Source organism: Hyaena hyaena, unplaced genomic scaffold (assembly GCF_003009895.1).
Source record: "Hyaena hyaena isolate Hyena2069 unplaced genomic scaffold, ASM300989v1 scaffold_329, whole genome shotgun sequence".
Taxonomy (NCBI): Eukaryota; Metazoa; Chordata; class Mammalia; order Carnivora; family Hyaenidae; genus Hyaena; species Hyaena hyaena.
In genome coordinates this window covers 157,913-230,001 of record NW_024080960.1, presented here as the reverse complement: position 1 = coordinate 230,001, position 72,089 = coordinate 157,913, and the positions used below count along the sequence as shown (strand labels likewise).

At 41.4% G+C, this 72,089-nt stretch overlaps 1 protein-coding gene across 1 annotated transcript; it reads left to right on the top strand.

Moving 5' to 3' along the window:
- Nucleotides 1–19,682: 19,682 nt before the first annotated feature.
- On the top strand, nt 19,683–66,806 carry KDR (kinase insert domain receptor). The gene is made up of 30 exons (XM_039249057.1): nt 19,683–20,035; nt 24,496–24,589; nt 26,812–27,008; nt 30,488–30,618; nt 30,852–31,020; nt 31,612–31,751; nt 32,456–32,633; nt 34,023–34,137; nt 34,226–34,389; nt 36,515–36,671; nt 37,575–37,698; nt 38,215–38,323; nt 39,364–39,705; nt 41,736–41,882; nt 42,211–42,342; nt 45,599–45,705; nt 46,139–46,274; nt 46,649–46,753; nt 48,088–48,201; nt 48,745–48,833; nt 49,836–49,989; nt 51,858–51,955; nt 54,636–54,758; nt 54,910–55,021; nt 55,175–55,274; nt 55,906–56,011; nt 57,212–57,363; nt 62,637–62,736; nt 63,244–63,329; nt 65,127–66,806. The coding sequence occupies exons 1-30, from the start codon at nt 19,969–19,971 to the stop codon at nt 65,347–65,349; spliced, it is 4,071 nt and encodes a 1,356-aa protein (XP_039104988.1). The 5' UTR covers nt 19,683–19,968; the 3' UTR covers nt 65,350–66,806.
- The last annotated feature ends 5,283 nt before the right edge of the window (nt 66,807–72,089 follow it).

Below are 72,089 nucleotides of genomic sequence, written 5' to 3'. Positions count from 1 at the left end.
AGGAGGCATGTGGTGCCAATGTCTCAGTTCTGGGAAAAGGAAGCACTTCACAGGGAATAGGTGCCACCCATAGGGGTTGTCGACTGCCAAGCGAAACCAGTTTGGCTGAGATAGCTAAAAATAATTCCCAAGGACATAAAGTAATGTTTGTTTACACATGAAATTGAATGAAGGGGTGTGTGTGTGTGTACGTGTCTCTTTCTGTGTGTGTACTTGGTACATGCCTCACTCCAATAAAGCCTATATACCTATTTATGAATCCCAAGTGCAGATTTTTTTTAAGTTTAATATTTGACCTGTTCAGAAGAATAGAGTTGCTAAATCTGTTACCAACAGGCAAAGAAGGAAGAATTTGAAATTTCCCTTGGTTTTCAACAATCTCACTGAAATTTGTGAAGCTTTCCGAAAAAAGACTTGGGGCTTTGAAGAACTATGCAACTCCACTGGATGATTATTACTTAATTCTTCCTCCTAGCAGAGTTAGGTTACACTTGGGGGATTCATTATACCCAAGACCATTAGATGCAATTTAGTGCAAAAGCTGGGTCTCTTTGGATAAGTTACTAAACTTCTTTGTGCCTCAGTTTTGTCATCTGTAAAATGGGTATTGTAGTTATACATAACTCACAAGGTTGTTGAGTAGAGTGAATGTTCTAAGAAAGTCATAGTAGGTAGCACATAGGAAGTTATCTATTAATATTTTACTACCACTACAAATGTTATTACTGTGACTACCACCACCACTCTATCCCTTCATCTTTATCTCTCTGCCTTTTCTCCTTTAATTCACAAAGATCTTCAATAATTTGATTTAATTGTGACATTCTACTGAAATTTGTGAAATATCCTTGATATGGGAATCTATAATTTTCTCTTTTTCTTTTTTAAAAGTGTATTTATTTATTTGAAGAGAGACACAAAGAGAGAGAGAGAGAGAGAGCAGAAGAGGGCCAAGGAGAGACAGAGTGAGAATCCCAAGCAGACTCTGCACTGTCAGTACTGAGCCTGATATGGGACTCCAGCTCACAAACTGTGAGATCATGACCTGAGCTGAAATCAAGAGCTGGATGCTTAACTGACTGAGCCAGCCAGGCTTCCTTCCCATTTTTTGTTTTTTTTTTTTTGAAAGAGAGAGAGCACGTGCACATGTGTGTACAAGCCTGGGAGGGACAGAGACAAAGAGGGAAAGAGAGAATATCAAGCAGGCTCCCAATGCAGGGCTCGATCTCACAACCATGAAATCATGACCTGAGCTGAAATCAAAAGTTGGATGCTTCACCAACTGAGCCACCCAGGTGCCCCCATAACTTTTTTGATGTTGGATTTAAGTCATGAGTCCAGATATCATGGAAAGATCACTATATTAGGAGTCCAGTGATTTATGGATTTAGTTCTAGCCCTGCTACTTAACAGCTTAGTCACTCTGGGAAAGTTACCTCATTTTTCTAGGCTTCTTCTTTCACTACTGTAAAATGAAGGTGGCTGAATGAATCAGATGATTTCAAAAAGTCCCTTCTGGGAGTATCTGGGAGGTCTTGGACTATGTTATAAGACCAAGATGTAGAAAAACATTGTAATATTTTATAATAAAAGCTAAACTCAACTGTTAATTTACTTTGCAGAAGGAAAGTTAAAATAACCTATTACAAATGAAACAGCCTATCAGAATTGAACAAAATATTTTCTAAAATTAATAAACAGGACTAAAGATAAGAACACCAGATTATAATATCTTCAGTGTCAGGGAAAATGCAATAAATATGTATTCTTGTTATCTCTAGAAGCTGACAGAGGGCTTGATACATGAAATACGTCCAAACAAAATTTGTCAAAATGAATCAAACAGAACTTAAAGTCATTGAGGCTTATGAACTAAATACTATTCTATTTGGATTGGACACAGGGTTCAAATTGAAGAAAGTTTGAAATTCCTAAAATTGGAGGCTTTACTTTAAAGCAGGAATTCTCTTGTGGTTGCTGGACCAGCATCATCATGATCACCTAGGAGCTCATTAGAAATGCAGATTCTTGGGCTCGACCTCAAACTTACTGCATGAGAAACTCTAAGATGGAGTTTACCAACATGTGTTTTCATTGTTGGTTTTTAAATGGATTTTATTTTTTATAAATGCATAAACAAACAAAAAGCAGAATCAGACCTATAAAAACAGAATAAATTGATGGTTGTTAGTGGGGAGGTGGAGGATGGGCAAAACGGGTGAAGGGAAGTGGGAGATACAGGCTTCCAGTTACAGAATGGAGAAGTCATGGGGATAAAAGGTACAACATAGGGAATACAGTTAATGGTATTATAATAGCATTGTGTGGTGACAGATGGCAGCTATACTTGTGATGAGCATAGTGTGACATATAGAGTTGTTGAACCATTATGTTGTACAACTGAAAGTCATGTAACATCGTGGGTCAACTATACTCAAATTTTAAAAAATAGATTTTTTAAAATAATAATTTTAGGTTCATACCAAATTGAGCAGAAAGTAGAGTTTCCATATACCCCCTGCTTCCATGCTCAGCTTCCCCACTATCATCATTACACATGGCAAAAGTTGACACATCTTACTATCCAAACTCCCTAGTTTACATTAGGGCTCACTTTTGGTGTTGTGTATTTGTATGGGTCTTGACAAATGTATGCCATGTATCTACGATTATAGTATCATACAGCATTTTTTCACTGCCCTAAACAGTCTGTTTTAAAATGCCCTTCAGGTGATTCTCACACATGTTAATGTTTGACAACCATTGCATTATATGATAATATATAGAATATAATTTGTTAAACCATTGCATTATATATATGTATATAATATACATATATATGTGTGTATATATATATATGATAGAATTTATTAAAGCTAAGCTGAAATAACCAAGAAATTAAGACTGTCTTAAATCACACATCTACACTGAAGCTATAACTGCTTTATCCTACTCTCCTCTCAGTACACATTTGTACATTAATGACCAGTCCAGTCTTTAAAAGGATTTGGAAACTCTCAGTGTCTAAGCCTCTCCTTCCCTCTTTGTTCAACTTTTAGGACACTCTCCTCTCTCAGCATACTAAACAGAAAGTGGGATAGAGCTGTGGAAAGGACACTGATTTATTTTTAAATGAAAACATTGTATTATTGAAAATTTCAAACATATACCAAAGAGTAAAGTATAACAAATCCCCATATACCTATTGCTAAACTTTAGTAAATATCAACTGTGGCCTATCTTGTTTTATTCACATTCATCCCTCCCTCTATCCCAAATTATTTTTGAGCAAATCTAAGATAATATTATCATTTCACTTGTAAACATATACGGTCCAGAAAAATAGAAGAAAAGGGAACACTTCCGAACCAATTTTATAAGACTACCATTCCCATGATAATAAAACCAGAGAATGATATTACAAGAAAAATAAACTAGAGACCTGTGTTCCTCTTGAACATGGTCTAAAAAATCCTTAACAAAATATTTTCAAATCATACCTAGCCCAATGTAAAAAAAAATAGCACATCGTGTCCAAGTGGAATGCAAGGTTGGTTCAACGTTCAAAACTCATCAGTGCAATTTGCCAGCACAATCATATGATTATCTTAATAGATTCAGAAAAAGCATTTGACAAAATTCAACATCCACTCATAATAACTTCCAATAAATTATGAATAGAGGGGGAACTTTCTTAGCTTAATAAAAGGAATCTATGAAAAATTTATAACATTATAGTTAATGATAAAAGACTGCTTTTTTCTTATGTGTGGATATGAGATAAGGATGCCTTCTTTCATCATTTGTATTTGACATATATAGGAGATGTTAGCCTAGGTAATAAGGCCAACAAATAAAAGCAGAAACATAGAAATAAAACTGTCTTTATTCACAGAAACATGATTATCATAGAAAATTCCAAAGAACTTACCAAAAAGCTACTGAAACTAATATGTGGATCTAGAAAGGGCACAGGTTACAAGGAAAATATGAAAATGAATTGTTCTTTTATATAGCAGCATAAAATAATCTAATATTAAAATTTAAATAATAGTATTACTTACAGTGGCTCAAAGAACATAAAATACGTTGGGATAAATCTATCAAAATATGGTCAAGATTGGATGCTGAAAACTACAAAGCACTGATGAGAGAAACTATACTCAAGTCCATGGTGATCCTCAATGACCTCAATCTCCTGATATTCAAGCCCTGGTATTAATGTCCTCCCACAGTGAATAGGGCTGAACTATGTAACTTGTAGGATATTGTGCACATGACAGTGTATGACTTCCAATTGTAGGTCGTAAACACACCATGGCTTCCACCTTGCTACCTTGTATCTCTTGCTCTAGAAAGCTAACTTCCATGTCACGAAGACACTTCCGTAGCCCTATAAAGACTGCCAACATTCTTCATAGTGAAGAATCTTTCTTCAGTAGTCACGTGAGTGAGTCACACAAGAAATGGATTCTTCAGCCCCAATCAGACCTTCCCAGGACTATATCCCTCTTTAAATTTTTTAAAAATAGTTTTTATGTATTTCTGAGAGAGAGAGAGAGAGAGAGAGAGAGAGATAGTGCAAGCAGGGGAGGGTCAGAGAGAGGGGGAGACACAGAATCTGAAATAGGCTCCAGGCTCTGAGCTGGCTGTCAGCACAGAGCCTGTCGCAGGGCTCGAACCCACGAACTGTGAGGTCATGACCTGAGCCTAAGTCGGACGCTTAACTGACTGAGCCACCCAGGCACCCCTGTAACCTCTTTAAAAACCCGGAACTAGGGGCTCCTGGGTAGCTCAGTCGGTTAAGGTTAAGCGTCTGACTTCAGTTCAGGTCATGATCTAGCCGTTTGTGGGTTCGAGCCTGCATTGAGCTCTGTGCTGACAGCTCAGAGCCTGGAGCCTGCTTCAGATTCTGGTCTCCCCCTCTCTCTGCCCTTTCGTGCTAATGCTCTGTCTCTCAATAATAAGTAGAAACATTAAAAAAAAATGGAAAACCTGGAACTAGAACCACTCAGCTAAACTACTCCCCAACTCCTGAACCACACTCATGAACAACAGAAACTTTGCAATAATGAATGCTTATTGTTTGAAGTCACTAGGTTTTGGAGTCATTTGTAATGCAATGATAGAAAATTAAAACAGGTTTTGGTGCCTAGAAGTGAGGTGCTGCCATAACAAATATTTTAAAATGTGCCAGTGGCTTTTCAATGGGATGGTCAGAGGCTGTCAAGACTTTGAGAAGTATGTTAGTGAAAGCCTACAGAATATTGAAGAGATGATCATGTGACTTTTACCCTTCATTCTGTTAATGTGGTGTATCACATTAATTGATTTTTGTATGTTGAAACATCCTTGTGTCCCAGGGATAAATCCCACTTGGTCATGCTGTATAATCCTTTTAACGTGCGGTTGAATTCAGTTTGCTAGTATTTTGTTGAGGATTTGTGCATCAATGCTCATCAGGGATACCGGGCTGTAGTTTTCTTTTCTTGTGGTGTCTTTGTTTGGCTTTGAGATTCTAATCTTGGTTCTTCTGGCACCAAAGCTCCCGCCCCTTCTCTATAGTATGATACTTGCCTTTCAAATAAACATGGAAGACTGGGAAGAGAAAAATGTCATTAGGACTGGCCATTTGGGACTAAAGGTTCCTATGTTACCTCATAGGAAATTAATTTTTAAAATATTATTGGCAACCTTTATATGTAAGTTAATGTGGATCCCCTATATATTTTGAGGATTCTTCTCCCTTCAAAGTAATGTGGAATTTATTTTAAGGAATTTCCCCCTCTTTCCAGTAATGGGGATAGTTATTTAGGAGCTTATAATGAATAAAGGACCTATGTTGAAGAATTGAGCAGGCATCAATTAAAAAAATGCAACCAATCCATCAGCCAATATAAAATAAAAAATGTAATACAGACCAAACCTTGTATATTGAAGCTTTCCCATATAAAATTTTTGTTAAACCTTTAAAATATGTATGTGTAGGAGGAATTGTATTTTTTAAAAAAGGTATGTTGATAAGATTAGAACAAAAGCCTAATGGCCTTTGATAAAGCCGTCAGTGTGAGCCCAAAGGAAAATATTACTGGACATTGGAGGCAGAAAGTTTAGCAGAAAGTTCTAATAAGTCTCAAAGCTTATTTAGTCAAACAACTGAACTTCTGGGGCACCTGGATAGCTGAGTGGGTTGAGCATCTTACTCTTGATTTCCACTCAGGTCATGATCCCAGGGTTGTGGCATCGAACCCCATGTTGGGCTCCATGGTGAGGGTGCAGCCTGCTTAAGATTCTCTCTCTCTCATTCTCCCCCCCCTCCCCCTCTACCCATCTCTCCACCTGTGCTCTCTCTCTCTCAAATTAAAATAATCTTTTTTACTTTTTTTTTTTTAATGTTTTTATTTATTTCTAGGAGAGAGAGAGAGAGACAGCGTGAGCAGGGGAGGGTCAGAGAGAGAGGGAGTCACAGACTGAAACAGGCTCCATTCTCTGAGCTGGCAGTCAGCACAGAGCCCGACGCGGGGCTCGAACCCACGAACCGCGAGATCATGACCTAAGCGAAAGTCGGACGCATAACAGACTAAGCCAGCCAGGCGCCCCTAAAATAATCTTTTAAATAATTAAAGTAACGATCATAAAACAGAACAACAATAACAACAACAACAACAACAACAACAAAAACACTGGGCTTCTAAAAAACTTTAAGGCTATTATTTCCCAGCAATTTCAACAGAAGCCCAAGGTAGAGGAATATTCACCCCAAAGAGATTTGTGAATGTGGATTTTGACAAATAGAGTAAATCTCAAGAATAGTTGTAGGAGAACCACAAAGTGTTTTAAGAAAATTATGTCAGCAGAAATATTGCCAACTTAGACAAATATCCAGTTACCATTCAAAATTCCTGATTGTTTCATAATTTTAATTTCTTTCCCTTTAAGGACACTGATTTGTGAAGCCAGGAGATATAGATTTATATCCCAGTTCTTCCATTTACCAGTGGTGTTGGCTGTCAAAGATGCTTACATTTTCTGAGTCTCATAGGATTGTATTGAGGGGAAAATACAATAATATATAAAAACATTTTGTACAGTGGGAGCATGATACATTTTACCTTTTAAAATGAATTATTAATGATAATTTATGAGTCCTTTGAGGTCAAGATTCTGCTTCGGTGTTACTATGGAATACAAGAGGAAAGAGAGAGAACTATTCCATTCCCTGTAGGCAGAAGGTCACGCACTTATGTTCACATTCTCTTACCCACCTGGGCAAATGCAATGTTAATAAAGACACTTGCAAATTAGAGAGGATGTGTACGGTCTTTAGCAGCTTTTTAAAAATTCAGAATTTATTATCAAGTTTGTTGTTATTTAAATTATAATTTAAAATTACAGGGGCACTCTGTTGGCTCATGCAGGTAAGCATCCGACTCTTGATTTTAGCTCAGATTCATGGGTTCAAGCCTGGCATTGAGCTCCATGCTGACGGTGCAGAGCCTCCTTGGGATTCTCTCTCTTCCTTTTCTCTCTGTCCCTCTCCCACTCACATGCACCATGTGGCCATGCACATGCTTTCTCTCTCTCAAAATAAATAAACTTAAAAAAATAAAATAAAAATATAATTTATCAGTGAAAATATTTATTAAGTATAAGAGCTTAGTGTAATAAATGAAATCTCTTCTCTGTCCCCATCTCTGTCCTGGTCCTCAGGGGTAATTAATTTCAAGTTTCATGTGTGCCTGTCAGGACTTCTTTGCATACATGTATAAAAAGAGTTATGTGATTCTTGAAGAAAATTGAAGTCATCCATATTTTCCTTACTGAGGAATAATCTCTGTGAAAATCTGATGTGTAATTTTCTGTCTGTTTGCTGTACACAAGCACTTGCACACAGACATTTTAAAATCCTTTTTGGACATTTTTAAACTTTTTGAAACACAAGCTCATAAAGAATTTTCAAGATTGTTGTAGTCTAGGGTCTTCATTTTAGACCCTGGAGAATTCTTGTAACCGGGATATAAGATCTAGCACTGCAGATTGCTCCCATTCATTGGAATTTAGCTTTTGACTTTAGGAGCTAGGCAGGCTGAGCTAACCTTGCATTTAACCGTGCTTCTAGATCACAGAGACTGATTGGGATGATTCATCTTTGTTGAAACTCAGTTTTGGTGCCTGCCTCCCTCCCAACCTCCCCCAAGCAGCTCTTTCATTCAGTATAGCATTTAACAAAAAGCATAACTCAGAAAAAAATGGGAGAGTTGCTTCAGTAAATGTAAAACGCTTATCTTCTGTTTGAAGCTAAGACCCAGAAAGTTGTCATTCTTTCTATCAAAATGAATTGTTGTTACCAGATTGTTGACTTCAGACCCTCACTTTCTTGGTATTTTCTTATGCTGTAGATAGGAACATTTCATGTAGTAAATATATTGAGTTGTAATTTGAAATATTCAAGGGTGTTTTAAGACTTTTAATATTGTGGATGTTCCTACTTTTGGAAGCTTCATGGCGAACACATAAAATGCACTCACATTTCACAGTAAATAGATTTTTTTTTGTTATTTTTAGCTATTTGTGGTAGTTATTTTTTGCTGAGTATTTTTAAAAATTATTTTGAGTTTGCTAAGAATAAGTTACTTTGTTCTAGTGAGTCACACCTTTACAATTTCTCACATATTTTTGGTACTCTTTAGAAAGCTCACCGGGACAATAGTATTCAATGGATGAAGTAGGTCTGAAGCTATAATGTTTTTGTTTCTAAGTTTTGGAAGAATATTTTCCGTCCTCATGAACAAGAGTTTAACAAGATGAGAATGATTAGAATCACATTAGAACACACAAAATAGTCTCTTGGGCAGGTTTTCTTCCTCGAGATTCTGATTCATTTGCTATAGGTTGGTGCCAGGTTTCAATTTTTTCAAAGCTCCCCAGATTCAGGGGATTCTAATGCGTAGTCAGGATTGAGTTTAACATTAATAAATATTGGTTTAACATTAATAAATACTCTCGTAAATTAAGAAACAACATTTTTAAATAAAAATAAAATATATTATGTAAATATATAAATGTAAATAATATAACAAATAATCCATAAATATATAATTATATAAAATAAATGTACATATAATACATAATATAAATGTAAATATATAATAAATGTAAATAAACAAATTCTGTAACACAAAACAAGAATAATTTATCTAATTCATGGGTAATATTTGCAAGTAGTCTTAAAGTCTGGTGTTTGCATAGATAGGTCGTAACTAACTTGCTATTAAAAAGTAAATTGAGGGCACCTGGGTGGCTCAGTCGATTGAGCATCCGACTTCGGCTCAGGTCATGATCTCACTGTTTGTGAGTTCGAGCCCCAAATCGGGCTCTGTTTTGACAGCTCAGAGCCTGGAGCCTGCTTCAGATTCTGTGTCTCCTTCTCTCTTCTCCTCTCCCACTCACACTCTGTCTCTCTTTCTCTCTTAAACATAAATAAAAATATTTTTAAAAATTAAAAAAAAAGTAAATTGATAATTTGCTGAGTGAATTGAGATTGCTGGACAATCTGCCACTTGTCCTCAAGGAGCAGGCCTCTGGCATTACAGCAGGTTTTGGGGTCCAGAGTATGAGCCACTGCAAAACCTCCCGGTGTTGGCATTTTGGGAAGACTGTCACACTCATGTGCTAGAAGAAATTCTGTGTTGCCAAGTGTGGCTGTGGAGAATCTTTTCAATACTTTCCCAAGATGCACATAATCAAAATCTCTTTTTAAAAGTTCATGACTCATTGACTGAAGACAGGAGACTGAGTTGTATAATCTCTTGAGTACCCCATTGTTCTATGAGTTTCATCTCACAGGATGAACAGCATTAAAGAGTCAACTGACCCACTGTCCCATAAGAATTATTGTCAGAAGGAACTCCAAATATGACCCAGCATTAGTTCTTCATGGTTTTACTCTCTCATGATTATGAGCTGAAAGACATGAACATTTGATACTGAACATTATGTCAGGAAGAAGAGTATTGAGGCACAGAGGATAGTTTTGGGTAAACATATGAGATTGATTGATCCTCAAATATATTTTTCTAGAAGCCTAGTCAAGAGATGGTCAAAACTTAGATGGTCGATTTAATATAAGAACAAACTAACAAGAAAAGCTATGTTAGGAAAGAGTAATTGACAAGAGTGTGAGATGTTCTTAATGGGAGAGTTGAAAGACAGGAAGTAGCTTTATCGTGACTATTTTACCAGGAGATATATTTTATTGAGTGATGAACCAGTGTAAGAGTCGTCTCTCATTCTGCCCTGGCTCAAGTCCTGGCTCTACCACACATAAGCTACATGGTATTGGGCAAGTCGCTTAACCTCTCTGAACCATACTTTCCACATCTACAAAATAAAGAGAATAATAGTACCTACCTTGTAGGTTGGTGGTGAGGATTAAAGGAGTCAACACATATAATGTGTTTACAATGGGGCCTGACATATGGTAACTTGGTAAGTGTTGGCTATTGCTACGATAATATCATTGGATAAAGGGGATATATTTCAGAGGAAGGATGAAAAGTCTTGTCTTCAATTAATTGGAAGTTTAGAGAAAACAATTATGAAAACTGCCCTAAGCCTGCCGTCTATCTCACAGTATGCTGGGGAAGACAGACATACATAACCCAAATAAATCCGATGTAAAGTAGCGTATTATATATGCTCCAACAGATATTGAATAATGGGTTCTTGGAGTATGAGGAACATTGTAGTCATTGGTTGGTTGTCTCCTTAATAAGGAGGTGGGGTCTTTGGGTGGTGATTAAGTCATGAGGGTGGAGTTTTCATGAATGGGATTAGTGTTTTTATAAAAAAAGATCCCCAGAGGGCCCTCTCAACCTCTTCCACCCTGTGAGGTTATATCAAGAAGTGTTGTGTATGAAGCAGGAAATGGGCCCTCCCGAAACACCAGTCTCCAGAACTGTGAGAAATAAATTTCTATTGATTATGAGCAACCCAGTCTTTGGTGTCTTGTTATAGTAGCCTGAATGGGCTAAGACATTGCCTCTGGTAATTGGTGTAGGGATATAGGCAGATAAGATGCACAGAGACGTTTGCTGAAGACAACGAATCTTCCTTGATATTTCTCAAGATCAAAGAATTTTGAAATTCTCAAAGAATTTTCTCTTTCTATGGACAGTGTATTGTGAGGATATACAACCCCCCTTTTTTTTCCGACTATGAAGAGACCCTGAAGGTAGAATTGAGAAAATCACAGAAAAATGGCAGGATGACACACCGAGACTCTGGAAAAACTATCTGAAGCCAGTTTATAATGTAAAGCAACATGATCCTATACATTTAAACGAGCTCAAGTTGGCTTTTCTGTTGCTTAAAACCCAAGAAGTCCTGACTGTTAGACAGTGAAACAGTAATTCACATGGGCAGGGCAGGAAAGGTAGGGATGGAGGAAACTTTGGGGGCCCGGTTTTGAAGGGATGCCAGCCTCCTACAGGCAGATACTGGGATGAAGTACATTCCTAGCAAAGAGAACACTGTGGGCATAAGCATGGTGGAGATAAGAAAGTATATGACACTTCTGGAAGTGGCCAGTGGACCCAGCCTGGCTAGAATATACAATATGTATATGGTATACTGGAAGGTAACCTAGAAAAACAGGAAGCAGGCAAAGAATGAAGCGTTTGAACCCCAGGCTTAGGATTTGGGTCTTTATGCTGTGTGTAAATGCCAACTGTCAAAGATAAAAGACAGCTAAACCTTGTGTTTTAGAAAGATAACTCTGGCAGCAGAGTGATGGATGGATTGGAATATTCCAGGACAAAGGTAAAATGGTCATGAATCAGGGCTGTCTGATGAACAAAAAGGAGGTGGAGTATGAGAGATGTAAAGAATGTAGACCAGATTGGATTTGGGTGGAAGGGGAAAGGCGGGGGAATATTCATGCCTGCAAGCTATGAAGTGTAAATGTCTAGAAGGACTTTGTACTTGAGAAGGCTGGAGAAGGCAGTGTAGGAGTGAAGAGACAAAGAGTTCAGTTCTAAATACTTTGAATTTAAGAGATCAGTGGAACATATACATGGAGATGTGTAGGAAGGGTGGGAGATTAGAGTCTGGAGCTACGGCAGGAGAGCAGAGCTGGAAAGCACAATTTTGCAAGTTATTCCCACAAAGGAGATAACTGATGGCACAAAGGGGACGGAGATCCCGGAAAAGGTCATAGAAAAGCACACAGGACAATGATTGAAGTGGATGTGGAGATTCCCTATGTTTAGGGTGGAGCAAAGGAGCCCACTCCCCTGATGGGGGTTGGATGGAGAGGTAGGCATGTACAATATTAGGAATGCCCAACTAAGGCGGAACTTCAACAGGGGGTGAACAAGGGAATGGATGCTGTGGAGATGCTGGGCAGAGTCAAGAGCAAGAAGAAACTATTGTCCGTGAGGAGAGAAGATGAAGGATGACCTCTGCTCTTTCAAGGGCTTCTCTGATGAAGGAAAGATAAAAGTAATAGACAACGAAGTAGCTGTAGGGAGAAACAGGGTCAAGCTTTCTTAGGATAGGAAAATGTATGTGTTTTTGTACATAATCCAGAGACCATTTTAATGTCTAATATTTTCGATGTGTTGCGTTGTTACTAGGCTCATTTTCTCCACATCTGGAACTTTTATTTATATTATGTGGTCAGATGCATGAAATGACTCCCTTATGGCCTTTCATCTGCCTATAACCAGCCTGACCAATTTTTGGATGATTATCAGTTAGATCTGAGTTTGTATTTTTTATCTTATTTAAAAATTTCCCTCTGTGTGAGGTTTTCTTTGGTGAGTTGTTTCTTTCCCTTCTTTTTTTTCCTTCTTTCTTTTTCCTTTTTTCTCCTTCCTTCCTTCTTTCCTTCCTTCTTTCTTTCCTTCCTCTCTTTCTTTCTCTCTCTCTCTTTCTTTCTTTCTTTTTCTTTTATCTATACCAAGGTAGTGAAGTATTAGAAATGAACATTTGGAAACACAGCTCAGAGAATTTTTATTTGTGTCTCAAGAGACTACTCACCAATGTTTTGGAAACTCTGGAGGCTATATTTATATACAAAGAACATAAAACTTTTCTGCTGTCATGGACTAGCTCTTAATGTTGGTGAAGTGACATTACTGAGAAACACTCTCTTCTGTAAACATGTGAACAGGATTTTTCGCATTTACAAACAAATATAACTAAGTTGGAAGTGTATGTAATTTTCCTGTGAAGGATGAGTGACTTGTAACAATTCACTGGGAAACAAAGGCCTTTTTAAAAATTCACTCTTCAGTTCTTGAAAATTTTGATAAGCTTTCAAAAGGGGAGATGGTCTTAATTCACTAGAAAATGGTTACAATCTGCAAAGGCACAGACGTGAAGTTCAAGTCACACATTTCTTGTATAGCACATGCAAATCTTACAAATATTTTTTTCGTTCCTTCATTACTCAAAATCAAAAACAAAACTTCAGTCGCCACTGCTTAATAAATTAAGAATTTTTTCTTTCTGTTTGTGTCTATGTTGCCATTGTAGAGTTCTCTTTATTTCAACAAGTCACTCTCTGTAAAGATAATTGTGATGGATATCCAAGAGGCATGTGATTCGAGGAAGGGGGAAAGCAAAGGAGAAACAAAGACCACCAAAAAAGAAAATGACAAAATTTATTTGAAATTCGTCAATATATTGAGAAGGGAGTATGCACAGACACTGTTAGGTACTGACAACACAAAATGAATTTGATCTAATTTCTGCTTTTGATGGAGAATCATTCACACAAACATATGACTATATTATGTATGATATGTCATATTGTATAAGTGCTGAGTGTATATAAGAAAAGGAAAGAAATTTCCTAGCTCTGTGAACAACAAAATATTAATTTGTCTAGGACAAAGTATAAATTCAGTATAGCTCTGGGTATATTTCTTAAATGTATGACTATTATTTAAATGTGAATTTAAAAATGATCATGTGAGGTGCATACTATATAGCCAACACATGTAATTTTCACCCCATAGTTTCTTTGACGATAGCTCTATTTAATTAGATATATCACTGTAAGTCTATAGTATACAAGATATATTTTATTAAATACATATCATCATCATGCATTTCACCATTCTTATTAAAACTTAACAACCGTTCTTTTAAAGTTTTATTTTAAGTTTATTTATTTAATTTTGAGAAGGATAGAGTGCATGCACATGAGTGAGGAAGGTAGGGGCAGAGAGAGAGGAGAGAGAGAATCCCAAGTGGTCTCCAAGCTGTCAGTGCAGAGCCCGACATGGGGCTAGAACCCACAAAACATGAGGTCATGATCTGAGCTGTTTAACAGGCTGAACCACCCAGGAGCTCCTTAACAACCATCCTTTTAAACTCAAGTACCTGCTCAGGTAAGATTTAACCCCTGCCTATTTCTTCTGGAAGGTTTCAATTGAAGAAGATGGCCAAACAAAATACTAAAACATATCACTTGAGAATGACATTTGAGCTGAGTATTGACAGTTGAATAAAAGTTTTCTAGGAGACTAAAGGATAAAAAAAAATCCATGAAAATGGGAAAATGATTATATATATAGGAATAGCTACCTTTCTTTAGAAGACAAGATCAATGGTACAGAGGTTGAGTAGAGAGTGAAAATCAGGGGCACCTGGGTGGCTCAGTTGGTTAAGCATCCAATTTGGCTCAGGTCATGATCTCACGGTTTGTGGGTTCGAGCCCCATGTCGGGTTCTGTGCTGACAGCTCAGAGCCTCGAGACTGCTTTGGGTTCTGTATCTCCCCCTCCTTCTGCCTCTTCTCCACTCATGCTGTTTCTCTCTGTCTCAATAATGAATAAACATAAATTTTTTTTTTAAAGTGAAAATCAGTCAGGTTGGGACTCCTGGTGGGTGATGAGGACATCTTATTACTTGCCTTTCACTCTTTCTTGGTCATTTGTCTGAGAGTGATTCTCTAGGTCACCCTTGGCTTTCCATCTGCTTAGGAAAATGGAAATGATGATCAGAGGGAGGCTGAGGAAGCCAGTGGTGTTGATGGAATCAGCCTCATCCCTTGGAAGAGACCTGCCCTCAGTAAGAAACTGTCTCTATGTGCTTGGAGGGGTCTGTCTGAAGTGTTTAATACCTGGCTTTAAGTTCAGATTTTACCATTTGTTGTAGAATTTTGGAAAAGGTAAACCTTCTAAATTTTACTCCTCACCCCTGCTACAAGTCACTATGAGAATAATTACATTGAGTTATTGTGAACATTAAGATAATCCAAGGAAAGTACCTGGCACGTAGTAAGTGTTCCCCCAATCTCCTCCTCCTCATCCTTTAAAAAAAATTTCTTTTTTAAAATATTTATTCACCCTTAAGAGACAGAACACGAATAGGGGAGGGGAAAAGAGAGAGGGAGACACAGAATCTAAAGCAGGCTTCAAGCTCTGGGCTGTCAGCATGGAGACTGATGTGGGGCTTGAACTCAAGAACCGTGAGAGCTTGACATGAGCCAAAGTCAGATGCTTAACCGACTGAGCCACCCAGGCACCTCTCCTTCTTTAAAAGAGCAAAAAGCGCCTTGACTTTTATTGTGTCATTAAAGGTGAGAAAACTATGCATCAATTGTTCACAAACAAATAAGACAACTTTTTTGGCAAGACTTTTAGGAAGGCACAGGAGGACTCAAGTAGTTAAAAATAAATGATTTCTTGTCTTTACTTTCCTTCTTCACTAAGAATTGCTAATAGACCTTGCTGCCCTCTTGGGAAGTTGTAAGGATAAAGCAAGGAATGACGTATTCAGAACAGTGCCTGCTCAAAGGATGTGCTCAATAAGTGTTGGCTAATTTGCTATTTTCGAACTTCCTTCTCTGGTGCTGTGTGAATTTTCAGTTGATTACCTGAATTCCTTGCATGCTTTCTACATTCAAAAAAGTGTTGTATTAATCCTTATGTGAGATATAATAAGAAACTACATGGAATAGTTTAAGGAGGGCATATAGAAACATATATTTAAAGTAACTGGGATTTTTCCTTTGTAGGTGACAAATAATGAAATTCTGTTTCATCTGTTTCACAAAAAGAATGAGGAGTTTGGTTTATATTTATTAGAATGTAAGACTTTATGAATAAAACCAACCACTGATAGGAACATGCAAGGTGAGCCTGGCTTTGTGGTGACATAGCCTTTTTTCCCTCGAACATACACATTTATTTTGAGTTTAAGTTAAAAAAGTAAGTCACACAGACAGTGAAATAAATATGTGTGTAAGGAAGGTGAATGAGAGATGAAGGGTGTGCTTATAATCTCCCATGATATCATAGTCATAAGTACTGACAGGCTATATGAAATCAAGCCAACATCTGACAAGGTAGTTGTAGACTCTGGTAAGTTACAGCATAAACGAATACAGGAAACAAACTAAATGAAGTAAACATGAGAAAGTGTTATGCAAATATGTAATCAGCAAATGGCAGTATTTGAAAATAGAACAGAGAGTTGATCTTGATTTATATTTTTTATTTGGAAAAGTAACACTTTCTCCTTTTGACAAAACGTTATAGAAACATACAAAGTAAAAGCACAAATTCTCATCCATCTTCCTCTTGGCCCTAAGCATTTCCTAGAAGTAATGTCGAGACACCGACAGTGGAAAAGTTAGCAATCATATACTAGATCAGGCATCAACTTGGTTATAGCTACTTAAAACAACTTTTTTTATATCATGGCAAATTTTAAACATGTAAAAGTAAATGAACCCATACAAACTCGGCATCCAGCTTCCACAATTATTAAAATTTTGCTAGTCTTTATATTTACTTTTTTAACATATGAAGTCCAAAATATTTGTGGTGCCAGAATGAAATTTGGCATCACAGAGTATAATTTATGTAGTGTGCTCTGGTGATATGCACAATGTATATTTTGTGTGCACAAACCCCAAAGAAGTAGCTGAAGTACAGAGCACTCTGTGATTAAGTTAAATTTGCCCTGGATGGAGCTATGTGATGACTGCTCATTTATGCTCATATTGCCTTTATTTTCACTATTGTAACTCTAGTCTCTATTACAGTGCTAGCACATAGTAGGTGCTCAAAAATGGCTATTGCGGATGAATGAGCCTAATTTGCAGTGTTGAGCTCTGTAGCATGAAGGAGGCCACACACAGTGGTGTGACTGACCCTCACAGACTGCTTCCCACTGTATCAGATGCTTACTATGTGCGCTAGATCTGTGCTCACCAGCTGTTAGGTCCTAGGTGACTTATATGTGGTAGGTCATTGAATTCTTACAAAAAAACCAATGAAGAAGGTACTATTATCATCCTTTATGTTTCATGGGTATGCAACCAGTAAGTGAGTCAAGATCACATGGATAGTAAGGGGGGGTTAAGTCCAGTGAGCGTGGCCCCAGAGTCCTTGTGCTTAGTGACACTCTGCTGCTTCAGCCCCAAATGTGACTGAATCCCATCTACAGAGTACTGAACACCCTTGGGCACTTTGATGGGGCCGGATATACCTGTACTGCAGGATTAACTCATGAAATCACTCCAGTGGCACCACATAACGGGAGGGTGTTGCCCAATGAGCAGACCTTTTTCAAAAAACAAAATAAAACAAAACAAAAAACCAGACTTTGTCATTTTTCATGAACATAAGGCACTTCTAAGTACTGTGTGGGAGGTAATGTAGTAGACTGATTTCATTGCGACTCTGCCAAATTCTGGTCTAGTGGCCATCAAAGACGCATCATTTCCTGCTAAAAGGGGCTATTACCACGGGCTTGCAGGTTCTGGTTTGCATTCGGAGGAGGCACTGTCTTCCTCAGTGGGACCTGGAAGAGGAAGTGTCATGAGTTGTAAATAAGCCTGAGCTTAAAGAATTGTTTGAGATGGAAATGGAAAGAAATGGCCTTCTTCAAACCAGGTTCCATCCCCCATCTCCCCACCCCCACCCCCACAACCGTATCCAGCTTTGCCAGGGCTGTTCTTACTTTATTTGCTAAGTTTACTAGGGAAGAGAGGGGTTTCTTTAAGGATACTTCTGCCTCTGACAAGTATAAAAACCTACTAGATTAAATACGAGTGCATCTCTACAGTGGAGTATCATGCCACTATTAAAAGGAATAAAATGGAACCTCATGGGTTGATGCAGAGACATCTTCAAGTTCTAATTTAAAGTGAAAGATGACAACACATAGTATTAAAAGAGGGCCACCCTTGGTGACATAACATCTGCTTGGGGGGCAAAAAGGTGGAAAGGCTTGCCTCTGCTGAAGAAAGACCTTTCAGTCTCAACTTTTTCATATGCTAAGAAAATCTTAAGCATATAGATTCATTGTATTTCAGAGTTAAAGTATTTCCATTGTCAACCCGCACAGTAGAAGAGTAAAGACAGCAAATATAAACATAGAAGAAGAAAAGCAACACTTCACTTTGCATATTTCAGGAAGCAGGGTTTGGCCTAGATGCAGAAATAATTCTACCTCTTCCTCTCCCCTGAAGGATGGTGCCTTATGACAAGGATCTGCAAGATCCCTGTTTAATGAAGTTGGGGTTTGTTTGATGTCAAACAAGTGTGGGGAGTTGTGGAGAGAAAAGAAGGGAAAAAAATGTCTAAAGGAATCTGCCTTCTTCAAACAGCTCCACAAGTAGTCGACACATGCAGAGGGAGTTGTGAGGTTCGGTATGCTGTTTTGGGTGCCTTGGGTCTGGGAGCCTTCGCTTCATTGCTTCAGTGAAGCTGGCCTCCTTCTCCTGGCCCTAGATTATCTTGGCCTGGAGCTCCGTTCTGGAAAGGGGCCTGGTCAAAAGCCCAGGAAGAGTCATGTAGTCCTTGTCAGGTAACGCGGTGGACAAAGCCCTTTCTCAAGGAGAACGTCACTTAGGGATGGGTGACTCTCACACCGCGGGTATCCCAAGGCCCTGACTACCGACAGCTTCCTGGAGCCCCCGTGTTGGTTTGTGGTGAAAACCAGGCAAGGGGGGCACAAATTTAAATGCCTTTGGGGGCTAGGCTGGTAACTTAAAAACATTTGAAGCTGCCAGGTATAAGAGGAAATAGAGGGAACATGTGTATATTCTGACTACAGGCATTCAGATTCAGATTTTTAAGCTACAATTTTGCTGGCCAAGCAAAACACTCAGTACTGGCTGGAGTCACTGCGGCCGGGTTTGCGATCCTGCGTTCGCCTGGGGTCTGCATCCGCTTTTCCCTGGTGGCTTCAACCCGCTGCTGCCGCTGGTCCACAGCCCGTCGCCCGGTCACTACGGGAAAGCGCGGGCCTGGAAGACGGTCCCAAATTCTCCCGCGCCTCCTGAAGGCTCAGTGTCCCTCGCCTGCGCTCACGGCGCTGTCCCCTCCTTCGGCACCCCCTACCTTCACCTCGGAGGGCCCCAACCTACTGAAGCTTGGAGTTTCTCAGAAGCCGTTACAGGCTACATTTTATCTCTACGGAGATAAACAGCGGAGTTGTTGCGCCTGGGACGCTCTCTCTCGGGCGCCTAGGGGCCAGATGCAGTCGCAGGCCGGCAGGGAGACAGGGAGATGTAGTGGGCAAGGGGAGCCCGGGATCCAGGCTGAGAGGAGGGGCTTGCGGCCGAGGGGAGCCCCGCCCATGCCCCGCCTCTCGAAACCCCGCCCCCAAGCTCTAGAGTTTCGGCCTCCGCTCCCACCCGGCACTGAGTCCCGGGACCCCGGGAGAGCAGGCGGTGGATGGTTCTGTTTCCTCTGCCCGCGCGGGGCATCACTTGCGCGCTACAGACAGTCCAGAGCTGTAGCGCGGCCGGGATTTCCTCTCCTCCTGGCACCCGCAGACGCCCCTGCAAGTCGTGGCCCGAGCCAGGGCGCCCTCCCCTTTGCGCTTCACAGCCCTGCGCCTGCGGCGCGCGTTCCACCTCCGCGCCTTCTTCGCCCGGCAGGCCCGGGGAGAAAGAACCCGCGCCCGAGTTCTGGGCAGGGCGCCCGGCGCGAGGTGCGGGATGGAGAGCAAGGCGCTGCTGGCCATCGTTCTGTGGTTCTGCGTGGAGACCAGGGCTACCTCTGTGGGTAAGGAGCCCACACCCTAGCAAGAAGACGGAGAGGTCGGGTGCGGGCGGAGAGGTGGGGATGCGGAGAGGTCCTGGAGGCCGGATCTAACTCGTAGTCCGGGAGCTGGAGAGTTGAAAGTGACTTGACACTTTGTGGTTTTTCATTTACCAATGAGGAAACTGAGGGTCTTTGATTGGCCCAAGATTATCCAGAGAGCTGGGAGTCCCCAGAGCCCAGTTCCTTTTCTACGACTTTGGTCTGGGACCGGGGCCTCGGCTGGAGCAAGTCCTGCGGGGGCCGACACACCCTCGCGCTTTCAGGAGGCGGGGGTGGGAAGGCTGGCGCCCGGGGCTGGCAGGCCAGAGGTGTCCCCGCAGGCGGAACGCGCGGTGGAACGCTGTCCGGCTGGGCGCACCACACTAGCCCGGGCTCCGGGAAGGAAGCCTTGCGGGGAGCGCAAGCCAGTTCGCTCGGATCCGACCGTGCCCTCGGCTCTGCGTCTGTAGGAGCCGAGCAGGGACCCCGGTGTGCAGTTCACTCTGGCTGGAACCCACAAACACACCCCCTGTAAGAAGTGCATTTCGGGGAGGGAAACTTTTTTCCCTTGCTTGGTGCGGGATGCCGCTCTCCTTGCAGAGAGAAGGTGAAATTGGGCTCGGGCCCGGGATTGTGACAGCTTCCCAAAATGTCTCCGAGAAACACTCACCTTCTTATGTAAAACAGTAACATCTTTTAAAGCTTTGGGGTAAGCGCACGGTCCGAAGTTCACGTTCTGAAAACTTAATCTGCGGGACTCGGTACCTAGATTTAGCGTCACTCGCCACTCTCCTTGCCACCTAAAATTTCAGTCTCCTTCAGGATTAGGAACACACATGCTCTTGGTGGAAAGAATGTCTGTCTTTCTCTCTTCGCGCTCCTCGTCATCCCCGCCCGTTCCCTTCTCATATCTCTTTTCTGTGCCACAGTTTGCTGATTTCCAGATTTCCACTCTTTGGAGGATGAGAAAGGGGAGAGGGTAGAGAAAAGAAAAAAAAAAGTCAAATAATTCAGGGAAAAGCTCCTTATATTGAAATAAAAGAATCACACGTCTCTTAAAAAAGACACGCTCATATACTGTAAAAGATCATCTGCCTATAGTTATTGAATTTTCTTAATAATGACTTGGTTCATCAGGGCCAGCTTCACCATGGACACTCATTTGTCCCTGACAAGACGTCTCTCTCTCCCCCCCTTACGGTGTGGAACATGTGGTGGTTCTGTATCCCACAAAGAAGTGAGTTGCTTCTAAGCCTGTGGAGGTTCATAGCGCAGCAGTGGTAACTGTAATCGGGTTGCCCTGAATATAATGATGAGGTTGCCCTTTTGGAGTGTGTGACTTGCTTAATTGGATTGGACTATAATTGATGCCATCAAATTCTAGAGACAGAGGCACTGTTGTTTTTCCTTCCTGTCTTTGAGTTGGAAGGGTAATAGCGCACAAATGAATTAATTTTGGTTAGGGGACTGGAACATAGAAGGGCTTTTTATTCAGTAGCAACATATGCACTTCTTATAGTTATTTCTTTAGAATTTCCCAAGAGTAGAACTTAAACTTGCCAATGAAAATGAATGAAGCTTAATGGAGCAAAAGAAAATTGAATGGTGGTTGGTCTACAGATATGAATTTGAAGTTATCACTATTGAGATAGCCTTGCAGCAAAAGAGTTTTGTTGTATACATGTCTCTAGAATAGTATGGTGTTGTCTTAGCTTCCTATGAATGGAGACCATATCTTTAATTAGTTTTTTTTAACATGAGAAAGGGTGGCTAGAGTGTGAGATAATCTATGCTGATAACTTATGAGGGATCTTCAAGAATTCTTATTTTGGTGGTAGGGTGAACATAGGTAATTTAGAGCTTTGCCTTTACTACCATTTTTTTTCTCATATAAGTGTGCCCAAATAATGGACTCTTTCTCATTTGGATCATTGTACAAATTGTTTTAAGTTACTGTTTTCAACACGTTTCTCAACTTAGCGCTTCCCAGTCATGTTTGATATTTGTACTTATCCAAATGAGTAATTTTCATTTTCCTTTTCTTAAACCCTGTGAGACTCCATTGTTGGAAGGCTTTTCTATTGCTTTTAAATACTTTGCTTTATTGCTTGCCTACTTGGGGCAATTATTTCCTTCCGTATTGAAAAGTGCTATGCTGATTACCTGATCATGATATCCCAGATCAATAGCTGTTCAAGAGTGTCCCGTAGACCAAGTAGGATCAAGTCACCTGAAATACTTGTTAAAATGCAGATTTAGGAGCGCGTGGGTGGCTCAGCTGGTTGTGTTCAACTTCGGCTCAGGTCATGATCTCATGGTTTGTGGGTTCGAGCCCTGCATCAGGCTCTGTGCTGACAGCTAGTTCAGAGCCTGGAGACTGTCTTTGGATTCTGTGTCTCCCTCTCTCTCTGACCCTCCCCTGCTCATGCTGTCTCTATCTCTCTCTCAAAAATAAATAAAAACATTTAAAAATGCAGATTTATAGGGCTAGGGATATCTTACGCATTCTAAAGTTTAAGAATTACTACCCCAAACACAAGTCAGTACCAATACCAATTAGTTTATGAGATTTATTGATATAACTTAAGGGTTTTTTTTTAAAACTATGATATTGATCAACAAATCTACAGTTATATTAGCAACTATTTTGCACATCTGGAAAATGAGCTTGTAGAAATATGTGTGAGCATGTAGAAAAATGGGTGAGCCTGTAGAAATATGTGTGATCAGTTGTTCATTTTACCTGCAGCTGTTCACATTGGGGTCCACAGATGCAATATATTGGATAGTTGCACTTGATATGTGCTCATATGTTCTCTTTACTCATACTTTTTCATATTTGCTAATACTGTCTTATTTACCCAACAAGATCAGTGTCAGTTTAGGCTTAGAGAATCACTGGTTCTTTTTTGAAAAATATTTATTTATTTATTTATTTATTTTTAACAGTCTAGTATAATTAACATACAGTGATATATTAATTTCAGGCGTACAATATAGTGATTCAACAATTCTATGCATTACTCATCATGATAAGTGTATTCTTAATCCCCTTTACCTATTTCATCTACCCCCTACCAACCATCAGTTTGTTCTCTGTATTTAAGGGTATATTTTTTATTTGTCTTTTTTGTTTTTCTTTGTTCATTTGTTTTGTTTCTTAAATTCCACATATGGGTGGCATCTTTGATACTTGTCTTTCTCTGATTGACTTATTTCACTTAGGAGAATATTCTCTAGCTCCATCCATGTCCTCGCACAGGGCAAGATTTCATTCTTTTGTATGGCTGAGTAATATTCCATTGTATATACACCACATCTTCTTTATCTATTCGTCTATTAATGGACACTTGGGTTATTTCCATATCTTGGCTAATGTAAATAATGCTGCAATAAACATAGGGGGCATGTATCTTTTTGAATTAGTCCTTTCATTTTCTTTGGGTAGAGAGTCATTTGTTCTTAGTTGACCTGAGTTGAGGACCATATTAAGCTTGGGTGCTTACCTGACATCCATCACTTTTTAAGGTGATGTTTTGGAGATCTGGATATTTAGACTCTAGCATGGCGGACGGTTTTTCTTTCTCTGACAGTTTTTCAATACTTACTAGCTTTTTGCATTTAGTTCATAGAGAACTCTGTTTTCTTGTCGCGTGACCTAGGGTGAGAATCGGTCCCATGCTAGTTTTAGGTAAAGACAGCTTTCTTGGGTTACAAGCTTGGTATCAGAAAGAGCTCAAAGCTTTGATTAATAAGATGTGATTTCTCAATTGTAATTCGTTAGCATTATGCTTTTTTAGTCTCCTCCTCTAAGGAAAAGTATATTAATAGGCGTATTACATGGACACTAGCAAATGTTTTCTTTTCCTCACTTCTTCTCACCTAGTTTTAATGTACCATCATCCAACTCTGGCAGTTCATTTACCAGAGGAAGTGCACTAGAAAATTGATAAAGGAAAATGAGACAATGTTAAGGGTATTCCTCCCCCCTTCAGGGTACATAGATGAACTGTATAGAAATCTCTCTAAGTAGTATTCATTAATCAGCAATTTAGTCAAATGTGTGCATCCTATGCTTTATAAGAAATGTCAGTGGGTCCTTTCCCAAGGGAGTGAGATCATCAGATGAAGGTTCATTTGGTTTCAATGTCCTATATCCTTTTGTAAGACCTTGAAGTTGGCAATGCAGGAAAACAGGAACTCCACCCTACCTCCATGAATTGCAGAACTTTTGTGTTGGTTTATGACCATCTGCCCATTCTTCCTGTTATGACACAGCTTGTGAACTTTTACTGGGAATGGTGAAAAGTAAATTCACAGTTTTACACAATGAATTGCTGAAGAGGCCTTTTAAAGTATAGAGTGTGCATTGTTTATAGAAGGTGTTTCCTATTGGGTCTGACTCAGTGGCAACTACATTCATTTATTTAATTTGTTTCTAGGTTTGCCTAGTGTTTCCCTTGATCCACCCAGACTCAGCATACAAAAAGACATACTTACAATTATGGCTAATACAACTCTTCAGATTACTTGCAGGTAAGGATTAATTTTAGATTCAGATTTCCTGTGTTAAGTAACTCATTTTTTATTGAGGGAAAATAATTTCCTTAAACAGATTTATAATAGAGTTGTAGTAATTATACATAGTGAGGTTTCTAATAAATGATTTGATAATGAAAAAAATGTGAAAGCACTTCTCCCAAAATTTATATGTGATTTTGCTGGCATTTTTCCCCCTGCTACCCTCTGCCAATGTGCACGCACGCGCGCGCGCACACACACACACACACACACACACACAGCATATCACCTGGAAAATAGTATATAATAGATGCTTATTAAATATTGGGTAAATAAGTGAAATTGAGGGATGGAGTTGAAGGAGTTTGGGCCATATTTACTATATTCATAATGACTCATGGGCATTTTATTTTATGATTTGCCAAGAATTTTATTTTATGATAAAATGATGACTCTGGTAGCAATTTAATATATAGCTATTAATATTACTGTGTACGTGTTCTGCACAAGTAACGGACTTCAGGCCTTCACGTGATGTTGTAGAATGCCTCTCTTCTCATTTGGTAGCAAGAAGTCCTGCTATTGATTCTTTGCTGACCGGGAAAGCAGGCTTTAAAAAGAAGAAGAAACATTTAAGTTTTGTCTTACAGCCCCCTACCCCAGAAGGAAAGGTGGAAGACTTTGGGGTTTAATGTCATGACCCAGAGGCTTTGCAGGAACCTCTCAGTGTATTCAGAGACAACAGGTGGAGGGGTGGGTGGAGGTGATATTGCCCTCTGAGGAGGGTGCAGGGGCGTCCACAAAGAACCTTGGGCAGCTTACCACCATTGCTAATGCTTGATGAACACCAGGTGTTTAACCCAATGACACAGACCTATTTTAGACTGCAGATTGTAGAGGATACCCTTGTGTCCTTATCAAGGGTAGGTTACCAATACCTTGGGGAAAAACTTGGGTCACCAGCTCTTGGGAAAAAACATAGTAACAGTGCTATTTCTCTAGCCTTGCTATTTGAAAACACATTTTTTTAGCTTTTCCTCTTAACCGTCTTCAATAACAGAGGTTATTTAAATTCCCACAGATCCCACATTCCTTTTTAAAATTCATTCAGAAAAATTTCTGATGTCCTAAAAAAGCTATGGAGTGTGTCAAAGTAACTTCATTAGTGTAGCTGCAACTTCATGGAATTTTCCGATTCTTTGAAAAAAGAATCAATGGTGTTGCATTCTTTTTTATGCAGACTATCTTTCATAGAGTTTTGCAGGGAAATGATTCATAGAGTTTTGCAGGGAAATGCTGCAGTGAAAATAATCTTTGTTTGAATGCAGTCCGTGTAAGATCCTACGAGGCTCTTAGAGGTTGTACCCTCTTCCTTCGGAGCCTCACTTCTTTCTATCCTGCCTGTCCATTCTTATCTGACCACTCAGGCTTCCTTGCCGTTCTTGTGATACTCCAGATACTCCTGCCCCAGGGTCTTTACATTTTCTGTTCCCTCTGCCTGGAACACTGTTCCTCTGTATGTTCAAATGGCTTCATCAAGCCCCCTTCCTCCAGAACTCTTTACTCTTTGTATAGTACTTATCACCACCTTACATTTTATTTACACCATATATTTTACTTATTTTTAAAGAATTTCAGCTTTAAAGAGGTTTACTCAGGGGGGCCTGGGTGGCTTCAGCTCAGGTCATGATCTCACGGTTCGTGGGTTCAAGCCCTGTGTCGGGTTCTGTGCTGACAGCCAGCTCAGAGCCTGGAGCCTGTTTCGGATTCTGTGTCTCCCTCTCTCTCTGACCTTCCCCTGCTCATGCTCTCTCTCTCTCTCTCTCAGAAATAAATAAAAACATTAAAAAAATTTTTTAAAGAGGTTTACTCACTATCTCATTGTCTGTTTCTTCTAACTACACTAAAGTTCCATAAAGGCATTGATTTTTGTCTGGTTTGTTCACTGCTGTATCCCCAGACTTTAACAACATTTGGCATGTAGCACATGTTGAATAAATATTTGTTGAGTGGATGAGTTAATTAATAGAAAACCCAGGAATCCTTATATAAGTGATGTCTGAGGCTGAGTTCATGGCCTTTTGTCATTGGTGGACCCAGCCTGTCACTGTTGGTAGAAGGCTGTGAATCTGTCTCTTGAGTTTATAGACGTTTGAGAGCCAAACCTTTTGTTTTCTTAGAAACAGCCTCCTAGTGTGGCATTTCACATGAATACTTCTCTGGAATTAATTTTTCAGGGGACAGAGGGACTTGGACTGGCTCTGGCCCAACAATCAGAGTAGCTCTGAGAAGAGAGTGGAGGTGACGGAGTGCAGTGACAGCTTCTTCTGTAAGACACTCACGATTCCAAAAGTGATCGGAAATGATACTGGAGCCTACAAGTGCTTCTACCAGGACACTAATGTGGCCTCGGTCATTTATGTGTACGTTCAAGGTAAGTGAGTAAATGAAATTCATTTCCCAAGTTGATCTACCAGTTAGAAAACACAATAGGTGCAAAGCAGAATTGAGTACAATGGAGTACAACAAAAGCCTTGCTCCAAAGGCTGTTTGCCAACAGGAATACACAAAATTCTCTCTCAAGGCTTTCCCTGAGAATAAGACTCATTGACTTGTTCTGGAACTTGGGCCCTGTTGACATCTCTTTTGCCCACTTGGTGTGGTTCTGATCTTTGTTTCTAAGGGAAATCTACATTCACGATTGGCTACAGGGATTTATACGAAGCCTCCTGATGTTTGAGAAAAAGAACCTGAATCCCTTTAAAAGGAAGATTCAGGAATGAGTTATGGAGAGGTTTCAATGGAGAGATAGGTTATCTACAACAGGGTAGAGATTTTCCCAAGAATGCACAGGGAAACAGCCAAGGGCCCTGGAGCTTTTTTTCTAAGAACTTTTCTCCTCCGACTTCTACTTTATGAAACACAACTTTCATCCTCTTGTGCAAACGAAGACACTACCTCAAAGAGCGTTTTGAGGACAGTGTTTCTTTCCTTCACTTGTGTGGTCTGAGATCTTGGATGATACACCACATGTTTCTAGAGTTTGCAATTTGGGATTGACATCATGGAGGTCAATTTAACATCCATGTAGATTAAAACACAATGTTACATGTATTTAGTATTTATGATATAATTTTTTTCTTTTGTGTTTCAAAAATCTTATACTTCCTTAATTTTCCTATCAAAAGCTGACTTACCTAATGATGGTTATAATCCTGTCATATAATTTGGGGGAAGGTTAAGTGTTGTAGAGTATTTTGCTTGGATATACTAAATATTTTCCTTTTCAGTGAAAATGAGCTGGTTATGAAAATGTACATTTTACTTATACATTTATATATATATTTTATTTCCCAGAGGATTTGAGGCAGGTGAAGATGGCTTAGACTTTTTTCCAGAAGCATCTTTTACAGAACAGGAATTTCATTAGCTCTGGGAAACACGCTTGCATCTATCCATTTATGTTTCAGTAGTGCAACATGGTCATTGCAGTGGAAAACTGGAAACTACATCAAAATAATGCATGTCACTCCTGGATTGCACAATGTTTGAGAATTATTTTTGCCCAGTGTAAGCACAATCCAAGGTAGAATTCTGGGCCCTCCTCCTTCCCCTGCAGAATTTGAGAGAGACAAAGCTCAGATCTTCGAGAATTTCTGGCTCCTTTTGATCTGGCAGTCTTGGGAGATCAGGCTCTCTCAGAAGATTGCAAGGATTTCCTGCTTTTAGCCTGTCTGGAAATACTACAAGATGAACCTCTCCCATAATATCTCGTTATTTCCTTCTCCCCAAGTCAGGAAACCTGGAGACATGTGAAAATTCATTTCATGAGTTACAGTAAATATTTTATTTTGAGAGGATGGGTGGTTGTTTGGGTTTCTTTTGTTTATTTCCTTTTTTTGGAATACTGAAATAGAATTGATATACTGAATAGCTTTATTCTTACGTAAGGGGTTAACTTCGCTTCCGAAGACTTGTTCTGTAAGCAAGCTTGGTAATATTTCTTAGCATGTGGATGAAAGGTAGATATTAAGAAGTAGCAATCCCTGGCACTGTTTATTTGCGCACTGCCTGTCTTTGAGTATACCATTAAATTCTGCTTCCTGTCGAAGTCTAATGTTCTAGGAGGTGAGCTGTCCAAGAGTTTGGTCATGAAGTTTAACAATAAGAAAGAAAGCATTGAAGTGCTCCCTATGGACAGCCCTTTAATGTCCCCCCTGATCCTTACCTTACTTCCTTAGTCTTCTGACCCCATTCCCTCCAGCAGTGGATGGAGCCAGGAAGTGGGTCTTGGCCTCATAAGATAATGGCTATGGCATGTGGTGGCCTGGATTGGCTGCCTTTCTGTGCTTCCCAGCTGTGAAGGAAATCAGACTTCTGCTGTTGCAGGGAATTAGCTGCCTTTCTCTCCTTGCCTTAATTAACTCTTTCTCTACTTGGACCAACCACCTTGAAGAGCCCTGGAAAGGCATGACCACGCGTGTTGGGCATAGCCATAAGAAGCATTATCTCTGTGAGATTTCAAGTACGACTTCACACCACAGCGACTCTATTTCTGGGGAATGGAGTAGTTTCCCAGCCATGTATTGACATTGTGTGAAGAGACATGCCTGGGTGGCTCAGTCAACTGAGCGTCCGACTTTGGCTCAGGTCATGATTTCACATTTCAGGAGTTCAAGCCCTGGGTCGGGCTCTGTGCTGATAGCTCTGAGCCTGGAGCCTCTTCCGATTCTGTGTCTCCCTCTCTCTCTGCCCCTCCCCCACTCATGTTCTGTCTCTCTGTCTCTTTCAAAAATAAACATTAAAAAAATTTAAAAAACATTGTGTGTACAATGTTTGAATGACATTAAAATCACCTTTGTTTTCTCCCCACTTTTTGCCATAGTGGCCTTTTGAAGTTGTGTCATTGAAGATATTAATGACTGCTGAATTTTAAGCTCAATTCAATAACCATTGAACATTATTTTATAACTAATCTTATATCTAGTCTTCACAGTCTTAAATACCCACATAAATTTTTCTCTTGAGTATTTGAATCCAAAACCTATTAGTTATTTTCTGCTTATCATAAAGATCCTTTGGAATCCGTTAGTTTATTTTCATGACACTTACACATTATTTGCCTAAAGAGAGATCTGAGTTCTTTTTAACATCAGTAAAACTGAGTAGGTAAAGTGTATGTATTTAAATTTAACATTACTTTAAAATTTAAAAATATTCCTTTAAAATTTAAGTGCTTGAAAAATGTTGAGTGTATATGAAGAATGTATATGTGTATATGAAAGTGTTTTTGAAAAATGAAGTATGCTTATCCATTTTGAAAAAAAATTATTGGGGCTCCTGGGTGGCTCAGTCAGTTGAGCGTTTGACTTCGGGTCAGGTCATGATCTCATGTTTTGTGGGTTCAAGCCCTGTGTAGGGCTCTCTGCTGACAGTGCAGAGCCTGGAGCCTGCTTTGGATTCTGTGTCTCCCTCTCTTTCTGCCCCTCCCTCCCTCACACTTTGTCTGTCTCTTTTTCTTTCCCCAAAATAAATAAACATTAAGAAAATTTTTTTAATCTTTAGAAAAAAATTATAATGATCAATCTGTTTAAATGTGGAACCTATAAAATATACTCCACTTGTTAATGATCCTAGTGAAAGGAGTCAACTTTATTCTGGGAGTTTTCTTTCAGATTTTTTAAACACACACACACACACACACACACACACACACACACACACACGCCCACACACATTCTTATAGCCACATATCCCTGCAACCATATATCAACCAGCAGACCAACCTGTGGATTCCTTTGCCTGGTGTGAAGATCATTTTCAGTCGTTCACTCCTCTGGTTAGAGTTTATGAACTTGAAACAAGACCAGCTTTTCTAGCAAGTGTCATTAATCAATGGAATTCAACTTTTAGATTACAGATCTCCATTTATTGCTTCTGTTAGCGACCAGCATGGTGTTGTATACATCACTGAGAACAAAAACAAAACTGTGGTGATTCCATGTCTTGGATCCATTTCCAACCTCAATGTGTCACTTTGTGCAGTAAGTTACATCTTCTTCAATCATCTCTCATATTTTCATAATGTGATGATGGGTGGCCTGTATATAATATATTATCAATCATGTGTGTTAAAGGTTCTTTGGGAAGTGTCAAAATGATAATAGATAAAACCAATCTGTATTCTTCACTGATGAATTCTTTAGTGATCATTTTACATGGTTTTCACTTTTGGGTAGCACTTTATTCAATATTTGCTATTTCTTTCTCTACCCAGAGGTATCCAGAAAAGAGGTTTGTCCCTGATGGTAACAGAATTTCCTGGGACAGTAAAAAAGGCTTTACTATCCCCAGCTACATGATCAGCTATGCTGGCATGGTCTTCTGTGAAGCAAAAATTAATGATGAAAGTTACCAGTCTATTATGTACATAGTTGTGGTTGTTGGTAAGTGGACAGTTTCTTTCTGTGTCATTAATGTCAGACATTAAAGATTGGCTTCCTATAGTAAGATTGTGGAGATTAGGTACAAGGGGAAGGACAAGGGATATTGAAAAATACATTAATCCAAGATCTGGTATGGGGCAATTCATTACATCTGCTCTTCTCTACCAAATAAACCTCTGTGCAATTGAGTTTTTCGCCTTTCTTGCCAAGACCAAGGATGGAAAAGAGTGTTATTATCGGAGCATATTTTATGGAAAATTCAATGTTCAAAGCATTGCTTGGCATAAGTTCTTTTAATTATACCTATGTTATGGAAAGTTCAGTAATTTACTGACGCTGGCTTCACTGGCTTTTGACTACTCAAATTTTACTGCTTTTCTATCCACCGGGCAACATCTTTGAGATTCCTGCAAGTCTCCTTTATAAGTCTCTGTGGGTGATTTTGCTGGGAGTTACCAAGCATTAGTGAGGCCCTCAGGGAAAAATGATGTGGCACGTTTTGAAGCTGCATCGTTTTTGAAAAAAAATCCATGCTAATTTATAGATTTGTTTCCCCTCTCTTTCTCTGTGTTTTCAATTTGCTTGCTCCAGGGTACAGGATTTATGATGTGGTTCTGAGCCCCCCTCATGGAGTTGAGCTGTCTGTTGGAGAGAGGCTTGTCTTAAACTGTACAGCGAGGACTGAGCTAAATGTGGGGATTGATTTCAACTGGGAATACCCTTCTTTGAAGGTAACACTAACAATTCAAAGCCAGACCTCTAAATACTTTGATAATAAGCTCCAATGGAGTTTGCCTGGGAGAGATAGGGATCTGTCTAGCCAGATAAAATGTAAGGGATTTAACTCTCTCTTTCATTCTCTCTCTCTCTCTCTCCCTCTCTCTCTCACATACACACACACACACAACACACACACAACACACACTCACACACACACACACACACACACACACACACTGTAAAAGAACTGCAGAATGTATAGTACCCATGGAAAACAGATGTAATGCCAAGAACTCGGTGCCACTCTGCATTAATCAGGCTGTGAAGATGAGGTTTTTTTCTAGGTGATTACATCTTTCCAGGTTGCATTATTTCTCTGTGCTCCAGAGTCTTTGATCTATTTTCCCTTTAAGGGGATTTATCTTCAAGAGGTGGCATGAGACATACTTCTCTTTAAATAGTGGCTGTATTTGCTTGTGTTTCCGCAGCACATATCCATCTCATTCCTACTGCGTGAGGCTTTCCAAATTTTAATTCAGTTGTTTCCATTTATTTCTCTTGAAACCAAATATATTGATATCTAGATGATGTTAAAAGTTCTGAAGTACCTATTATTAGCATGAATTGTGTTCACCAAGACTCGATCTTGTGGGTATCTAGAAGCTACCAGGTGATACCATGGCGGACTTTGAAAGTTCAGTAAACTCTTTTTCAGCATCAGCATAAAAAACTTGTTAACCGGGACCTAAAAACGCAGTCTGGGAGTGAGATGAAGAAGTTCTTGAGCACCTTGATCATAGATGGTGTGACCCGCAGTGACCATGGGAGGTACACCTGTGCGGCATCCAGTGGGCTGATGACCAAGAGGAACAGCACATTTGTCAGGGTCCATGGTAAGCTAAGATCTCCTTTGGAATTATGCCGTGCCTTGAAAAGTGAGATAATTTAAATTTAAATTTAGGTCAGCTAGTGATTCCTATTTTGTTCATTCAGAAGACATTTCTGAGCTCTTGCTGGGGAAGCCACATCACCAAGAGATCAAGAGCACAGCTTGGGTTCAAGTCCCAACTTTAATAATGAGATGAGCTAATATTGTAAGTGCTCACTAAACATTGCTCGTTGCAGTTTTTGTTGATGCTACTACTAGTAGTATAATAATAAGCAGAGTATCGTTATCTAAGGTAGGTTTTACGTTTTCATTTTATTTCAAGGCTGAGGGGCCTGTATGAATAAGCATGGGCTTTGTCATTGAGGAAACCTGGATTTAATTACTATCCGTGGGGCTTTGAGCAAATAACTTAGTTTCTTATTTATTCTCTTTCACTTGTAATAAGGTCCCATAATAACACATAAATGTCTCAGTGTAGGTGCTTGGCACTCAACTTTAGGCATTGGTAATGACTTTAGATTTTATAATATGGGGATTCATAGAAGGGCTTGAGCAGAGAGAGACATGCTCTGGTTTATGTTTTTGTAAGACTGCTATGTATTTTACGTTAAATAATTTAGGGAAGAAAAGGCAGAAGTAGGGAGACCAGATGGGAGACCAATTACATTTATCCCTGTGAGAGATGGTGAGTGGCTTGGACTAAGTGGTAGCAGTAGAAGTGGGGAGAAGTTGATCTGATTCTGGATGTATTTTTAAAGACGGGGCCATCAGGATTTGCCCATTGACTCAGTGGCTGTAGGATATAAGAGAGAAAGAAAGGCAGAGGACTTGAATTTTTAGCGTGAGCAAGCGAGTGAAGGGTGGTTTTATTTACTAAGATTTGGGACAACAGTGTTGGGTGTGTTTATTTGGACATGACCATTAAACATCTGAGTAGAGATATTTAATATATAAACCTGGAACCCGGAGAAGTCAGGGGTGAATGACACTTTTTGGCTGAGCCTGGAGGAAGGTTCAGATAAAGATAAGGGGTCTGAGGACAGTCCTGGGACAGATGGTGGGTGGGTATAGGGTGCAAGGGGAACAGAGGAGAAGGAGCACCCGAGGTTCCTGGAGGACTTAGAGAAAACTTCACAAAGCAGCAAAAGCTTGAACTGAGACTTGAACAGTCGGCTTGCAGTGTGCATTCAGAGAGAAAGGCAAATGCAGAGGCCAGTTGTATGGGAGAAGCTGTGACCGTGACCAAGGAAAGGCAGTGTGGGGAATCCCTGAACTGTAGCAACTCACACTCCCTAGATTGTCGACTCTTCATTTGAAATGAAAAACTAAACCAAATGACCGTTTATTGAAGAAGTTCACGTTTGTAGAAATAATTGTTTTTATTTTCTTCCAGAAAAACCTTTTGTTGCTTTTGGTAGTGGCATGGAGTCTTTGGTGGAAGTCATAGTGGGAGATCATGTCAGAGTCCCTGTGAAGTACGTTGGTTACCCTCCCCCGGAAATAAAATGGTAACTATTGGAAATAAATGCAAAGCATTGTTCCACTTGAAAGCAAACCCTTAAATTATACTAACTCCTGGAATTTTTTTTCCCATAGGTATAAAAATGGAAGACCCATTGAGTCCAATCACACAATAAAAGTGGGGCATGTACTGACTATTATGGAAGTGAGTGAAAAAGATACAGGAAATTACACTGTCATCCTTACCAACCCCATTTCGAAGGAGAAACAGAGCCACGTAGTATCTCTCATTGTGAATGGTGAGTTTGTTCAGTTTTTCTTCCCGGCCCAGAATTGATTATAAAGGGTATGATCACATCTTCCTGTACAAACAGGCCACCAGTCCTTTGTCACCTGCTGCTTCACATCAGGGACAGGCTCCTATATATAAAAATGATCCAGGGGCACCTGGGTGGTTCAGTGGGTTAAGCATCCAACTTCAGCTCAGGTCATGACCTCATGGTTCATGAATTTGAGCCCTGCGTTGGGTTCTGTGTTGACAGCTCAGAGCCTGGAGCCTACTTTGGATTCTGTGTCTCCTTCTCTCTCTGCCCTCCCCTACTCACACTCTGTCTCTCTCTGTCTCTGTCTCTCTCTCTCTGAAAAGTAAATAAACATTAAAAAACATTATAAAAATGACCAGAGCAGTAGAGTTGAAGTAAGGTGTAGGACAGCATGCTCCAGACATATGTGCTTAAGAGGCCTCGCAATTGAACCGTTTGGCCATCACATGCAGCATTGACATAGATGATACACTCGATGGCTGTGTGCTGTGAAATAAGAACACCTCCAGGGACCATTGGTGTATTGCCTTTGCCCTTGTCTCACCGAACTGTGCACCTGGCATGCAAATGTGTAAGAGCCTTTTAGGATTTTGTGGAAGGCTGCTACTTTAAGGCATAGGCAGATCCCAGGTCAGAAGGCTTTTGCACGTTGACACTGTTGGCTGGCTGTAAGTTAAAGATTTTTTTTTTTAAACAGGAGTCTAAGATCTATCTGACTCTGAGGCTATAAAGGGAAGATACAAAGTTTTTGATCTAATGATGATTTGAACTTTGTTCTTTCAAACTGAAAGTGTTCTGGATGGGGAATAAAATGGTATTATGGTCAAGGAAGTGTTCGAGATGCTAAGTCGATGGACAACAGGTGTCTGTATAGCAGGACTTATCAGGACCTTTAATGTGCTTATGTACATTGCCATTCTCCAGCGGGAGAGACATAAGAGTATTGAGAGTTAAACAAAATTATTTGAGCAGAGCATCCCCCTCCCACCCCAGAAACCCATTAATCTCTTGCTCCAAACACAGTTTGGGAAATGCTTCTCTGTTGGTATTCTTTGTTCTCCCTGTCGGCACAGCATATTATGGCTTCAGGTTCTTCTTTTGTAACATTAGGGTGCTTCTCCACATATCCTGCCACTGCTCAGTATGTCTGCTGAGCTTGGCTTGATTTTCTTTTGCTGGGACATCAGCTTCAGGAAGTATTTTAAAGAAAATGGGCTCCAGAAATGTCATTTAGAAGCCACGCAGGAGTAGGGGATTTGGGAGTGGCGGGAAGCTAGAAAGCTAATAGGCAAGGTAGGAATAAGCAAAGGAGCATGAAATAAAGCTGTAACAATGGATAGTGTGTAACCCCATCTCAAGAGTTCATGAAGCCTAACCATTTGATTCACTTAGCATTTAGCCTGCCGTATAAAATCAACATAAAAAGTCAAAATTTGGGAGTAGACTCCGAATCTTTAAGTTGATAGTGATGGGAGAATAGTTTGACATCAATCACGTTTTGGAGCCAAAAAAAAGGAAAGAGAAAAAAGAGGGTGAGAAAGAGGGAGACGGGGAGCGAAGAAAGGAAGGAAAGGAGGGGGAGAGGGAGGAAGGAAGGAGAGAAGGAAGTGCAAGAAGGAGACGGAGAGGGAGAAAGAAGAGAGGCATGTGATCTTGGGCAAGTCATTCGACTCTTCCGTTTCTTTTTCTTCTGTGTAAAAGGGAGGACACTGATAGTGCTGTGAGGATCCAGTGGATTATTCCCGGCAGAGAACTTAGAACAATGCACTGCACAGAAAAAACGTATTTACTGCACTAGTCACAATGATTTTATGGCTTTTCTGTCCTGATCTTTTGAGACGGGGAGCACAGGGAGAGCCATCCCTAACATGTAGATGAGAAAAACCGAGGCAGAGGGTGGCCAGACTTGCACAAAGTCCCCCCTTTGTGACGATGATGACTTTCACTAGAAGTCACGTGTCCTGTTTCCAAGTCTAGCTGTTCTTTGAGGAAGAAAATGGAGGTAAAATCATATGCTTGTAGAAACACTGGCTTTAGCTGATGAAAGCTTCTGCTCCTCAAAGCTGATTGCCAATTCAAAAGTGGCTTTTCCCATCTCCAGTCCCACCCCAGATCGGTGAGAAATCCCTGATCTCTCCTGTGGATTCTTACCAGTACGGCACCACGCAAACACTGACGTGCACGGTCTACGCGGTCCCCCCGCCACATTACATCCGCTGGTATTGGCAGCTGGAGGAGGAGTGTGCCTACAAGCCTGTGTGAGTAGAACTCGTCATCTGTCTTCTTTTTCCCTACGGTTTGGTATTTCACACAGCCACGCTGTGGGATGACTCCATTCCACCTGAGAAGGCCATTTCTAAGAAAGTTATGCCCCAAGTGGTACTTTCCATCTTTCTCCATGTCTTAACATTTTAGATGTCCTTCGTTGGTGTTCTCCTTTGAGGTTAGCTAGCTCTCTTCCTAGGTTGGCCGTGATGCGCACACCTCTCCAAATGTAGGCCCTTTCCTCACTTTGCCAAATGCCAGTCTTTGTTTTTTTTTTTTGTTTTTTTTTCTCCCCTAACACCAAGCAACTGGTGAATACCGCATCTCTCCTTTTTATCTGGGAGAAGGTCCATCTCAGAGGAAGAGCTGATGGATGAGAGCGTTTGGATTCTCAGGCCCAGCTTATCAGGTTCTAACACGAGTCCAGACATCCTTAGGAAAAAAAACAACAGGCCACCCACTATCACCCAGAGCCGTTCACTTCCTGTTGTTGTTTTCGAGATGGCCACTACTAGTTTCTTCCTCAGATGCTGACCATTTCCTACACAAAGGCCACAGTCCCAGGGAGATTACTTTAAGAAGCCCGATGACTTCTTAGTTTCCTTGTCTTCCTTTGAACTAAATTAACTTGAATTGTCTTGTCGATTCACTTTATGAATGGAGGTTTGTTCCCAGAATAGCTGTTTCCCTCCTGTATCCTGAATGAATCTACCTAGAACCTTTTCCTTCTTTGCTGAGGCCTATTTTTATTTGGCGCCAAGTCTTGTAACATGGCAGGGTGGGCTGAAAGTTATTTCTAAGAACGTAATGACCAAAGTCTGACTCCTTTCCTTGCTATGGATTTGAACTAAAGAAAAATTAAGTGATAATAAGAGCTGTTATTTTTTTTCTCATAGCCAAGCCGCCTTAATGACAAACCCATACACTTGTAAAGAATGGAGAAATGTGGATGACTTCCAGGGGGGAAATAAAATTGAAGTCAACAAAAATCAGTTTGCCCTAATTGAAGGAAAAAACAAAGTGAGTTTGAAGTTCTTTAATTTGAAAATCTGTCTCTCTCTCTTGGATGAAAGGAGGGGATGATGGAGTGGAAGCATGGTATAATTAGATGTGAGGGATATTAGAGATTGATAGTCACATTAAGTGTATGATAAAATACTAACGTATTGAGTCAGTTTGAAAACACCATCGACTTTTAGAAGCACCATCGACTTATTAGTATCTTATCAGAGAAAGATAAAACACACATGCCATTAGCTCTGTTACATCTGTTGTAAGGTGATTCTGATTTTACAAGTATGGAAATGAGAAAATGCATGCAGTGTTAGGCTAAAAGGCATTATTTCCTTTTTGGTTTCCAAAGCCTGTTTTGTGTAATGTGTGAGCCACACCAGCATAATGATAACTGTGTGGATTTGAGAGAGGTCAGTTCGGTAGTATGAATGGAGTAGGTCTTACGGGTTGAATTTTAGTCCGAATGCATGTGTGTAAACACAGCCTCCATTGTTTATGGCCTGGGATTTGTTTTTTTCATAGACTGTAAGTACCCTTGTTATCCAAGCGGCAAATGTGTCAGCTTTGTACAAATGTGAAGCCATCAACAAAGCTGGGAGAGGAGAGAGGGTTATCTCCTTCCATGTGACCAGTGAGTACTGCTCTCTGTGGGGGGTGGGGGGTGGGGGGTGGGGAGTGGGGGGGGGAGGTTGGATCTCTTGCCAGTGGGCGCTAAGATGTCTGATACTCTGTGGTCCTTGCCATTCTGGAGTGGCATGGTGTTTTGGAAAAGGACTTGGGCTGACACTGTGATGCTTTTGTTCGTAAATGAAGATTTCTCAGGTAGCTTCTCGGCTCATGTGAAGTCAGGAAAACTGACTCCCATTCTCTCAGGGGAGAGAATGATTTCACATATATTTTTTTAATTAAAAAAATTATTTTAGAGTGAGAGAGAGAGTAGGGGAGAGGGACAGAAGGAGAGAGAGAGAATCCCAAGCAGGCTCCATGCTCAGCACAGAGCCCAATGTGGGGCTCAGTCCCACCACCCAGGGATCCTGAAATCAAGTGTCAAATGCTCAACTGAGTAAGCCACCCATGTGACCCTGGTTTCACATATTTTTAGCCACTAGTCCTGGGTACTAGTTATGTCTCTACTATCTGAGTCTAGCACAGTGAGTGGTTTCTTGGGGTTCAGTCAGTATTGGTGGGCCTGCTGCTGAGCATTGGACAGTGTGGACTGGAGGTAATTGTAGTGACACAGGGACCATTTCCTCCCAATGCTGCTGATTCTGCCGGTCATCTTAGCTTTATGGATAAGCTTTAGCTGACTGGACTAGGTGAAGTAGTTCAATGTGGGCTAACTCATTGTCATAAATACAGCTTTAATGTCATTGTGTTGATGAGGAACTCATTTTTTAAATTCCATGTTATAATGATCTGCTTTAAAAATGTTTTGGATTTTTTTTAAATCTCAAAAATGGTTGAGAGGAGATTTGATACATGTCTGAGGAATACATACATCTTAGTAAAATAATATGTTTTGAGGCCCAAGCTGTCAGCTTGTTTGTTTCCCTGTATGACATTGTCTGGGATCAGTAGTGCTTCACTTCTCTTGGTGCTTTATAGGAGTCTAGAGGCAATAAGAAGACAAAAACGTGCTGCCATTTTCTAACCATGGGTTTTATATTTCAGGGGGCCCTGAAATCACTTTGCAGCCTGGCACCCAGCCGACCGAGCAGGAACGGGTGTCTCTGTGGTGCACTGCAGACAGAACTACGTTTGAGAACCTCACGTGGTACAAGTCTGGCTTGCAGGCTCTGCCAGTCCATGTGGGAGAGCTGCCCACACCCATATGCAAGAACTTGGATGCCCTTTGGAAAATGAATGCCACCATGTTCTCTAATGGCACAAGCGACACCTTGATCATGGAGCTCCAGAACGCATCCTTGCAGGACCAAGGAGACTACGTGTGCTTTGCTCAGGACAGGAAGACCAAGAAAAGACATTGTGTGGTCAAACAGCTCACGGTTTTAGGTAGGGAGGCAACTCTGGATGGAGGAAGATTATTGGAATGCCTTCGGTGTAGGGCTTTTGGGGACTGTGAGAAGATTGCTATTGTATAGGAGCCTATGAAGTAGACTGGTGCACACTCAGAAAGTCCTTGAGGCAGAAAGAGGCAGATAATGGTGAAATGATATAGTAAAAAGAAAATAACATGGTTTTTCCCAGCTCTCAAAATAGGATTTCACTAAGATTTCCTAGGGATTAGCCTAAACTGAGGAAATTTCTGCTTTATTCTTGGACATTGATTTTAGCAGACACATGTTCATGGAATGCCTACTGTGAGCTAAGAAGGTTCCAGAAATTCAGAGTGATGAGTAGGTAGATAAGTTGAGAACTCAGGCAGTGATAGCACATTGAGGTCTCTGTGTCCATAAGGAGAGGCATTTTTTCTGCTTTACTCCTTGCAGTAGCTCACATCAGAGAGCATAGTGGCAACATACAAGATGCTCAGTAAGAGTGGGGCAGCGGGGTTGTTTAGGACCCGCGGGAGCCCCTGGGAGGGGTACACCACTCACCGCCTGGACCTCTGGGTGATCCCATGTAGTCTAGCCTAAGATCAATGGGGTGATAATTTTAGTGAGCAGATAGCTTTGTAAATTCCACACGGAGCCACTCTGCACACCTTATCTAACCTTGTGTCTTGCACAAAAGCTATGCAGCCATGCCTCTATTTCTGGGGAGATCAGACAAACTTGGGGAGTTCTCTTTGTGCCGACTCCCTCATTTTCTCCTCTTTTTAGTGTCCCTTCCCAGGTCTAGGATGCGTGTGTTCTCTCATTTTGCTGTTAAGATGGGGAATTGCCCAGGTGAATGAATCTATACCAGAAGGAATAATATCTTCTTCAGAGGCGTTGACATATTTTAAGAGGTGTCCCCAGATAGACCCTAGAGTAGTGTTTGCCAGTGTTAAGACTTAGGTGTCAAAAGAAGGAATATTTTTGGGTGAAGTCATTCCCGGAGCTCTTTATATCCAGTCACATACATGACCACCTTGGTGACTGATCTGGTTTCAAACTAATGGAAGAATTCAGAAAGAGATGTGAAGGAGGCCATGCCCAAGAAATATGTGCTCACAATGAGTTGGTTTGCTTCTCTAAGGACTCCTAAGTTGTTTTCCTAAAATTATTCTTAGAAATAGACTAATGCCCAGGACATTTGCTTAAACCCCAGTGTAGTCACCACTTAGGTGATCTCATTTTGCTAAAGGTTGAAGTGGATTCTTTCAGCAAGATTCCTTTTGATTGCTTTGGACAAGATATTTCTATCACACTTTGATGGGAGGGTACATCGGAAGTTTTGCTGTACATTGAAACGAATACGCATGAGTTTAAGTTTTGAAATCTTTGATTTGCTTTAGGGATTATTGTCTTGCTTGTTTGTGTTTTAGTGGAAATGGCATAGGACTAGTCTTGTAGGCTTCTATTATTAGTTCAAATATTTGCTGAGTTATAGGAACACGGAGAAGTTGTTTACCCCCCTTAACTACAGTTATTTCATCTGTGAAAGAAGGTTAATATTCTTGTCCATCATACGATTGATAATGAGCAACAGAAATACTATAAGTGAGTTTTGTAAAAAGTGCCAAATATACATAAGGCATTCATTGTTGAATTACACTGAAGTTTTGCACTTACCGAGAGAAACATGGCAGAATTCAAGGGTGTCACTGTCTAGAACTTTCATGGGAGGGAAAGTTTCCCCTTGGGAAAGTTGTGTCTAGTTAGAAGAAAACCCCATCAAGGTGACAGCCTTTATTTTGTGATGTGATGACCGGCTAAAATCACTAATAAGGATGTTCAAAGTGATCTCTCTCAACTGTCCTGACTTATTTCTTGGATTAAATTTACTCAATGGCCAAGAGTAATGTTATCCACTTCTGTGTATTTTCAGCTTAGTAAGTCAACGGTTTACTGTTTACTAAGTTTAAACTATGAATTTAATGATGCTAAAACCATTTCAAAAGTTATAACTACATGTATGATTTGTGTGTGTGTGCATAGAGCGTGTGGCGCCCATGATCACAGGAAACCTGGAGAATCAAACAACAAGTATTGGTGAAACCATCGAAGTTTCATGCACCACATCTGGGAATCCCCCTCCACAGATTACGTGGTTTAAAGATAATGAGACGCTTGTTGAAGACTCAGGTGAATAGACTATGTCTCTATCTGGTTGGCTGCAGAATTCTCAGAGATGGGATCTAAAACCCACCTTATGCCTTGGTTTCTTTTAGGTAGAAAAAAAAAGGCAATGGTAGTGTTCATGGTCTGATGCATTTTATGGACTCAGAGTTAAAGTATTCAGGGCCTTGTTGAATTCTCATGGAAGCCAGGGGAATCAGCAATGCATCCTGCATCACTCTTTAGAATTAGATACTCATCCAAACAAAGACATCATTTATATTTTTAAAATTTTTCCTGAACAACTCCACCACATCACATCACAAATAAAAACAATCCTTTTCTTCTCTTTTAGGTATTGTACTGAAAGATGGGAACCGGAACCTAACCATCCGCAGGGTGAGGAAGGAAGATCAAGGCCTATATACCTGCCAGGCATGCAGTGTTCTTGGGTGTGCAAAAGTGGAGGCATTTTTCATTGTAGAAGGTCAGTGGAAATTCGTGGACACATTAGGTGTTTTTAGAAAATTAGCTTGTGTTGTATATATATTCATACACTTTGGGTGGGAGGATTATAGGTGATTGATTTATTTTATTTTATTTTTTTTGCGAGAGAGAGAGAAATTGAGTGCACATGTGTGAGCGGAGGAGGGGAAGAGAGACTATCCCAAGCAGACTCTGCACTATTAGCGAGAGCCTGACTTGGGGCTTGATCCCATGAACCAGGAGATCATGACCTGAGATGAAATCAAGAGTTAGATGTTCAGCTGACTGAGTCACCTAGTAGGAGGATTTTGGTGATTTTTTTAATATTCGTTGTACTTTGTAAGTTTTCTACTCTAAGTATATATTATTTCAAATAGAAAAAATAATCAGTGTTATTTTACTTCTACTTGCATCATATTTCCCATCCTTGCAGCACTCGCTATGGAAAGATTCTTAGCCAGCCAGGTAGAATATCCTCCTTTCCCTTATTTTTATCTTCATTTGAATGGATCGATTACCTTGTGGAAATGATACCTCTAGATTTTCTTGGAAAAACATTGGAATTACTGCTTAATCATCACAATCAGTGCTAGCCAGACAATCACAAGGGTTCATAGTTTTCATTGGACTACAGATAATTAAAATTTACTGTGAAGAATAGACCATTGCTCCAGTGGCATGGAAATTTTAGGGTGTCTAAATGTGAGAGGAAACTCCTCCTCTGTGTGTGCAGGAGTGATGTGACATATGGCATTTTCCCAGATGGGAAAGGTAATTTGTGACAGAATATTTTCTCTTCTGAAGTGTATTCCTATTTTTAAAAAATAGTCCATCAGGGAAACAATGAACTGTATTATGTGGGTGAGGGAATGGTATGCCAGGGGAAGAAAGAAGGATGGGGCCACAAGGAGAAACTGATGAATTTTTATGAACTCATCCTAACTTGTCTCTCAAAGTCTCGATTTTAGTTCCCTTAATCTATCAAATCTTGCATCTTGATGACTTGTTTTCACATTTGTAGGGTTATTACCATTTTATAGATTGCACTTGCAAACAAAGACTTCAAGTGTGTGAAATAAGTAAAAATTTCAAGTGACATGGTGTTTTTGTCACTTCCAAAGGGCTTCTGTTTAGGGCAGGTCCTGGTGGGGACTTCCACCTCTTTCTCGTTCCCTGCCTCATCTCCATGAGCTGTTTGCAGCGGGTTACCCGTGCCTGAGTAGGGAACATTGGCACAGAACTTACATTTACTTAGTGATAATACTAAGAAAGAGGAAAGTAGGTATTTAATGTTTCTGTTAGTCTTCCAAATGTTATTATGGAAATATTAATATGGAAATAAATTAATATGGAAATTATAATTATAGTAAAACCTTGGATTGCGAGTAACTTGTTCTGTGAGTGTTCCGCAAGACGAGCAAACACATCTAATAAGTTATCAAATAAGTCACCGTTTAACTTGATAAACAAGTGATATCTTGCACTACGAGTGTTACATGATCACAACTGAGCCAATGGTTCTTGAAATTCCCTTTGATATACAAATGCTTTGGATTACAAGCATGTTTCCAGAATGAATTATGCTTGCAAACCAAGGTTTTACTGTGTACTAATTATTAATTATATTAATATTAATTATATAGACAATTGAATCTTTTAATTTTTTACTACGTATAATGGACTTTAAAATCTGTGTGTATAAAAAGAAAGTTATGGGGCTCCTGGGTGGCTCAGTTGGTTGAAAGTTCGACTCTTGATTTTGGCTCAGGTCATGATCTCACGGTGGTGAGACTGAGCCCAAGTTGGGCTCTGCATTGGTCTCCACGTTGGGCTCTGTGTTGAGCTCTGCATCTGGCTCCAAGCTGGGCATGGAGCCTGCTTAAGACTCTCTCTCTCTCCCTCTGCCCCTCCCCCATTTGTGCTCACGCTCTCTCAAGAAAATAAAAATCAAAAGAAAATTAAATTAAATTTTAAAAGAATGTTATTTCATTAGGACCACCAGAGAAACAAAATCTACTTCCAAGCATAGTTGTACTTGTCTCTCAAATGTTAACTCTTACTCGGCAAACTAGTTAATTACCTGCCCTTCTGCTTTTTTCAGGCTGCCTTGGGCCACTTGAACAACTTATTTGATTCACTCTGCACTCATTCAATGGGAAGCCCTAGGTGCTAATTGCTTCCTTATCACCTCTCTGCTAATCACTCCTAGCTGAAAAGCCTCCTCTGGCGTTTAATTTCTCCCACTCAAGAGCCATCCTCTGGAGCCCTGAGCATCTGCAGCTTCCTTGCCTACCTCTACCTTTCCTTTCATAGGTGGTTTCAACTCATGTTGACGCCCTCATCTCGGCTTTCTCTCTTTTCCTCACTCAGACTCCTGCCACTCAAGGGTAGTGTCATGGTTAACTGGTGTTGGAGAGAATTGTTTAATTCTTCACCATTCCATCCACTTGCTGTGTGCCCTTAACGAAGTAGCTTAATCTCTCTTAACTTGTTTTTCCATCTGAAAACTGAGAGTTGTTGAGAAGATTAAGAGGGATGACATATTTAAAGGAATGAGCACTTAGGAGGTGCATGGTAACCAGTAACTTGCTGGCCATTTGTTTTCTTTTATAATCCTTTCTCAAACTCAGTTCAGATGAAAACAGACTATCCATGCAAAAATGGATATTTATTCCTTCTCCCCCCAATAACTACTTTGCTTCCCGGTAGAATGTAATCTGGTTTTTTTCCATCAAAGACTGCTCTTCCTCCAAACACTTCTTGTTTTTTCTTTTAAAACATCAACATCTCCTTAATTCCTATCTTTAACTTTAGAATTTTATCGTTGGAGGTTTTCATGGGCAGTGTTTGTAAACTTTAAATTATCCATTAAGAATGTTATAGACCCAGAGCACCTGGGTAGCTCATTTGGTTAAGCATCCAACTTCATGTCGGTCATGATCTTGCCATTTGTGAGATCGAACCCCGCGTTGGGCTTTGTGCCGACAGCTCCAACCCTGGAGCCTGTTCGGATTCTGTGTCTCTCTTACTCTCTGTCCCTCCTCCACTCTGTCTCTGTCTCTCTCTCTCAAAAATAAATGAACATAAACTATTTTAAGAAAGAATGTTATAGATTCCCTTCAAGTTAGAGGCTTGTGACTATTAATATCTAGGACTGTTTCCAAGCCCTTAGTAAACTTGAGTCTTGCTTTATTGTTGAACTTTGTCCTCTTATATCAAGATATAAGAGTTTTAAGCATTCAGTTGTGTCTTTCTAGGTGCCCAAGAGAAGACAAACTTGGAAGTCATTATTCTTGTAGGCACAGCAGTGATCGCCATGTTCTTCTGGTTATTACTTGTCATCGTTCTACGGACCGTTAAGCGGGTAACAAAATAATTTCCCTTCTATCCCATGTGTGTTGCTTTTCGTGATTAATGAAAGCTGACTGGGGCTCTTTGAGTTGTTTCTTCCCATTGTTATTGGCTCAATGGGCACAATTTTATTTCAATACAATAACATTCTTTCCCACTTTCTTTTGGCTGGACCACTGGGCTTTAATTGATAGAAGCATGAGAGGAGAAAAGGGCTTGGACTGTCCAGTGTAATTAAGATTTAAGTACTTCATTCTGAGCTCATTTGGGAGTTGAGGGGACACTGGATGCAGGATTATAATAGGACTTACTCTCAGACTCCATGAGTTTTATTTGGAAATGAGACACCCGGAATGGGGCTTCCATAAACAACAATAATAAGCACACACAAGAACAACAGCCAGACAACAGAGTGTACCGTGACTGGAAGGAATAATGCTTTCCAGGCCAATGGAGGGGAACTGAAGACAGGCTACTTGTCCATCGTCATGGATCCAGATGAACTGCCCTTGGATGAGCACTGTGAACGTCTGCCTTATGACGCCAGCAAATGGGAATTCCCCAGGGACCGGCTGAAACTAGGTGTGTTTTCAAGTGGTGATGTTAATTGGATGTGGATTGTGTTTACCAGGCCGTCTCTTCCTCCTTTAGGATGATGACAAATCTAGTGTATCCACATGTTGGGTTGAGGTTCAGAATATTCATCCTGTCTCTGGAATTTGAGTAATCATCGTTTTATTCACTTAGAAGTAGGATCCCTGTACAATAATCCAAAGGAGGGCATTTGGAGCGCGAAGCGGGGAGATATTAAATAATTAAGCCAAGACAAGGGAGTGATGGACTCTCCGAGTTAAACTGGGGTGTGTGGGTGATCCGATCTTGTCAGAATCTCTGCATGTCACTTTGGTGCTGTAATAATCCAAGTCTGTTTTGTTTGCTGTCGTTGTTGACTGTAGGTAAGCCCCTTGGCCGTGGTGCCTTTGGCCAAGTGATTGAAGCAGATGCCTTTGGAATTGACAAGACAGCAACTTGCAAGACAGTGGCTGTCAAAATGTTAAAAGGTAAAAGCAAAATTAGGTGGTGATGTATGTCTCTATCTGTTTCATCTGGTCTGCAAACGTAATGCAAGGCTCGTACCAGCAGCCCTGCCGTTAGGTGAGCCCACTAGCCAAGCATGTAGCCAGCTTATGCCTTTGTGCAAATTGGAAAAAAAGTTCCTCCTTTATAGCCTCATGCCAGGGTACCTGGCCTTCCACGGGAAGTTGAGGATGGGTTTCAGCTTCATTCACTTCCCTACTTTGCCTGGGAGCCCTTGTGCAGGACACAGCTTACACAGCTGTACTTAGTGGCTGACTTTAGGAAAAAGAATACCTTGATTATGTAAAAATTGTTCCTTAATATCTTATGGTATACTGGTAAGATAATTATAGACCATGTAGAGACATGGAAGGAAACTTAATATAATAAGTAAAAATAGTAAAGTGCAAAAATAGCACGTCTTGTAGAATTGGAATATGTAAAAGATTTTCGCCTATAAAAGATTATGGTGGCTCTAGGGAACAAAGGACCATGAGTAACATTTTAAAAATTAAAAGCCTTATAAACAATTGTTAATCCTAATGGTAATGGAATTCTGGCCTTGTCATTTTAATTTGGGGAGGTGGTGCATATAAAGCTCTCGGCTCCATTTGTGATGTGCTTTCATTGATGGAGACAGTGCTACTGACCCTTGTCCTGTACTACATAGGTCTTGTGCATTTCAAAGCCCATCTCTCTCCCTTTGCCTAGGCTCCCTTGTGGCTAAGGGGCTGTGCAGTTTTGAGGCAGCCCATCAGGGTCTGATGTGTGGACCGTGTCTGTGAATTAGAGGGAAGTGTACAGGGTCACACTTGCAGTTTTAGCCTCATCGGCCTCATGTGCCAACTGGCCTTGCCAGCTGGCCCTTGTTAAGTTTCCTGCTTGGCACTGATTGGCGGGAACTTCAGCATAGCCCCCAACACATAAGGATATTTAATACATGGTGTTGCTTCCTTACCAGGAAGCACTGAAATAATCAGGCCCTAAGAAGCATAGTCAACCTGATACATGAAAATCCAATTTTGTAAAGGAAAGAAAATCTGGGCGTGATTCCATTTGCAGATGTATTTTCTGCTTTGCAAAGGCCTTCGCAATGGATTCCTTTAAATATCAAACATTCTGGGTGCACTTAAAGTAAGAATTTGATTTAGAATTGGAAGACATAATTTATACTTGACTTTTAATGCACTTAATCTGTAAATTGGGTTATAGTCGTATTATCCCTGGAGGGTAAGTTGTACATAAGCATGCAGGGGGCACTGATTCTCCTAAGCTAATGACCACATGTAAGATTTCCCTGTTTGCTGTATATTTGTAGAAGGAGCCACACACAGCGAACACCGAGCCCTCATGTCTGAACTCAAGATCCTCATTCATATTGGCCACCATCTTAATGTGGTCAATCTTCTGGGTGCCTGTACCAAGCCAGGAGGTAAGTATCTGTGGATGGTTCTAGTTGCCTGAGATTTTGGCATCTGTTTCTCTGCTGGTGTTTCAGGGAAACCACTCAACTCCCATGGCCTTGATTTCCTTAACTTAGGATACTATGCCAGATCCCTAGATATAAATATGTTTCATGGAAGTTTAATGGGCACTATAAGTTACTCCAGAACTTCTTGTGATTTAAAAACTGCAGCAGTTTTCTACTTGTATAATAGGTGTTCAGATGAGAGAAGTAAGCTTCTCCAAAAACTTGAAAGCAAAGACCTTAAGAGTAGTTTCCCATGAAATGGAGTCAAAAGTGTTCAAAAGCAAGTGGATGGATTTTTCTTCTGAAATTTTGGTTGATCATGCTGTGGAATTGTCTTTTGGAAAAAGAAAAGCTATGCTATAAGGGCATTGTGACCCACTGATGTCTACGAGGCTGTCCCCAGTGAAAGTGTAGCATCTTCTATGATATTTTCTTGTTCAACAATATTTTGAACACTTGATGAGGTACATGAATGGAAACATTTTCCTTTCTTGATGTCTTCAGGGCCACTCATGGTGATTGTGGAATTTTGCAAGTTTGGAAACCTGTCAACTTACTTAAGGAGCAAGAGAAATGAATTTGTCCCCTACAAGGTATGTCATTTCTTAACTCAGCTCTGGTCACATTGTAAAATGGTGGAAGACACAAAGTAATACAGATTAATCTTCTTTTGTTAAAATGCTGTGAAAGAGGGATGCCTGGGTGGTTCAGCCAGTTAAGTGTCCAACTCTTGATTTTGGTTCAGGTCATGATCAGCAGTCCTTGAGATCAAGCCCTCAGTTGGGCTCTGTGCTGATAGCACAGAACCTTCTTGGGATTCTGTCTCTCTCTTTCTCTGCCCCTCCTCTGCTTGCATGTGCTCTCTCTCTCTCTGTCTCTCAAAATAAATAAATAAACAAAAAAAACTTGTGAGGAATCTTCTCCTGGCTGTTGTAACTTTCTCTTTTACCTACTGGGGAACATATCTTCTCATGTTTTATTTTTTGTGACTCTAATTTACTGAGCCCTTATAGATGGTGCCTGAGGCAGGGAGAAGGAAAGGGAAGGATGGAGGGAAGCCTGGCTTTGGATTCTTTTCTCTCTCTCCTAACATTGGACCCAAGCAGTGTCAGTCCTTCTGTAAAGAGCACGCTAATGTTAGAAGTGTATCTGAGATGGACTTGAAACAAGGCATTTATCTCTAAGCTAAAGAAGGAGCAGGGCACCTGGGTGGCTCAGTCAGTTAAGTGTCTGACTCTTGATTTTGGCCCTGGTCATCATCTCGTAGTTCCTGAGTTGGAGCCACATGTTGGGCTCTGTCCTGATGATGCAGAGCCTGCTTGGGATTCTGTCTTCCTCTCTGTCCTTCCCTGCTTGCTTTCTATCTCTCTCAAGACAAATAAATATAAACTTAAAAAAATAAAGAAGGAACTAGGCTTCATGGAAGAAAATCTAGTATGTAGAACATTTGCCCAAAATTTCAGCCCAGAGATTCCATATTCTTGAAATTGATGTCTTTCTTGTCTGCTTTTAATAGTTATAATTATTTTTATAGTTTACTACATTTTAGAGATCTTGTTTGTATTCACGGAATTTGTTCATTTGCTTCATTATAGACCAAAGGGGCACGATTTCGTCAAGGGAAAGAATACGTTGGTGAAATCACTATGGATCCAAAACGCCGTTTGGATAGTATCACGAGTAGTCAGAGCTCAGCCAGCTCTGGATTTGTTGAGGAGAAATCCCTCAGTGACGTGGAGGAAGAAGAAGGTACCTTTCATTGCTTTCTTCACACTTAATGCATGCTCTTGCAAAAAAGAGCTGGTAAGGTGTTATGAGGAATTTTGTCATGGGAAAAGTTCAGTACTCCTTAAAATTTGAAAGAGACTTGAATTTTGAGACTGCCTCCATGGAGTCTTCCCAAAAGTAAAGTGTGGAAGACCTAAATAACCAGCTGGCTAGGTTGGGAGGCAAAGCACAGAGAGCCGGAGAAATCTCGGTACCCTAGGAGAGCTAAGCAGTCGGCCATTAAACCAATGCTTTGAAGCTGTTGGTTCAACATGGAGTAGCAGCGCTCTGTTCCGGAAGGACAAAGGAGGCTCTCTGGTGGTTGATTAGCCTCCCCATTGCCCTCACCAGTTCAGCGCCATCCTGCCTCAGTCACCAGCACAACACAAGTCTTTCAGTTAAGTATACTGAAAGACCTCTCCGAGGTGGCATAGGGGTCACCTGCTGTTCCTACCCGAGTCCAAGTGGCTTATCAACCATACTTCCTCAGGGGAGCCTTGGTAAACATATTTATCTTTATCCAGTTATGCTTTTAATGATAATTTAGTGCTCTCTGTGAGTAGAGCTGTATTCCCAGTCTAAATTCAAGACTTCTTTCAGCTCCAGGATGCACTATCTGAAAGGAACAGAGACATCTTCAAGGATATAGAGATGAGCTTGAGGCATGAGCTTAGAAGAATCCAGTCATGAAACAGTGGAAGAAACCTGCTTCCATTTCCCTTGATGTGAGGCTGCAGATAGAACTTAAATCTGGCTTCTTCCTCTTAGAAGCCAAGTGGGTTGTGTGAGGCTGGAGCTTGGCCTAGAGGAGTGTGAAGAGGCTATCTAGACCTCACATAACCTCTGTCTCATCCTTCTCACAAAATGGTGGCCAGTGTGCAGGAAACCCAAAGGGTTGGGGAATTAAGTTGGAATTGAAAGGGTGTTGGCCTGGAATTTGTCCTCCATTTCTTCATTTGGAAAATAAAAGGGTCTCACTAATTGTCCACCGAGAGCCCTCTAGCCCTGAGCATAAAAAAATCATTAAGAAAATGGTTCACAGTCTTTTTAATACTTCCAAGGTTATTATGACAACGGGGTTTTCATTTACTCCGGTATTTGTCTCTAGGAGAGAAGCCTTGTCTTATCTTATCCGACCAAAGTTAAGAGATCATGTTGAAACACCCATTAATGTCTTAATGTTTATTTGTACCAGTTGCACGGAAGTAAATACCACCAGTTTACGCAAATCCATCTTTCCCTCGAAGTTCCTGTCATCTCTCATTCATCTCCTGGAAGGGCAAAAAGAGCATCCTCGCAGGCCTGTTTTAATGTGTTTACAGCACTTTCTCAGCTTGAAAGTGAGAGAAGTAAATATATTTCTGGTATTTTTAGTTATCTGTTGTCGATTACAATCCGACCTTTGGCCTTTGTCCCAGGATACAGCCTGGAGAGAAAAGATTCAATGACCCCGAATATTGTTGTTTTATTTTTAGAGTTCTTGATAGGAAACTATTGTTTATCCCTCTGGGTACATTAAAAAAAAAAAAACACAACAGTTTAAAACAGCAAACTTGAAAAAGTCCTTTCTCGCCCCCTGCCATCTCTGCCAAATTGACCTCCCTTTTGCCGCCTGGATTTGCTGGTTCAATTTGACTATGATGGAAAAACCAACATGTTTTTGCTAAGGAGTATGATGAAATCTAGTAATACCGGGATTCAGCAAACTTGCCGAAGATGCAGGCATTTTCTCTCTGCCTCTATTTCCAGGAGCTAAACTCCCAAGCCTGAAAATGAAGATTATGCTCACAGACTTAGAAACACATAATCTCTGGTGGCAATACTGATCTCTGTCCTTCGTCTTCCAACAGTTTCTGAAGACCTGTACAAGAACTTCCTGACCTTGGAGCATCTCATCTGTTACAGTTTCCAGGTGGCTAAGGGCATGGAGTTTTTGGCGTCGCGGAAGGTAAGACAGCTCAGGGGGGAGCCAAGTGTGTCTTCAGATCACGGTTTTGGAAGTAAGCTGCGGGTCCGTGGGTGTTTGTCTCAAACTATAATTCATTGTTCACTGCTGGGCCAATTGGAAGAGTTCTGCTGGGGAGGGTCCACTTCCGCTTAGTTAAGGAGATGTAGGGATTTCATGAAATCAGCTCATGCAATAAACACTTATTGAATATCTACGAAGAGCAGGCGATCATTCTAGGTACTAAGAAGACTCTGTGAACAAACAGGCAAGGCTCTCCACCTTCATGGAGTTCACGTCCTAATATGGTGGAGCAAACGGTGAACAATATAAACAAGTCAGATTCGTAGGGGAAAAATAAGCAGGAAAGGGCTATCGAGTATACAGGACTGGTATGTTTGGGTGTGCATAGGCTTCTGTGTTTGTGTACGCCAATTTTAAACAAAGTGAACAAGGAAGGCTTTATAAGAACGTGCCATCTAACAGTGACCTGGAAGAGGGGAGGGACTGAGCCTTGCAGATATCTTGGCGTAAGAGAGCGTATTTTTAATTTGTTTTACAGTCATCACCGTCCATCAAAAAGTATTTGTTAGTGGTATAATTAGAAACCAGGAAGGATAGGCTTCAGATGTGAGCGATTAAAAAAGCTAAAATTAGAAAAGTAGGCCAAACAAAGACTGAGGTGGGGACGTGACAAGTTACAAATATTCCAAAGGTTGTAAACATCACGGATTCCAGCCTCTGGATGGGGTAGAATGGGTGGTTTTATGTTAAACAAGAAAAATTCAAATTAAGTTTCAGGAAAAAAAAGGATCAGTTGACAAAATGCATTTGCTGCACCCCCCTGGTGGGGGAAGAAAGACTTAACATTTTTGTTTTTGTTTCTAAGTTAGAGGGAAATCGCTCACTGATTTCTCTCTCTGAAGCTTAAAGCTTATTACAGCTTTTAGAGCCTCAGGATCTCAGATGTTTCTGCTGGTGAGGATCTTGTCTCCTTCCTCCCAAAGGGAAGCGAGAGAAGTGGGAATCTTATAAGGCTTTCCTATGGAGAAAGGCCCGTTGCCTTTCTTGGAGATTCTGATTTTATTTCACTATTTCTTTTTTCTTTTCTTTTTTTTTTTTTTTTAAGGCCAGAGCCTGCCTTTGGGTCAGGATATCTTTCAACTGGGAAGGGAATCGGGCAGGGGACCTTTAACTTTCCTCACATCTACCAGCTGATTTCTCGAACACCACCTGGCTGTTAGGCTGAAAAAAGGAAGCTCTTTGGTTGGGGGGAAAGTAAGGAGGACTACCTGTTTTTTGGAATCTCCTGTCTTGTTCAATCATGCTGGCCAGTGCGCTTTTGCATATGCCTCTTTCATTAAAAAAATGTTTTTTTAATGTTTATTCATTTTTTGAGAGAGAGACAGACATAGCACAAGTCTGGGAGGGGCAGAGAGAGAAGGAGACACAGCATCTGAAGCAGGCTCCAGGCTCTGAGCTGTCAGCACAAAGCCCGATGCAGGGCTCAAACTCATAAACCGCGAGATCATGACCTGAGTTGAAGTTGGACGCTTAACCGACTGAGCCCCCCCGCAGGCAACCCTGAATATGCCCTTTTCAGAGGGAAGCACTATACGACGCAAGATGTGGGTGTTCAGCAATTCCGGGCTCCCTTGGTCACTCTTGCACTGACTTCAGAATCCTCTGAGCTTTTCATTCATTTATAAATGTTCCCCGAGACTCTATTCCCTCCCAGATCTACCCGGTGGAGCTTAAGTTGCTCCGTAGTAGGAGGTTACATGAGGATGGGAGATAATGGAAAGAGAGAAACTGAGGAAAGGAAAAGGGTAGAGAGAAAGCAAGGGAAACGTACTATTACTCTTGGGTGCACTGGAGGGTCAACTTGACTATCGAGAAATCTCTTTTGTAGGCTTTTTTGATAATCCGACACTTTGAAAACAGGATGAGCCCCACAGGGAATGGTTTATCAGAGCTGGTCAGCTTCAGTTCCATGTGGAATGGGGAAACCAACAAAGGGCACCAAACCAACGAGCGCCCCTTGTTCCTGGTTTCCGTGCATTCATTCAAAATAACTTCCATTCTAGGGCCTCCTTAGAATAACAGATTTTAACTGTATATGGTGCCAGGCCAAAGGGATATGTGGATGTGACCAGAAACACATTCTTTTTTTTTTTTTTTTTTTTTAATATTTTTATTTATTTCTAGAAGAGAGAGAGAGACAGTGTGAAGAGGGGAGGGTCAGAGAGAGAGGGAGACACAGCTCCGAAATAGGCTCCAGGCTCTTGAGCTGGCAGTCAGCACAGAGCCCGACGCGGGGCTCGAACCCACTACAGCGAGATCATGACCTAAGCGAAAGTCGGACGCCCAACCGACTAAGCCACCCAGGCGCCCCCAGAAACACATTCTTAATTGTGTCCAAGTGAAGTCTATTTATGACTCCATGATCATACTATAACTTAATTATTTAACTCCAAATTCTGGGGTTGTTTTTAGAAAAAGCAGATGTGTGTCTCAGCAAAAGTCAGACTTTTTTTCCTGAAGTGTTGATGAAAGACATTAGCCCAGTTCTTGTTAATCAGTTAGTGTTCTGATGTGGATTTTTTTGAACATGAGGTCACAACAGATGCAGAAGAGATCAGCTGTTCCGAGACCTAACACACACACACGATTCTTTTTGCAGTGTATCCACAGGGACCTGGCGGCACGAAATATCCTCTTGTCGGAGAAGAACGTGGTTAAAATCTGTGACTTTGGCTTGGCCCGGGATATTTATAAAGACCCAGATTATGTCAGAAAAGGAGATGTAAGTTTCAAAGATGAACCCATTGATCCATTAAGTTACAGGATCCAAATTCCTCTTTGCAAGCTTCAGGACCTGTGTTGGGAACAAAGGTAGTTTTTTCTTCAGATATGTGCTAAGTCGCGTTCTGATTCCTTGTCTTCTACCCTCTTAGGCTCGCCTCCCTTTGAAATGGATGGCCCCAGAAACAATTTTTGACAGAGTGTACACAATTCAGAGTGATGTGTGGTCTTTTGGTGTTTTGCTCTGGGAAATATTTTCCTTAGGTAAGTCACTTCTTTCTGTCCCTCTATCCATACTCCAAATAGAATGATAGAAGTCAGTGGCATATATATGTATATGATGTTCAAGAATCAGGCTCAGGGTTTTCTACAAGAGGAAATCAAATCAAATAATGTTCTATTACTATTTTATTCTAGGTGCTTCTCCATATCCCGGAGTAAAGATCGATGAGGAATTTTGTAGGCGATTGAAAGAAGGCACTAGAATGAGGGCCCCCGATTATACCACACCAGAAATGTAAGACTTTGAAAGTATCTTTCTATCCTTTCTTTGCTCACAAAAATTCTCCCTGCCCAGACTTGTCATGATGCAGACCTCTTTCATGACCCAGCCTATGTCCTACTTCTCCCTGGAAGTCTTCCTTGATAACCTGAAGCAGAGAGTATCTCTTCTTGAAATAACACTTTATCTATACCAACCAGTTAGTATCTTTTTTAAAAAAATTTTTAATGTTTATTTATTTTTTTTTTTTGAGAGAGAAAGACAGACGGACAGATAGAGGGGAAAGGGCAGAGAGAGAGGGGGAGACACAGAATCTGAGGCAGGCTCTAGGCTCTGAGCTGTCAGCACAGAGCCGGACGCAGGGCTCAGACTCACGGGACTGTGAGATCATGGCCTGAGCCAACCCTCTCAGCCACCCAGATGGCCCCCGACCAGTTAGTTTTACTAGATGTTGATTTATAGTATTTTCTATACATACTTGATGCTCCAAGTGTAGGACTCCGCGTTTTATACAGTGTGGTATTACCGTTTAGCATCTGGGCTCATGGCGGACATTTCATAGATGTTTAGTCATTCAAGTGCTTATTTTCGGCATCAGATGAGGAAGATGGAGGCAGTTAATGACATTAGTGTTTTGCTTCTCTAGGTACCAGACCATGCTTGACTGCTGGCATGGGGAGCCCAATCAGAGACCCACGTTTTCAGAGCTGGTGGAACATTTGGGAAATCTGTTACAAGCAAATGCCCAGCAGGTTCGTGACCTCCACCCAAGAAGTGTATACAAGAGCTCCTCTCCTCCCTAGATCTCACAGCCACCATGCTGTCCTATCAGCCACTGAATAAGGAGCGATATTCTTGTAGATCTGAGCAATAATGCTCTTATAAAACCTATAATTACCCTTTGAGATAGATGAGATCCTAATGAGGTCCTAATTCATAACCTGGGAGCAGACCACTCATTCCTCCTGATGTATCTTTTTGTTGTCTTCAGATGCTCTTCTAAAGTTAAAAGAAAACATTTGTTGATCCACAGAATATCAGCAGCGGGTGGGATTTCAAGGAATTTAATACGTTGTGCAGGCCACACTGCATCTGAACCCTGCAAAATGCAAGGCTTTTTCCTTAGTATAATCCCAGGCCCTCATCCCTTCCATTGGAGGATTTTAAAATTGTTAACCTTTACCATTAGAAAGTTATTTAATTTCCAGTCAATGCCACTTACTACCAGGAATGGAAGCCAATTTCCTCCTGCTTTTCTTTTGAACAGGTAGGGGACAATGGGTCAAATCTGTTTTTATCAGTAAACCTTTCAAACGTTTAAAGGTATCAAATTGCCCTTTATTTCTTTCTCCTGATGAAATAATGTTAAATTGTGCAACCTTTTCTCAGAAGACCCATTTTCCTGTACATTTATTGCTTTTCTCTAGCCTGTCATCAGATTTTCCATTGCCTTGAAATGTAGAGGCTAAAATTGGATGACATGCCCTTTAAAAGACCTGGCTCACGTAGGTAGGGCTTTGTGAAGAAATGGTTCCTCAGCTCTCTGTGCTCTGCCGCTGCGTCCATGGCCACAGCCTGCTTTGTCTTCCTTGTAACCGCAGTCTTCCATGGATCCCTTCCTTATCTTGTTTTTATGTTAGCTCCTTTACCATACTTTCATATACATGTCCCTTTCAAGGGCCCTTTTGGTTTTGATAAACCACTCTGAATGTCATCTTTTAAGTTCTGCATTCAGATATGAGAGCAACATACCGCCTATCCAAGGACTAACCGGGCCCGACCCTGCTTAGTTTCTGAGATCAGACAAGATCGGGCGCTTTCGGGGTGGTATGGCCGTAGATGAGAGCGACATACCTCCTAACCAAGAAGCCCCCTTGGCCTTTGTTTTTCACGAAAGGGGCTTTTGAGGGGCTGAAGCCATAACAATAGCATCGCTGTATTTGTTGTTTCAGGATGGCAAAGACTATATTGTTCTCCCAATATCAGAGACTTTGAGCATGGAAGAGGATTCTGGACTCTCTCTGCCTACCTCACCTGTTTCCTGTATGGAGGAAGAGGAAGTGTGTGACCCCAAATTCCATTATGACAACACAGCAGGAATCAGGTACTGTATATGGTCAGCATCCCCTGGGGAGTTGGCAAGGCAAGGTTCTGTGGGGAGGGGATGGAAGGAAGGCGTTTTACACAGCTGCCGCCTCCCACTTCCACACTTAACCTTAGCCCCGAGACTGCTATAAAGGGAAGCGCTCCTTGAAGAGGGCCGGGGTAGGTGAGGCTCTTCCCATCTGTGGTCCACATTGCTGCCATAGCTGTTCCTTTAGAATTCTAAGCCCTGCAGCTGCAAATAGCTGGAATGCCACAGTTTGTTAATCTCCAGAAAAAGAGACCAATTTTATATAGACATCTGTATTTAAATTATCCCCATGTACGCTTTTATTAATGTGAATTAAATGGCTTAGGAAGGATTCAGGAAGGAAGAGTTTTATGCATATATGAAAACACACTTGCGCCTCGCTGGCTGGGGTGCAGTCTGCCGTGGGGCCGGGTCCTGAATTGGACTGGACAGCACATCTTCAGAAGCCCCTCCCTAGTCTGATTTTCAGCATTTTATTTGCATAATGGGACTCCTAGGCTTATTTAAAACACATGCACTACAGTTCTGTCCTGATTTGTAAAGGGACTCTGGAGGCAGCTTTCTTTTGTCTCTCTCCCAGCACCTGCGCATGAGGAAAGACTTGATACGGTTTCTGCAATGTAATATTAAAATTGTCTTTTAGTAAGCCTGGGACCTCTTTGGTTTGCTTTGTTTCTTTTCCCACTCTTTTGGGTGTTTTCCTCCTGTCACTGGACCCCCGGACAGCACAGTGCAGCCTGCCCTGTTGAATGTGCTGTGGTTGCAGGGAGGGGTGTGGAGCGCTAGGTCGGCCAGGCTGCCAGGTGGTGGGGGAGGAGGGCCCCCGATCCCTTGACCCGTGGGAATCACACGGGCTGGCAGGAATGCTGCCGGAGAGGGTAGAAGCCGACGAGCTGCCCATTGAATCTGTGTCAGGAACTTTTAGCATGTCTCAAAGAACGTTTCCTTGTATTATCAGATTGTACTCACGTGACAGCTCTCAGAGTTAGGCAAGGTAGCAGCTATGATCTTCCGTGATGTAGATGTTGTACGTGAGGCTCAGAGCAATCACTTGGTGGAAAGAAAAAACACTCTGGTTAAAGATCCCGGCTTTAGAGTCAGACACAGCTGGTTGGACCCCGAGTAGGCCTCTTAGGGACCTGGCGCACATCTTCCCTGTGACCCAGGTGAAGACGCCGGTGTTCAAAAATTATTATTTTGAGAATTACGTGGTATATTTTATTTCTAAGTGCCTGGCACTTAGCACTCAAGGCATGATAGCTATCGAGCAAGCTGCTTAAAATCACATCTCTGGGACAAATCCAGTTCCTCGGATGCCTATCCTGGTCCTACTTTCTGCCACACCCAGTGGGACCCTCAGAGAGAAAAATTAATGAACCGAAAGCCAATAATTCCACTCTCATGTTTAAAAACCTCTAGTTCAAGGGGTGCCTGGGTGGTCCAGTCAGTTATGCATCTGACTCCTGGTTTCAGGTCATGATCTCACAGTTCGTGGGATAGAGCCCTGCATCAAGCTCCGTGCTGACAGTAACAGTGTGGGGAGACTCTCTGTCTCTCCCTCTCTCTCTCTTCCCCCCCCCCCACCAAATAAATAAACTGAAAAAAAAAAAAAAAAAGAACCCAAGAACCTCTAGTTCAAGCTTGGCTAGCCTTCTCTGGGCTGGTAATCGTTCCTGCAACGCCACTGCCTTCTTGAGCAGAAAACCATTTGATCATGAACCTTGGGTGTTTTTGATCATTCCTTGGGTGTTTTTGTGACCAGGTGGAGTGAGGACCCGAGCTGGCAGCCTCTTGGCTCACTTGGGTGCTTTGCATATGGTGCTGAGAGTCGATGAAGTCATGTTAGTGTAATGGAAGTGCCAAATGCAATGCCGGATCTAAGTCAGGGCTGCTAACATTTATCCCCAGAAGCATGGACAAGTGTGACACCGCACTCTGAGCATAGGCCTGGCTCCTATTTTCTGTCTGTGATTTTCGAATGGGTCTTTCCAGTCCAGTTTCTCTTTTATCCAGCCATAATTTGAAAAATAAAATGGAATTGGAATCCTTTGTCTGCACCCCCTCTCAACCCCCTCCACCTTTTTTCCTTTTATAAAAGCAAGACTCCGCCGTCACATTTTAATCATCTGGGTTAAAAGAAACCCAGAATTGAGGCATCTGCACATGGCACACCTCCTTTTGAGGCTCTCTTCAGGTCCTGCTTCCCTGGGGAGACCAGAGGTGAGGCTGGAGTACTTCTCAGTGGACTCGTTCTCTCCTCTTTCACATTTCCAGTCAGGGCGGAAGGCTGAGGAGTCTCTCTCGTTTGCTTTCTCTTTATAGTTTTCAATCTCATTGCATCATAAATAGAGCTGGACAGAGGCACCCCTGCAGGCATCAACCCCGTGATTTGTGGCCCCTTTAAATTATTTGAAAATATTTGTTCATCATTTATTTGGGGAAGAGGCTGAGAGGGCTGTGGGGGAGGGGGGGAAGGACAGATCGCTAGTGTCTAGGCTCAGCTTTGTCTCTAATTTCCCCTGTGGATCAGCTCTGGCCCCAAGTTTGCATGCTTTCTGCAAGAAAACACATAGTAATTGGACTCATCTTTCTATGAGGGGAGTTTGGGGACCATCTGGTTGCTCCATCATTTCCCCTGGGAGTTTCACCTCCTACTCCAAGCAGCTTATCAAAGATTTCTTTTCTCTCCCAGAGAGAAGGTTTGGCACATACCGTTTTTCTTCATTTTGGTTAATTGCTGGTATGATTAAGTGCTCCTATGGATTGATGTCTGGGACAGCCTCCTGGCTAGATGTTCCTGGATTTGGCTGTGATATCAGATTGCTTGAAGTGAAACTGTCCTTTCTCCACCTTCTGTCTGTCTGCTCGCCCTCCCGGTTCCCACCACACAGTTAGTGCCTCGTGGGAGAGAGAGCAGTGTTGTGCACATAGTAGGTGCTTAATAAAGACCCAAACAATCACATCCATTGTTCTATTCTACTTTTTCCTTCCTGATACTTTTCCAAGGGAGTCCGTGTGGAGTAGGGTAGCAAAACAAAATGAAACAATGGGCTTTAGAATCTGAAGGCCAATTTCATATCCCAGTTCTAGCCATTTCCTCCCTAAGTCTCAGCTTCCTCGGCTGTTTTTTCTATGACAGCTGAATTATTGCCCAGGCTCACCCCCTCTAGTTGATTCTATATCCTGAATATCCCTGGGATCTGCCTACTTCTCCAAACCCTGTGGGCATTTCCTTTCTTAGGCAGGCTGCCCTTCTTTCTCCTAGATATGGGGAAAAGAGCCCCCTAATTGATCTCATGGCCTCTGTTTTCACCTTCCTCTACCTAGAGCCATCTTTCTAAAGGGCACATCTGACTTTGTCAGTCTCAGGCTTCAAATCTTTCATGAAGTGGCTACTCATAACCCTCAAAAGAATGATCCAGCTACTTTAGTTATGTGATTTTGGACAAGTTCCTTAACCTTTTTATGCTTCGGTTTCCTCATCTGAACTTGGGATAATAATACCCACCCCAACAAGTACCACCTATGAAGGTGCTATGAGATAACAGTTGAGGAGCATTTTAGCACAGTGCCTGGCATGTGGTAGACTCTCAGTCAAGGATTCCTAGATCTGTGAATGAATGAATGATTGATTAACTACATGGTACCAAGTTTTTGGCAATCGCCACTCTTAGGGACTGGACTCAGGAGAAGTGGGCTTTTCTCTCTCTCCTTATATATTGTCTTCCTTTTGGTGGTTTCCTGAGTGAAGATGTCACTGGTAAACCTCATTCTATTCTCTTCGTAAGGGGAAGAACCAGCCTCCTGGGGCAGGGGAGGGAGAATCAATTTCCATTCTCCTCCTTTGGCTCAAGTGAGTCCTCACTCCACTTGGTCACAGAAAACACAAGGAATACATAACATGTCCAGAAGCCAGGAGCAGTATGCAGGGATGAGTGTGAAGAGTGAATCTGCTGTCCCTTGCTGTGAAATAGACTTCCCTTCTCTCCATTTGGGCTGTTGGTGATTTTAACAGGATCACTCAGCCTCACCCAAAGCCACATGGTGGGGAAGGAGCACCCCCAGAAAACAGGTGGTATATTGTCTGACAAGTCCCATTCTTGGAACTCCTGAGAGAAGCTGGTGTCCTTTGGAATTCAGAGGAGGAAAATAAGCTTTGGCTGATAGAGTGTCATTCCTTCTAATGACATTTGTCACCCACCTCATCCATCCTCCAGATATCTTTGTAAGTGAGGGAGGGAAAGCTATTACCAACACATTTTTAAAATGGGGCAACTGAGGCATGGAAATATTCACGACTTTCCCAAGTTTGTAGAGCCAGTGGTAGACTTTGAAATAGACAAAATCTCTCCTGACTTTTTTCTTTTAATGTTTTATTTATTTCTAGGAGAGAGAGAGAGAGAGAGAGACAGCGTGAGCAGGGGAGAGTCAGAAAGAGAGGGAGTGACAGACTCTGAAACAGGCTCCAGGCTCTGAGCTCGCAGTCAGCACAGAGCCCGATGCGGGGCTCTAACCCACAAACCGCGAGATCATGACCTAAGCCAAAGTCGGACGCTTAACCGACTAAGCCACCCAGGCGCCCCAAAATATCTCCTGACTTTTAAACCACATTGCCTCCTCACAAGACTGGCAATTCTGTGGGCCGAAAATAGGGGATTGTGAGACTCAGCCCACCCTCCTCTCTACATACTAAGCCTCAATTACGTGCAGGAGGAGGAGGTTGTCTCCTTTACAGGGGGTTCAGTGTCCTTTACGGAACCCAGGTGAGATTCAGTGAGATCTGCAGGCATTTCCTCTGCCCATCTTTCACAGAATCATTGCTCTGTGAGCATTATCTAGAAAAATTTTTCTGGAGATGGCCAGAAAGATGTGTATCGCTTGGTCGTATGTTGAGAGTCCAGCTCAGGCAACCAGGAAGCCAGGCAGAAGACAGTTGATCACTTAGATTGCTGTTGTTGTCTTTAGTCCAGCCCTGGTCCTCAGAAGTATGATTCAAAAGAACAGGAGCTCATCTAGGCTCCCTCACTTATATTATACTTTTAAATAGGCTTTTACAGGAAATTAAGCCTTCAATGTGTGCTAGCAGAGAAAGATTTTTGTTTTGTTTTGATTTTCTTTTTCCAAAGGATGTTTTGAAGCTTGCTATTAAACTTGTGGTTGAAGGATAATGAACTTAGGTATCACTTTTGGTATCTGCAGCCAAATATACCACCACTAAAATATAAATATTTGTTCTTTTGCAGTCAGTATCTGCAGAACAGTAAGCGAAAGAGCCGGCCCGTGAGTGTAAAAACATTTGAAGACATCCCGTTGGAAGAACCAGAAGTAAAAGTAATCCCAGATGTAAGTACATCTTTTAAAAATAGTCTTAAAAACAATATGAAGGATGAAACATTAGCTAGGTAAATATTGGCCTAAGCATTACAGTCTTGGAGCCTCATTATAAGGCTGTCCTTGGGGGTCCGTGTCTTGGGCTTATGGAGGTGGAACTGATCAGCTCCCCCCTTGGCTTTTTACATAAGTACAGTCTCTGGCCCAAGGTTCCTGATAGTCTAGCACCATGGCCAATTCCACTCAAGTGTAAACAGTATCATTAAGAAAAGAGGGATGGAAACAGGTCTCCTCAGCTGCTTCTTCCTAAGTTCTTCTTTTCTTTCAGGCCTGGGTTTACTACTAGGAAGAAGGTATTTCTCCTTATAGCTTGTACAGTTTTGGGCTGTGATATCTTTACCTCCCTCTGTTGAACCCTGGAGCATATTGTCTGATAGATGGGTTAAGAAATCAGTTTAATTAAATAATTGGTCAGTGTGCACACTCATCAACTGTGCCATCTCCTTGTCTCTTAAAAAGGACAACCAGACGGACAGTGGTATGGTTCTTGCATCAGAAGAGCTGAAAACTTTGGAAGACAGAAACAAATTAGCTCCGTCTTTTAGGTAAGGCTCAGCCACACAGAAAAGACAAATCTCAACTGGAATTTTTGGAAGGAACTTAGGACTTTTTGTAAAGAGTTTTCCCTTTTTGTGTCTTTGGTGGGTAGGCAAATTTGCATCAACTGAACTAATAAAGAACTGAAACTAATCAAACAAATAAATTACCTGGAACACCTAAAAAAGAATCTGAAATTAATTAGGGCATTTGGTCAGTTTTTATGAGAATTTATGAACACGAGGGTATTTTTATATTTCTGTGGTCAGGGGTTTGTATGGTACTGGCTAAATAACAAAGGTCATTGGATGTAATCCATCAGATTGAGAAGATAAAAATCTTTGTGGACTCTGAAGAATTTTCACACCTGTACATAAATGAGTGCATCTGTCTTTAGAAGTATGATGTATAAGAAATAAGCCAGTATCTATTTGTTTGAGATACTTAAATATTATTGGCTGACTTATTTGGCTTCTTCCTATTATTATTGGCTAACTTGTGGGGAAAATACTAAATTTGGTTTTGAATATGATTTCCCCCATGTGGTTTTGTAGGAATTTGTAGTTGCTTTGAATAGACGCACCTGCCTTTAACCTAACAGATAAATGAAAATCTGTATAAACACAGCAAGATATAGAGCAGTGATTTGTTAGTGAGCTCACTCTAGGTAAGAATAGAGAAGACTGATCTCCTTGTAATCTAACCATTTTATAAATGGTTATTATAAGGGAATGCCTATGGGTTATGAGGGATGTTCACTTAAAGAAAAAAAAATTAAAATGAGACACTCTGCAATTTTATTATTTGCTTTAGGCCCAAGGTAAGAAATTTTTCGAGCCAGTCATGTTTCACTCATTGATTTAAAATGTATTTATTCAGCAGTGACTATGTGCTAGCCACCATGCCATTGTTTGAGACATTAACTTTATTTGATTGAGGTTGGTTTGAAAGAAAAATTGCATTTCTAATTATTTGAAATAACTTTCAAACCATACATGAACACAGAGTTAATGAAATACTTTTTTGGTAGTTTTTAACATGAATAATTTGGTAAAACATGTATTCAGGAGGGAAAAAAACCCCATACCTCAGAATGGTTTGAGAAAATGTAAATCCCGAAGTTTTACACTTTTAGGCTTTGACACGATCATGGCCTATCATGATTCTGCGCCATTGAAAACATTCTCTAGTTGCTGCTGAGTGATCTGGGCCCTCAGTCCTTCCAAAGAATGTGGTTTTGATGAGTAAAAAGCAGTTTTTGACAGTCTGACTTGATTGCACACACACACACACACACACACACACACACACACATGCTTCAACTTATTCAAGTTTAAAGTTGCTCAAGAGCTTTATTAACACTTTGCACATGCTTTGTAATCCCTAATTGACAGTGTGAGGAAAGCAGAAGTGGACTTTCAGAACATCCCTGTTTCCTTCCACATCATGAAAGAGTCCCTTTGGCTCCTATCATTGTATACAAACCTGTCAATCTACAAGGCCATAAAAATGTTCCATTGGTTGGAGCCTTTGCATAACTCAGGAGAACTGCCTTTCATCTCTTCACGGGCTTGAAAGACTTGGACCCAAATAAGAGGACTTATCTGAAACTACAAGCTCACGCTAGTACCTGAAAATAGACGTTGTCTGAGTAAGCCTGATATGTTGATTAACAAGTGGGAGAGATAGGGGCTGGTGTCTCCAGGGAGATTACAGCCCACATGAGGTCGGGAACAGGGTTAGGGTGAGAGGGGCAAGAACTGCCTTCTCTTCGCCAACTCATTTGGTCGCCATTTCTTCCACAGTGGACTGATGCCCAGCAAAAGCAAGGAGTCCGTGGCGTCTGAGGGCTCAAACCACACGAGTGGCTACCAGTCCGGCTATCATTCCGACGACACGGACACCACTGTGTACTCCAGCGAGGAGGCCGAACTTTTAAAGCTCGTGGAGATTGGACCACAAGCTGGCAGTGCAGCCCAGACCCTCCAGCCTGACTCTGGACCCGCATTGAGCTCTCCTCCTGTTTAAAAGGAGGCACCCACGTCCCCGACTCCTGGAAATCACACGAGAGGTGCTGCTCAGATTTTCAAGTGTTGTTCTTTCCACCACTAGGAAGTAGCCACATTTGATTTTCATTTCATAAAAAAGGACCTCAGACTGCAGGGAGCCAGTCCCCTAGGCATTTCCTGAGAAGATGCTTGTGACTCAAGAATGTGTTTGTGTTTTCTCCCAGTGTTGACTTTCTGTTTATGCGTTTAGAAAGCATGTCCGATGCCCCTTAATGGGTCTCCCTGTGGGTTGTAACAAAAAGAAGTTCAAGGAATGGCTGCATCTTCCATGAAGTGGCCGTACCTTGGGAACTGACACCTCTCTGTAAAGCCAGAAGATAAACCAGGCGATGCAAGGGCTTTAGGTGTTGAAGATGGGAAGGACCTTTAGGGCTGAGTCCATCCAGGAAGCTTTGCTTGGGATATGTATGGGTCCTCAGCCACGTCTTATGTGTGGGGTTTGGATTGACAGAAAGGAAGATGTTGGCTTGCTCCGAGAGCAGACTGGGGCTTTCAAGTGCATTGTGTAGGCTCCGGTGGAGATGGGCACAGGGTCTGTTAGGAAAAATAAAGGCTTCAGATGAGGTTATTGGTTTTAGAAGGTTGCGTGCTCTTCCCGGTTGGGCTAAATGAGAGCTCCTTGGGCTGTTTCCGACTCCTAATGAGATTTCCTTCCGGACTCTTACATGTCTCCTGGCCAAGGCCCAGGAAGGAAGTGACGCAGCTCTGGCTCCTTGTCTCCCAGGCCGATCCTTTATTCAGAATGCCACAAAGAAAGGACATTCAGATGGAGGCTCCCTGTCGTGTGGAAGAGTTGTGACTGTAAAAACCAGCTTCTGGTTTCTTCTGGATGAATACCCACATATCTGTCCTGATGCGACATGTCTGAGCCTGAATGCAGTAGGTTCCGTATCAAGCTGTGGTGTCAAGGCTTCAGGAAGGATTTTACTCTCTTGTTGCTTCTCCCCTCCCTGACCCTTCCCCCTCTTGGCACCCCTGGTCGGTCAGGCATTTTAGTAATTTGGCCTCTACACTCTAGTCAAAGCTGATGTGGTTTGTTCGCTCCCTCAATGACTGTTAGCCAGATTTCAAAATTATTTTATCACCAAAGGTTTAACACCATCTCTTGTATTTAGACTTTTAACATGTAAAGCTATTTCTACTGGTTTCTGCCCCTGTTCTTTCCTTTTTAAAAAAGAAGACGTCTTTTTCGTTTGGTATCATAGTGTGAGATGCTGGAACCATGACTGTAAAACATGCTATGGCACATATATTTATAGTCTGTTTATGTAGAAACAAATGTAATATATTAAAACCGTATATTATATATGAGGAACTTTGTACTATTCACATTTTATATCAGTATTATGTAGCATAACAAAGGTCATAATGCTTTCAGCAATCGATGCCATTTTATTAAAAAAAAAAACTGAAAAACTCGAATGAGTCTCTTTGCAAGGTTGCATTTCTGTTCTTATCATTTTTCTCACTTCTAAAGTGGAAGAGGGGTGTCCCACATCGTTGACGTGTGGGTTTTCATTTTTGCTCGTTTCCTTCTTCTTATAAAGGATATTTTCATAAAGTAGTTTATATTTTTTAAACCAGCAGTGGTATAATATGATCACAGCTTTTTTTTTTTTTTTAACGTTTATTTATTTTTGAGACAGAGAGAGACAGAGCATGAGTTGGCGAGGGGCAGAGAGAGGGAGACACAGAATCTGAAACAGGCTCCAGACTCTGAGCTGTCAGCACAGAGTCCAATGTGGGGCTCGAACCCACGGACCGCGAGATCGTGACCTGAGCCAAGGTCGGCCGCGTAACTGACTGAGCCACCCCGGCGCCCCTGATCACAGCTTTTTTGAGGGAAGGTACTTCCGGCGTTACCCCTTCCTCTTTCAATACACAAATAATTCACACACGTGTGAACTCTCTCATTATAGTCTGGGCACTTTTGAGATTCTTAAAACATGGACGGAGAGAAATGTTCTAAGTACTCTAACAGTGTTTGTGCCCTTCCAATAAACCTTGTGACTGTCGCTAGAGCCAACCATGAAAACCAGGAGGTAAGAGATCCTGAGACAGGTGGCCAGACCCAGGCACTGCAGGCAAGTGTGGAGCCTACTTGTGGTTTTCATTGGTGTTTTACTCTATACTTAAAGTGTCAGGACATCGGACCCAACGCTGCCATTTTGAATGATTAATTTTACCTGAATTCAGTGAGTGATTATCTAAAAATCACTGGCATCCATGAGTGTCCCTACTCTTTGAGGTATTTTTTATACAAGAGTTGTAATGTTTAGGTAGTCAAATATACCTATCATTTTTTATGGCTTCTGGGTTTTTAAATCTTAGTGCAGAAATTCTTCTCAATTCTAAAATAAGTTGTAAATGTTCCTCTATTACACTGACATCCATTTGGCATTTATTTTTGTGTATGGAGTGAGGGAGGAATCTAGCTCTGTTTTCTTCAAGCAGTCATCAATCATGGAACTACCACGATAAATAGACCTCTTGACTGATTAAATATACCTTTTTGCTCCATGGTTGGGGAAAAATACATTGTATCATTTTCAAACCCTGCCATCCCACTTTAGCATTCTGTACAGCTTTATGATGGAGAAGAGGGTGACCATGGGTGTCTGTGATTCCTGGAGCAGCGCTTACAGGTGTGGGCTATTAGTTAGGGTCTCTGACAGATTTTGTTCCACTATCGATCAGGCCTGACCTCATCTTTCCCGTTAGGACAGTGTCATCCAGTAAATGAATGGAAGAAGAATCTAGGCGGTTCAAGATAGAGACGACCTCATAGGAAAAGAGAATTTCCTTCCTTTTAGGAAAAAAGAGAGATTTTGTTTCTCATAAGCGGCCCCTGGCGCTGTCTCCAATGCCAGGAATTTGGATTCAACTGAAACTTCACACTTTATAAAGAAATGCTTTCAGCACCTCAGGCAGAATGATTAGGAGGTGAGGTTTGGAGCTCTCCTTCTTCTCTCTTCTGCCTTCCGTGCCCCTTGTTCTCAGCTCCCTTTCTCTCCTCACTTGCCCTTGTGTTGAAGAGAACTGTGGCTTTTTAAAGTGCTTCCTTCATGGTCTTAGTTTCAGAGCTTTAATTGGAGACACTTGGTGTGTTTTAGGTGCGGCCGCCCGCTCCCCCTTGGCTCCCGGCCCCTCTCCTAACCTTCCTTTTCTTGCTTTGTTCTTCTGCCTCCCTTCAAACTCCCCTGGCCCTTCACCTTCTGTTTCTCGCTTTCCACTAACCTTGCTCTGCGATGCTCCCTCCGGCTCCACCCCCTGCAGCCTTTCTCTTACATCCTCCTGGCAGGAGAGAGCGAGCTGTGGGGGATTTAAGTTCATTACCCCACTGAGTTTTCCTGTGAAGGCACATTCCTTCGTCCCCTTCAATGAAAGAAATGAGGAAAAGTAAAAGTCCCAAGCCCACAACTTCGTCACTAGCCCTATTTTCCTGTTTCCCCTAGCATGTCTTTCTGTCTCTCATTCACATCTTAATCTCCAAGTCGATAAAACGTAGGATAAAATGTAGGCAAACCCAGAAAGCTAAAGCCTTTCAGAGACTGGCTTTTCACGCACATCCTTGCAACTTCGTGTGCACTTTTCCTGTAGGGACAGCGGGCATATAATGTCTATGCTTTCTCAGGTATGTAGTGAGCACGGCCCAAAGAGGGCGTCCAATCTGTTTTTATAACATGGCATCTTCTTTTTTTAAACTTTAAATTCAAGTTAGTTAACATGCAGTGCAGTCTTGACTTCGGGAGTAGAACCCAGTGTTTCATCTCTTACATAGGACACCCAGTGCTCCTCCCAGAAAATGCCCTCCTTTTTTTTTTTTTTTTTTTTTTTTATATTTTTTTATTTATTTCTAGGAGAGAGAGAGAGACAGCCTGAACAGGGGAGGGTCAGAGAGAGAGGGAGTCACAGACTGAAACAGGCTCCAGGCTCTGAGCCGGCAGTCAGCACATAGCCCGACGCGGGGCTCGAACCCACGAACCGCGAGATCATGACCTAAGCGAAAGTCGGACGCTTAACCGACTAAGCCACCCAGGCGCCCCAGAAAATGCCCTCCTTAATGTCCATCACCCATTTAGCCCATCCCCTACGTACTTCCCCCACAGCAACCCTCAGCCAATTCTCTGTACTTAAGAGTCTCTTCTATAATTTTACTCATATGTGGAGTTTGCGAGACGTAACAGATGAACATAGGGGAAGAGAAGGTAAAAAAGATAAAAACAGAGAGAGAGGGAAACATTGCATTTTCTACATGAATTTCTTCCACATAAGGGCTTATACATAAGTGAAAATCTGGGCAGTCTTTTTAAAAAATTTTTTTAAATGTTTATTTATTTCTGAGAGAGAGAGAGGGACAGAGTGAGGTGAGGGAAGGGCAGAGAGAGAGAGAAAGAGAGAGAGACAGACAGACAGACAGAATCCAAAGCAGACTCCAGGCTCTGAGCTGTCAGCACAGATCCCAAAGAGGAGTCAAACACACAAACTGTGAGATCATGACCCGAGTGGAAGTCAGATGCTTAACTGACTGAGCCACCCAGGCGCCCCTGGGCAGTCTGTTTTGTTTGTTTGTTTTTAATGTTTGTTTATTTTTGAAAGAGAGAGAGACAGAGCGCTAGCACGGGAGGGGCAGAGAGAGAGCGGGAGACGCAGAATCCGAAACAGGCTCCTGGCTCTGAGCTGTCAGCACAGATCCCAAAGAGGAGTCAAACACACAAACTGTGAGATCATGACCCGAGTGGAAGTCAGATGCTTAACTGACTGAGCCACCCAGGCGCCCCTGGGCAGTCTGTTTTGTTTGTTTGTTTTTAATGTTTGTTTATTTTTGAAAGAGAGAGAGACAGAGCGCTAGCACGGGAGGGGCAGAGAGAGAGCGGGAGACGCAGAATCCGAAACAGGCTCCTGGCTCTGAGCTGTCAGCACAGAGCCCTACACAGGGCTCGAACATAGGAAGAGTAAGATCATGACCTAAGCCGAAGTTGGATGCTCAACCAACTGAGCCACCCACGTGCCCCAAGGGCAGTCTTTCTGAAAGCAGTTTTAAGTCTGTTTTGTTTTTTTGTTTTTTGTTTTTTTTGGAAATAAGTATAGAATGCTCTGAGGTTATAAAGAAATTAAAAAGGCAAAAAAAAAAATTGTTTACTCTGGTTTTGATGAGCATAGAGAGAAGTGGAGGAATCTAGGAGGAGCACCCAGAGAGAAGTCAACAGCCAGGATGGCCTGAAGCTCTGGAGTTAAAGTAGCAGAACATACCAGTCCCAGCAGAGGTCTGCTCAGAGGTAAGGGTTCTGAGTTAGAAAAAAAAGTAGTCTAGGGTAGACTACAGAGAAGGCAACTATTACGGTAAACTGTGATTCATATCAAATGAATATTAGTGAGAAGACATCGCGCCTCAGGTTGTATTTTCTTTACAATACCATGTATGACCTCTGTGTAACTTCTTGACACCTGTAAAAACAACGTTAAATTGAGTGGTTTCACTCAGATGTTCTTGTTTAAAAATAGGAATGAACATCTGTGATTTAGTTTTGTAATTGCAGCTTCACTGGTTTATTTCAGGGACTTTATAACCTAAGATCAGGGTGCTTACTGATGCAAGCATGCTTACCAATACCAATGACAGCATACCCTCATACCTTAATTGTTTGAGGCTCAACTTTTTTTTAATTTTTAAAAAAGGTTGTATTTATTTCTGAGAGAGAGAGAGAGAGAGAGAGAGAGAGACAGCATGAGCAGAGGAGGGTCAGAGAGAGAGAGGGAGATACGGAATCCGAAGCAGTCTCCAGGCTCTGAGCTGGCTGTCATCACAGAGCCTGACACGGGGCTTGAACCCATGAACCGTGAGATCATGACCTGAGCTGAAGTCGGATGCTCAACTGACTGAGCCACCCAGGTGCCCCTGAAGCTCGACTTTTAGGTACAGCGTGGCAGAGAAAGGGCAGGGAATAAGAAAACCAGACCTTGGGAAGGTGGGTTGGGTTCTTCAGTGTTAAAGGTACTCTGAACTGCCTGAACCGATATGGAGCTTCCAGGATGTGGGGCATGGAATGACTCTTCCAGAGCCCCCTGCGCTACTGTTACCTGCTGCTGTCTCAGAGTATCTCTGAAGCTGACATTCCTTATCCTGACAAAGGAGATTGAAAACATTCCATTCATTGCCACAGAGAGATCATGAATGGAAATGAACATCCAGACGCAAAATAGGGAATTCTGACTAGATACGTGGTGAGTGACAATATCTCACCTTTGTCCCCCTCGCTGACAAGAAAATTGGCAGATGGTATCCTGCAGCACATGTTGGAGAAAGCACAATCAAGGACTTCCATAGAAATCAAGTACCAAGATTCAAGTACCTTGCTACAAAATTTTTAAAGCAAGTAATATTTTATTTCTTTGTATTTAACTATACTTATAAAAAGCTTACAATGCATCAGATACCCTTTAAAAAAGTTTATTAATATTAATTCATGTAATTAATAAGGACCTTAAAGAAAGATGGAGGCATCACAAGGTAGACCGGGTGGCAAGCCAGAGTAGGATACATAAAAGGATCCTTACTGATGGTTTTCACGAGTGTTTGGTAGGCATTTATGATGTGCAGGTCCCCTAAGCAAGCAGTGGTTCTCACTATTCCCTTAGCTACATGGGTTAAGAGTTATCAACAGGACCATAGAGAAGAGGAACTCCAATCTTATCCCA

What these genes read in the sequence shown, in the direction of transcription:
- KDR (XM_039249057.1), top strand. Translation starts at nt 19,969, where the DNA reads ATGGAGAGCAAGGCGCTGCTGGCCATCGTTCTGTGGTTCTGCGTGGAG. An exon ending in GTACATAGTTGTGGTTGTTG is followed by an intron (nt 31,021 to 31,611) that starts GTAAGTGGACAG and finishes TGCTTGCTCCAG; the next exon opens with GGTACAGGATTTATGATGTG. An exon ending in AGTTTTTGGCGTCGCGGAAG is followed by an intron (nt 51,956 to 54,635) that starts GTAAGACAGCTC and finishes TTCTTTTTGCAG; the next exon opens with TGTATCCACAGGGACCTGGC.